The 54681-nt window shown below is 41.6% G+C and overlaps 3 protein-coding genes and 1 long non-coding RNA gene across 7 annotated transcripts; 1 reads left to right on the forward strand and 3 right to left on the reverse strand.

The window, feature by feature from the left end:
* The first annotated feature begins 3933 nt into the window (after window positions 1–3933).
* On the forward strand, window positions 3934–18904 carry usp8 (ubiquitin specific peptidase 8). 2 transcript variants are annotated; one of them, XM_037096537.1, is made up of 19 exons: window positions 3934–4053; window positions 5307–5482; window positions 5948–6092; window positions 6222–6307; window positions 6402–6534; window positions 7142–7184; window positions 7286–7457; window positions 7635–7797; window positions 8411–8552; window positions 9481–9767; window positions 9863–10375; window positions 11685–11759; window positions 11902–12200; window positions 12349–12567; window positions 12656–12866; window positions 15944–16180; window positions 16341–16483; window positions 16692–16824; window positions 17384–17542. In XM_037096537.1, exons 2-19 carry the CDS (start codon window positions 5379–5381, stop codon window positions 17540–17542), a joined length of 3264 nt encoding a protein of 1087 aa, XP_036952432.1. In that variant the 5' UTR covers window positions 3934–4053; window positions 5307–5378. The 2 variants fall into 2 exon arrangements, with proteins under 2 accessions (XP_036952432.1, XP_036952433.1); XM_037096538.1 differs by lacking the exon at window positions 3934–4053 and having other exon boundaries at window positions 5379–5482; window positions 17384–18904.
* On the reverse strand, window positions 18555–24455 carry LOC119018683. The gene is made up of 7 exons (XM_037096539.1): window positions 23057–24455; window positions 22111–22323; window positions 21810–22005; window positions 21487–21708; window positions 21224–21366; window positions 20035–20170; window positions 18555–19818 (listed from the first exon to the last, which is right to left on the reverse strand). The coding sequence occupies exons 1-7, from the start codon at window positions 24253–24255 to the stop codon at window positions 19630–19632; spliced, it is 2298 nt and encodes a 765-aa protein (XP_036952434.1). The 5' UTR covers window positions 24256–24455; the 3' UTR covers window positions 18555–19629.
* Window positions 24456–29820: 5365 nt separating this feature from the next.
* LOC119018689 lies at window positions 29821–33842 on the reverse strand. 2 transcript variants are annotated; one of them, XR_005074833.1, is made up of 3 exons: window positions 33678–33842; window positions 33438–33587; window positions 29821–31258 (listed from the first exon to the last, which is right to left on the reverse strand). It is a non-coding gene; the product is annotated as an uncharacterized LOC119018689 (long non-coding RNA). The 2 variants fall into 2 exon arrangements; XR_005074832.1 differs by having other exon boundaries at window positions 29821–31290.
* A 1931-nt stretch (window positions 33843–35773) lies between these two features.
* Window positions 35774–54124, reverse strand: mapk6 (mitogen-activated protein kinase 6). 2 transcript variants are annotated; one of them, XM_037094867.1, is made up of 8 exons: window positions 53938–54124; window positions 45704–46561; window positions 45301–45618; window positions 39882–40026; window positions 39307–39471; window positions 38617–38812; window positions 38302–38419; window positions 35774–38199 (listed from the first exon to the last, which is right to left on the reverse strand). In XM_037094867.1, exons 2-8 carry the CDS (start codon window positions 45938–45940, stop codon window positions 37102–37104), a joined length of 2277 nt encoding a protein of 758 aa, XP_036950762.1. In that variant the 5' UTR covers window positions 45941–46561; window positions 53938–54124; the 3' UTR covers window positions 35774–37101. The 2 variants fall into 2 exon arrangements, with proteins under 2 accessions (XP_036950762.1, XP_036950761.1); XM_037094866.1 differs by lacking the exon at window positions 53938–54124 and adding an exon at window positions 48226–48357.
* Between the last annotated feature and the right edge of the window lie 557 nt (window positions 54125–54681).

The following is a 54681-nucleotide window of genomic DNA, read 5'->3' on the forward strand; positions in this document are numbered from 1 at the left end:
TTGTTATCTGGGTTTATGAAATATATTTTGATATGTCAGCAAACACTTAAAAAATGTTGCAATTTTCATTTACTTAGAAATATTAACATTATATCAATACAGGTGCCATCTGTTCATCTGGTATCAAGTAAACAATAAATAAATAAGTAAATAAATCTATCCCTGGTTCCCTCGACAAAAGCCTGTTGGATTTTACCAATGAATTTTGGAACATCTCTGTGGCAAACATGATACTTCCACATTTTGTTCAGCAAGATAATCTTCACAGCTGAAGACCACTTTGTGTTTTTGGAATCGTAGATGAAATCTCTTGAAGTAAAAAGCTTGTGTTAGGCGCGCATGACTTAAACATCACCGCCACTGAGCGTCACTACGCAATTCTATAAACTGATCGATCTATAAATTAGAAAAATTTGTAACTAAAGTTAGCCTGTAAAGATGGAATAATAATGTATTCTATGTTGTAGAGCAACATGTGATAAACCACAGACCTTATTTCAGGCACTTAACCTAAAGAAAAATCAAAAAACGTCATAGACTTTTAGACGAAGGAACCAAAAGTGCTAAGATGCTAACTGATTTCTGGGTTATATGGTACAGATACAAGGCGGGTATCAGTCCTCTCATTTAGCTCTACACAAGAAAACTAAGTATATTTACCAAAATGTCAAAATATACATTCAAGGTTTGTCAATAATATTTGACTCAAATGATATATTTCCACTATAAACCTCTTAAACCTTGTGGTGCTCTCTTGACTGGCAGACAAAACAGTAATAATGTTCTCATCGCTGATACTATTAACTTTCCCTGCTGTTTTCTCTTCTCATCTTCCCTGGATGCACTACAGAAGATGATTGTCTGAACAAGGCAATATTTGATCTGGATAATGACTCTTCACAAATGAGTACAAAGGTCATGTATCAGGACGTTCCAAAAAAATCAACAATGAACATACCGTAATAGGTAATAGGATGAGGAGGCCAAGCCCCTCTATGTCACAGCTTATCGCTGCCTTTGAAACTCTGACAAAAGCTGGAGCAGCACCTGGACTTTTCACACACTGCACATTGTGCTCAGCTCTTCTCTGGTTCTCTGAGGACGCAAATGGTTGAATCCAAATCTAACCACAATGCAAACACATTAAGTAAGCACACATCAGTGTAGGCTACGATGAGAGGCAATCAATCCATCCCATCGATTCAATGAAAATAATAAAGCAGCAGAGGATGTTTATCTAAGCTATTTGAAACCAGTGATCGTTTTCATCAATACTGGATAATAAACTGAGATAGAAATAGTGTTATTCATTAACACTGCACACAGGTGAGTCTTCAAACACACAGTATAAACAATAAGATGTTTCTATTATTATTATTCTGTTTTGCTCATTCCAGAAAAAGAGTTATGTTTCTGTTTGTGAGTAAGTAATTGTTCAGTAATACGTAATGAATGAGTTGTTACGGGTTTGTGCTACTCAGCGACTGGTTCATAGTCAATCATGAACCTATCATGAAGAAAGTGGTCAGTGTGTGGATTCATCACTATTTATGAACTAATTGTAGCCTTTACTGTTGTAGGATAACAGTCTGTTCTCTAGTAACTCATCATTATCTACCATGTGGTCATTAAGCCACTTTTAGTCAGGAACTACTGATTAATGATTCATTAAATATACATTTGTTCCTGAGTCACTCCCTCCTCGCTCCTCAGTAACAACTCATTTTTGTGTGCCTAAGAATAAAATTGTGCCCTTCTGGTTCAAGTTAAGAAACCGAGCGTGTACAAGGGTTAAAAGCAGGTTTGTTATTTATCGAACATTTAAACATGTGGGAAGTTTTCCACAAAGAATGATTTGAAAATGTGTTCATGCAAATCCTCTGTATTACAGCTGATCTCGAACTCACAAGTTCTTTGAATCTGAGCAAAAACTGTGAGACAAACTTTAGATCCTGCAGAGGGCAGGTAAAGCCCAGCAGCAGGTAACAACTACAGTTAGTGTGTGTGGAACAATACACAAAAACAAGTGTTATGTGATATGAAGCAGAGCACACTGAGACTATTGTGCTCCTTGTGTGCATTTACATCTGGCGGTCTGATCCTGATGAAAGCAGGTTTAATCATAATTGTGCATTTGAAGCTGGAGCTCTGCCTTGTGACATCAAAGTCAAAGTGCTTCCTGATGGATCCTATTCTGTTGCTTTTATTCAAATAAGCTTAAAATATCAAGAACACATCAGTCTATTACAAAGAAGAAACGTGGGCATGATATTTCAGACCAAAGGTCAGAAACAATTCATATGATGAGGATTTGGCCACTTAGACATGAGCAGGAGCAGAGAAGACTCACTGACTGATGATGAGACTCTGAACAAAGATGAAGAAAAAGTTAACAGGAACTTTAAGTCGCATTTCCACCCAAACCACTTGGATCTCTTACACCAAGGAACTTCTTTTCATTGAACTAAGAACACAGTCTAAAGAAAAGGCAAATTAGCCTGCTAACGTATAAAACATCATTTTTGTGTGGCTAAAATAAAATGCGGCAAGTGCACACGAGGGTGCAGGATGAGGGCTCAGAGGATCATTTTTGCTAGATTCATTTTTATTGTATGCATTAGTTAGACTTGTTTTCAAGCTAAGGAATTCACTTCTGAACTGTGTATGCTGGTCAATAAAACTTGATTTGATTTAGAAAATGATTGAATTACATTTTTATTTTCCTCCCCTTCAACATTTAACCATTAACACCACTGAAGTGCCCTTAAAACATGGCTTCCAGCTGCTCCAGTGGAGTGGCCAACAGATAAGACTGGTTTTACTGGCCATTCCTGACAAAGTGAGATACCGTGCGCTTTTATTTGATCCCATGTAGAATCGTGGGAGCCCTGAGTTGTTTTGTTTGTTTCTTTGCTCTTAGTTTTTTTTTTTTTTTTTTTTTTTGGTGCAAAGCAAAACTCTTTCCTCTGGATAATGTTTAACACAACATAAAACTTGATCGTCTAAGTCATCAGAAAAGGTTGACTGCCCAAACCCTGACCCACAATCCAACAGTGACAGACTGTAAAATATTTATGATAAATGGATTCAATTCAATGCCACGTCAGTTGTAGCCACAATGTGCTGAATTGTGTTGCAAGTGTTTTTTAGGTTTGTTCCACATTAATGATTATTTGTTTATGTACCAGTGTTCATTTAACAAACATGCTTACAGTATGTCTTTAAAGTGATAACACACCTTTCATCACTTTAGAAGACTGCCACTGTGTCCAACTGCACATCATGTGATCATTCTTTAAAACACCATTTCACTAGTTCAGTCCGAAAGCCCAAAACTCAGGTTGGAGTTGGATTATTTTACATTCCACACACCTCATTACGGTATGCACAAGATGATCTTTGCTAATCATTACGTTTTAAACAGGTATGAGGAAGCTAGGGTGTGAAAAAAGCTTGAGGAGAAGGAGAGACAGGAGGAGAAGGAAAGAAGGGAGGAAATAATAGAAGGATGCTGGTTGAGGCTCTCTGAAAGCAAACAAGATGGACAGTAAAAAGGTAAAGATGCCAGATAACACATTTATTGTCATGTCATATCAAAACATAGTCACATGTGGCATTTATTCTAATGATACACACGTTACATACATGTAGTTTCCAGACACACATTTTCACACATGTATACCCTTTTTGATGAAAGCCATCACACTTCTTCTCTGCCCAGTCAGAGATGAAGTGCATTTCAATAAATTAACATGGCTGGATTTCATTTGAACCTACACTCACTATTTATTTACAATGCAAACAATCCGAAACACTTCACATACATGTCAATAAATAGGAGGCAGACAGGACTGAGAATGTGGTCAGTGAAGCAGAAAACTACCTCCAGAAGGTGGCAGCACTGCGACAATCAGGATGTGAGCTGCTGCAAAACCTGAACGAAGAAGAGGAGGAGCAGGAGGAGGAGGAGGAGGAGCAGGGGGAGGAGGAACAGGGAATAAGGAATCAGCTGTCAAAAAAGTAGCTAAAGTGGAAGCAACGGATCTTAAAGAGGTATTTTGTTGACATTTACGTTATGCTATCAAACAATCTGCCACGTTGTTTGAGTCGAAATTATTAAAGGAAGGTATCTATTTACTGCTGAGTGTGATTATAACCGTGACTACCCAGTGCTGTAGTTAAACAGCTCACGGTAGCTAACCAAACGATCATCATAACTGCGTGAGCTCACAGCCTAGCTTGCTAACAAGCTAGCTAACTCCGAAGGTAACAAAGCTAAGTTAACATTGGATTAGCTAAATGGTGTTTACATTAAACCGGTGGTTGATTTATACTCTACGTCGGACAAAATGTCGGTTTGCTGGCCAGAAGGGACCCAGTCAAGGTACATGCTAGCGGCTAACGTTTGCTAGTAAACTATTCCATGTTGTTGTCGTCAGTGTTGACATGTCCTGCGACAGCTAACTACCACAAGCTAACTAATGTTGGCTAATGCGCTAACAGAGAGCACCATCCGGCTACAGCTCATTAACTATCTAATTAACTAGATGTAGTTTATAAACAACGTGTCATGTTTTCAGTTTAATGGATCCTTATTCTCGCCATTTTTAAATGCTAAATGACCGCTAACAGGAAGTGAAAACTCAATTCGTTGACTTTCTTTTTCCCTGAGACGTTAGGAAATATTTCGGAAGCAAGCAGGAACTCCTCTTAAATGTTAGCGAGCGTCATTCAATCAGTCAAACTTTATTTACAAAGCACCTTTCAGACCATTTTAAATGCATTTCAGAGTGCTTGAAAGTGATTGAAATAACATGGCTTAATAGAGACTAAACACAAATGACAACAAAATTTAACAGTTAAGATAACAAGTAAAGAATAAAAATGATGAAATATAAATATAGCACGTTAAATTTATTTGTGTTTCATTTGTCTATGAAATATAATATGATAAGAAGAATGATTAGTAAAACAGATTAAAAAGTCCAGTAAAATAATAATAATAATAATAATAATAATAATATATATATATATATATATATATATATATATATATATATATATATATATATATATATATATAATATAGGGCTATGATAAAAACAATACAATTCAAAAGCATAAAGATTATAAGACATTATATAAAGCCAGACTGAATACACTGAATAGGTTTTTACTTTATATTCAAAGGTATCAATATTTCCATCTCCTCTCAGATCTGTTCAATAGTTAATGTGATTTGAAGCTTGTTGAATGTTTTGGAAGCAGAGTGTTTATCTTATTTCTCTCTCACTGACATTTTCCAGCGATGTTCAGAGCTGGTGTTCAGCACTGACTGGTTGTCTGCCTGTGACCTCTGACTGAACACACCCGCCAAGATGCCTGCCGTGTCCACCGGGGTCAAGGAGCTGTATCTGTCCACCTCTCTGGGTGAACTCAATAAAAAGGCTGAAATTAAACCAGATAAGACGAGCACCAGAAGGTAACTTTAGATCTAATCTTTACTGGTATCAACCCAGTATGGCATACATACATTGTGTGACACAAAACAAACTCACAACATGAAGACAGGAACTGTGAATTTAAGGGATACATGTTGGACAACACAAGCAGATTGTGCTGCTCCTCTACTTCTTCCTTTTGTTCCTCTTCTTTTTTGTGTTTATTAGGGGATTTCAAAACAACTTTCAAGGTGCAAACAGCCACTTACTGTATCAGAGAGCTTGTTAAGTTGTTGAAAGGAACTTGCTTTCACATCATCAGTTTTATTTATCTGATATAATTTCACTGATACAGAAAAATGAACAGAAAAACATAATTTTTCCATATTGGTCTATATCATGCACCCCTAGTGAAAGTATTAACAAAGGTCTCTCATCAAATTTTGATTTGAACCAAGGACATTGTAATCACATGATGCTGATAGAACTCATTTGCTGTGTTGCAGTTATGTTCAGAGTGCCTGCAAGATCTTCAGGGCGGCAGAGGAATGCCGCCTTGACAGAGATGAGGAGAAGTCTTATGTTCTGTACATGAAATATTTAACAGTTTATGACATCATCAAGAAAAGACCAGACTTCAAGCAGCAACCGGTACAGTTAATAACTGTGAACTTAATTTCTGTGCATCTTATGACTAAATGTGTAGTGTTGCTATTGTTAAGACGTATTGACTCGTGGAAGTTATTTCTGAGTAACTGATTTCTATTTCAATGGACTTAGGACTATTTCATGACCATGCTGGGGCCAAACAGTTTTAAGAAAGCCATTGAAGAAGCTGAGAAGCTCTCCGAAAGCCTTAAACTCAGGTGAGAGGCTTATTCTACACACCTTATGATGGAATGCATAAGCTGCAAGACAGGATAATAGGGTATGAGTTTTTAATCTTTATGTTTTAAACAGGTATGAGGAAGTTGAGGTCCGAAAAAAGCTTGAGGAGAAGGAGAGACAAGAGGAGAAGAAAAGAAAGGAGGAAATAACAGAGAAAGATGCTGGTCGAGGCTCTCCGAAAACAAACAAGAAGGACAGTAAAAAGGTAAAGATGTCACATGACACATTTATAGTCATGGTATTTGCATAATAGAGAATAGTGACGTGTGGCATTTATTCAAATGATACTTACTGTATAGTCTACGTGTGTCTAAAGGAAAACATTTATCACTTACTCGGGTCGTTTTTGGGTCCATTTACATGGTTGGGTTTCATCTGAATCTACTGATTCTACAGAGTTTTGAGTTTATGGTTCACATTAGACCAGTAATAACAGCAACACTAGCAGCCTAATTACAGGGTACAAGTTTTGTTTACTTGTCATTCTGCAGCACATGAGTTGTATGAAGTGCTACTCACAAAACAACAATTACATATTGCATCAATAAATTAGTCATAAAAGCAAACCATTATTTATGATGGAGTGCAGAGTCTCACAGCTTGAGCAAAGAAGCTGCTGTGAAGTCTGATAGTATGACTTCTGTGTTGCTTGTCAGACAGCAGCAGGGTCAACAGGTTTGTGGTGGTTGTTGACTTCGAAGGAACAAAAGCAGATAATTAAATGACATTGCAAGTTAGGGTATTATTTGATCCTCAGGCATTAATCAGATGATTGTTTCAGCATTCATTTAGTTTTTTTGTTTGTATGTCAGGTAAAAGGTGAACAGAATGAACTGAAGAATGCAACCTCAAAAGGTAGGCGGAGTAACACAAGACATTTTCTGCTATTATTATTAATTTCATACTGAACAGTTTTACAGTTGTTTGACCTGTGTTGATTTGATTTATCTTGATAGCTGCGGTGCCAGCTGGTGGGATCACAGCTGAGAAACTTTTCCACATGATGAAGGACCAGACGATCACGATAATCGTCATGGACACCCGCAGCCACAAGGACTTTGAAGAGTCTCACATTCAGGTCCCAGCCCAGACCTGCATCTCTGTGCCTGAGGAGGCCATCAGCCCTGGGTGAGAGAGCACTCTACTGTAATATTACATAGAGTGGTTTTGGGAACGTTAACACAAATTAATCTGTTGTTTAATTATTTTATTTTTCTGTTACTGTTGTGTCATTAACTCTCACACAATGAAAGAATATCAACTCCTCAACTTGACCTCATGATCTGAAATGTCATGACTTTTCAGAATCACTGTGAATCAAATCGAGGCGAAACTGCCAGACGTGTCCAAAGAGCACTGGAGGCGGCGGGGATTTGTGGATTATATAGTCCTGCTGGACTGGTTCAATTCTGTCACTGACCTTAAACTGGGCACCACCTTGCAGAGCCTCAAAGATGCCCTCTTTAAGGTAACTGTGTGTGTGTTGGTTTGCCTTTGTGCACTCGCTTATGTGTGTATATGATGTCAAGGCTTTGTTTAACACAAGCTTTGAGAAGTGAAGCGTGTAACACTGCAGTCACCTTAATTTTGTATTAACAGTTGTTTTGCTCACTTTGTGCGATTCTTTTTGGCTCTTCTTGAATATGACAGCCTTCTTTGCTGTTCCTAAACTGACCAGTCATCACTTTACATCAGTCTAGCAGATCTCACAGCAAGGCTGTTGACTGTTGTTCAGCATATGATGAACTGCGATCAAATGCCTTACTTGCTAAATATTCTGACAACAGAAAACAAAAGTTTAAAAAGAAATACAACCCCAAACAACCGACATGTCGATTTGTACAGGACTCATTTTATCACTCAATCTCTGTGTTTGGTGAAATATATTGGGTAATGTGCAGTGGAATATTTATTGAACAAATTACAGACATTGTAGATAAACACAAGATTAAGATAATAGACATCTTCCACATTATTAGTAATTACTAGAGGTTTCCAGGTAATTCTAGTCCAGTGTGAGTGTCAATAACAACAGTAGAATTTTCCTGTGATGCGCAACAATGTGTTTGCACACTCCACAGTGGGACAGCATCACCATCCTGCGCAGTGAGCCTCTGGTGCTGGAGGGAGGCTACGAGAACTGGCTGTTGTTTTACCCCATGTACACAACCAACGCTAAAGTTCGGGCCCCTAGACAGAATATCATCAACACCCTCCCTCAGTGTGAGTATCAGCAGCTCAGCACACATGCTTTTATTTAATACCAGGGTTTGTGTTAGTGCAGCTTCTCTTGTATTATTTCATAAGATGATGAAAGCAAATGAATTAATTAGTCAAACAAAGTGGGAACACTGAATCTATTTATGAACCTTGTATCCAATATTTTATGCTTCTGAATGGTGTTCAAAGGTTTTGAATATGCACGCTAATCTCCAAGGCACATTATGGTGCCTCACCTGAATGTAGATGTTCCTAGATAAACAGTGCAGCACTTCATGACCAGTTATTGCAGCTCCCCCGCATTCCTCACCAGTAACAGTGTCAGGACTTATGTTAAAGGGACAGTCTGTACATACTTTTTTCTCTTACCTGTAGTGCTACATATCCATCAGGGACGCCCAGACGGGGGCCCGCAGGCCAATTTTTGGATTTTCAACAATTACAGGATAAAAGGGTTTATACCATTATTTATTTTTTCAAGGTCCTCAAGAGGATAAGTTTGGGCACCCCTGATCTAGATAGTTTTGGTGTGAGTTGCGCAGATTTTGAGATGTTGGCTGTAGAACGTCTGCCTTCTCTCAGATAAAATAGAGCTAGATGGATTATCTTGAGTTACTGGGTCATGACTTTTGAAAAAGGGTATTGCTGTTGAGTCATTCAAATGTATTTTCTTGATGCTTTGAACGTCACAAGCTGAATGCCATCTGGTTCTATTGTGTTCAGAGAAAGCAGACATCTCTACGGCCAATCAGCAACTCACACCAAAACAAATTATCCAGATGCTGAAATAATTCATTTTGTTGTTGGGGTGAACTGTCCCTTTAAGTACAGTGCGATGAGTTTGAAAACACATTAATCATGTATTACACGTGAACCATTTAGTGTTGCTTCTAAGATTGATTGCTATGATATTATGGTATTTTTTCAACAGTGAACTTCAGCTACCCATCCCTCGAGGAACCAAAGCCTCCGACCCCACCTCTCCCAGAGCCTACGGTCACACCTGAGCCTCAGGAAGCCTCTGCCCCTGTGCTGATGAACGGGGTTGCACCAGCAGAGCCCCCATCATCTAAGACTTCCATGGTTGATTACAAGGTCCCAGACACGGTTGATTTCCCCGTCACAGCCTCCACAAATTCTGGGCTTGACCCGAGCAAGAAGGGACCTGCAGCAGGAGCATCCAGCCAGTCACCTGTACCAGCCAAGACCTTCCCACAGGTAATTTATATACCCTGATAAATAATGGAATAGAAAACGTTAAGGAATAAGTGTGTCTAAACATCATTCATGTTTTGTTTTATCCTCTTTCCCAGTTTGATCGTACCAAGAAACCCTCTGTCCGGGTGACAGACGAGCCAAAACCCAGCCTGAACGGTTCCGCGAAGGACTCGCCTCAGAACGGCCCTGTTGTCCCCGATCGCGCAGTCAAACCATCCTTCCCCTCCAACTCCTCTCTGTCTAAAGAAGAACAGAGTCAGATCCACTCTGAGGCAGTGGCAGTGATGGAGAAGGCAAAGCTAGAGCAGGAGAAACGAAACCAGGAACGCCGTTTGGAGGAGGAGAGACGGGAGAGGGAACAGAAGGAGAAGGAGTTGAAAGAGAGGCAAGAAAGGGAGGAGAGTGAGAAGAGGCGAAAGGAGGAGGAAGAGAAAGGACATCAGGACAAGAAGAAGCTCGAGAGGCAGAAGGCAGAAGAAGAGGAGGATAAAGGGAACAGGGTGTGGGAGGAGAAAGAGAGGAGGGGAAAAGAGCAGAGCTCTGACACACCCTCGAAGAGTATGTCTCTGGACTCGCCGGCTCCCAACCATATTGTTAGTGAAATGAAGGTGAGTCCTCTTGTCGGAGTTTGTCACCACCACAGTGGATGTTTCCATTTGAAGGTGCAGAGAGAAAATGTTAAAAGCAGGCTAAACATTTGCGCTTTTGGCATCAAGAACACAAGGATCCAGTGGAACAAATCACACAACAGGGATCAGTTGCTATCTTTAGAGTCCCTTTAAGTCTAGTGTCTGAGATCTCTGGCTAAAACAAAACTGGTGAAATCCTTTTGTCATCATTTTACATTTTAGACCAGACCATATTTAAGAACACAGCCCAAAGAACCCAAAAGTTTTTTATGTGTAAGACATCTAAACTCAGGAAAAATATGAATGCAACACTTTCATTTTTGCTCTCTAGAGTGAGTGAATATTTTTCCATCCAAGCCAGTTACAACAACAAACTGCAGTCAGGTTGCGAGCCAGGTGAGGATGACATTTGCATGTACATTCAGCGGACACTTTTGTGCAAAGCAACTTACATTAAATGACGAGCATGCAGAGACTGTCTCTAACAGTTTCTGGTCCCGGGCTGGTGTTGTTACACATGGTCTGCGATTGTGAGGTCCGTTAGGTGAACTACCAAATTCTTAGGAGCAACACTATAGATGGCTTGTGGTAATGAATTGAACAATTGAATGGGACACTCGTGGACACTTCTGCAGTCAGCGTGGCACTATCCTTCAAAATAGCACATTTTAAAGTGGCCTGTTATTGTGAACAGCTGAACGACTAACTGGTATTTTAACATATTTGTGCTCAGAATTTGAGAGAGACAAGCCTGATGTGTGCACAGATAAAGTCTTTCATGAGCAAAAAAGCATTCCCTTTATATTTCATTGAGTGTAATAATGTAATACTTCTTTTACACAGCTGCATGTTATTAACATTCGTCCCAGAGACTGCTGGTGTTCCGCAACTGCAGTTCTTCACACTTCTGTAATGTAATTCTGTGTAATTACAGAGCTTAAAAGAAGTTTTAAATAAAGTTACATGTCCTTTACAGTTCTACCTACACTCTTTCTCTATCAGGCTAACTGCATTCAGCCATTCGTACCAGGGTCTGTTTAGCTGCATCACTGACAGTCCAAGTGAAGTACACGATAGACTGAAATCATGCAGTATTATGTAATAGAAGTCTGAATTTTGTTAAATTTGAAGACATACCTTGGACACAAGTCATTGTTGTATACCTCAAATTAGTTTTGTTTAAAAAGATTTGAGGATTATCCCCCAATAAGAAGTTTCTGCTTGACAGAACTAAGATGTGCAGTACATAAATGAGAGAATATTTGATTGATGTGTGTATATTCAACAGAGGGAGCCCCTGACCAGAGCGAGAAGCGAGGAGATGGGCAGGAGTGTACCAGGCCTTCCAGTCGGTTGGATGAAGGTACCAGATGTTTTAAACCTGAAATATGTGGTGTTATTACAGATGAAAACTAAATGAAAAAAGGTTTAAAGGAAATAACTTATAATATTAGGAAGTGTTACTTCCTTCCTAATATTTAGTATGTTCTTATGTTTACCCCTAGTTCCTCGACACAGTGACAGGGACCTACCGATACTACCACTCCCCAACCAATCGCGTCCACCTTTACCCTCCTGAGGTCACCGTTCCACAGACCCCACCCTCCACACCACCGACAGTCAAACAGAAACCACCGCAGCCAGCTGAACCCGATGCCAACCATGAACAAGAGCGGGAGCAGTCTAAACTGAAACGCTCATACTCCTCCCCTGATATCAGTCAGGACCTGAGAGAGGAGGCCCAGAAGAAGGCCACGGCCCCGACCACTGCTGCTGTCATACCCACCATCAACAGAGACACCAAGTGAGGCGCACAGATGTTTTATTACTGAAATGTGACATGCAGCATACTGCATTCAGTCAGCTTCCTTAATGTTTTATCTTTGTCATAATCTAGCTGCACCATATTCCTTTAGTCTGGTATTCTCTCATCGTGCTGCTCTGCCCTCCAGGCCTGCCACCAAAGTCTATTCTAAAGTGGAGATTGCACGGCCGTCAGCTGCCAAAATTCGCAACCTGAATCCTGCGTTTGGAGGTCTGGGTGCATCACTGACTGGCCTCCGTAACCTGGGAAACACATGCTACATGAACTCCATCCTGCAATGTCTGTGTAACAGCCCCGGCATGGCTGAGTACTTCAACAACAATTACTACATGGAGGACATCAACAGGTAAAATAAATGACTTGAATTAACTGTAAAGTTTCAGGTATGAGAGAAATATTTCTCATCTGTCTCTGTTCTTCCCCTCCTCCATCAGATACAACATCCTTGGCCATAAAGGGGAGGTGGCGGAGGAGTTTGGCGTCATCATGAAAGCCCTGTGGGCCGGTCTGTACAAGTGCATCAGCCCGCGGGACTTCAAGATCACCATAGGCAAGATCAACGAGCAGTTTGCTGGCTATGACCAGCAGGACTCCCAGGAGCTGCTGCTGTTTCTTATGGATGGGCTCCACGAGGACCTCAACAAGGTAGTGCACACACTTCATTCACAACCACCAGTGTGACATAAATAATGTATTAACATTTTTGGATATCTGCTAGGAGCAAGAGAGAAACATTAACATCTATATATGCTCACCATGAATTCAATACTGAGTGAATAAATAAGTTATTTATTCCTTTCAGTCACGGCTTTGTGAGGCTTGCCTTCTATTGCCCCTGTATGTTGTTGCACATTTGTCTATTCACAATAAAAACTTAGTCTTTATCATTTTCCTTCTTTCTGTTTTTTTTGTTTTTTTTTTTCACCGGGTTTCATTTTGATGAAATTAGAGAGTAAGTAAATGGCTGTGTGTTCTTGGTCCTCCTGCAGCAGTTGTGAGTGTGACGTGTCTTCATCTGTCTGGTCTGATGCTCCGTCAGAACCTCTCTGTGCATGTAGACCCAAGACATGCCTCATTGCCTGTATCAACTGATTTTTACTGGCTTCATGTGCATTTGAATGGGAGGAGAGGACAAGGTGAATTGACAAAAAAAACAGACAGAAAAAAAAAATAATTAGGGATGTCACAATTCTCTAAATCTATAATTAAAATTTTGATTCAGTTAAAAAATATAAGTCAACACTGATGCTATGTGATTGTTAGATTATTCCATATGAATTTGTTAGGATCAGCAGATCATTAGTTATGCATCCTGAGAACTGACAACATTTTGAACAACTTCTTTAAAAAGATTTCTACAACAGCAGCTTGACTTTATCCTCGTGCTTTTTGCAGGGTAGTGTAGGCAAGTTCAAATGATATCAAAGGCTACATACACACCATTTACTCCATTTTATTGTGGTGCATGGACACCCTTCATGGATTCAACAATAAACCTCAAAGGGTAGAAATTCAGTTTGTTAGAAAGTTCTGATTCTCAAAAATGTGTCCAGAGTGAACCCTCTTCCCTGAACAAATCAATACAGGATCTCTGAGAAGGGAAGACGTGTCTCACAGATCTGTGTCACAGATCTTCCCTTTTTGTCCTTTTTCAAATCAGATTATAGGAGATTCATTGATCACGCTTTTGATTTTGATGACAAACTGATAGCTCATTTTGATCAATTTTTGATTTAGAGTTAAAATTGTGACATCCCTGATGACTTGATATACATTGTTATTATTTCTAAACTCTCTAAAACATCAAAAACTTGATTGTTTTTAAAGGCATCGTTAAAGCCCCACTCCAGTGTGTCATGGCATTTTGATGGTATTTCTTATTTTCTGAGTCATTTCCTGCCAGTGTTGATGAGCCACACTATTTGCCAAATATTTTTTGATGAATAACTTATAATGATTTTGTGTTCTACTTAAAAAATGTACGCTGTTGCTAAAGTGGAAAGATGACATGACAATAAATTTGAATCTAATCTGAGCTTGGTTTATATTGCTTATGATAGTAGCGTAGCACCTTTAGGAAGGGGGCAGTGCGTTGTGTTTGTGTGGTTGAGCGAACGAGAGTGAGGGTGACTGTGCTCAGAGCAGACAGGTGTCTTTTGGTCAGGTCTCACTAACAACTTGGTGTTCCACCTGGATGAGTGTGGTTTTGCAGGAAGTAGCAGTGCAAACTTCAGCGAGCTCAGTGACCGCCTCAGCCCGTGATCTGAGTGCACCCTTTTATTTTTTTCAATAGTTTGCAATGTTGACCTCATGTTTGAGCATGTGAGGTGATATTCTGCCTTGTGAGAACTTTTAGGTGGTTTAAAGAGATGTTTTAGTAAGACAACTTGGCCGTGTGGATCATGTATCACGTATGTCTTTTATATGATGTGTGATCAGAGTGTTACATGGATGATTTCACTCATAGTTTGGTCAGGGTTAGGCAATGAAACATCTTGGTTAGGTTTTGGAAAAGATCATGGTCTAGATCAGATTGACATATCAGTGTTGACTTTGGGATTCACATGTGTCAGGAAAAGTGATTATCACAAAAACCAAAAATCATCTGTGAAGTTACATGTGACGATACACTTAATGTCAGGTACGCAGCACCGCTTGTGACGCAGGACCTGAGGTGTCTGATGAAATACAGAGTATTAAGGGAGTCATGTTGTTGGTCTGAAAGGAGGGAAAGTTGTCTTGTAGCATTGAATGCACAGTACAGGTTACCCACGAAGCTGTATTGAAGTCTATGGGAGATGCATGGCCTAACACTAAAACCCAACATGTACAGTGTATGACTTCTGATGAAGAAATACCTCTAGAAAATGAAAGAACACACTTCAGAGAGCAGATTAACCACAGATTTTTTTTTTTTTTTACATTTTGACATGTTGTTTGTCCTCCAGTTTCGCTTTGGGAAAGGTTTGAATTGTTCGCAGTGTGACTGCAGCCTCACCAGTGATATATGCTTGGAGCTGCCCCATTATCAGACCTGTCAATCATTTGGAAAAGAAAATCAGCGGTTAACCTCTGAAATGTGTTTTTTCTTTTTTTTTGCCCATTGACTTTAATCAGCTGACACCACAGTCTGGCACCAAAGCAAGATTCAGTGACATAATGACCTTTTCATATTTTTTAGGTCCCATGATGTTAGACAGGCTGTATCAGTGGCTAGAGTTGGGCTTTAAGCTGTCAGATTGCTGTGATTCTGTCTCCAACTGGAGTTGAGTGGAAGTACTACACTCACCCCATCAAGCAATTCTCATTTTCAAATTTAAAGGACAATGTGCTGATGAGGTAGTAAGAACTGACGATGTGCACTCCTCACGACTCTCTCCATCTCATCACATCCCTCCTGTGTGATGTTCAGGCCTGACTGCCAAAGGCTGGCCCCTCCCAGTCCTCTCTGTCTCCGGGCTAATTGATAAATCAGTCAGATTCATTGACGAGATATTAATTAGCACGTGTTAACCTGCCTTTCATATCTTCCTGCCTTCATAATGAGAGTGAACTTGCTCAACTGCATGCTAATTTAGAAATACAAAGTTTAGCATTCAGTCTGTAGTTCTAAACTGCAGTCATTACATTGAGCTTTAAGAGATCATAAAGCAGGTTTTTTTTTGCTAACACCTGAATTGTTCCCCTGTGCCATCATGTTATGTCTCTGTCTCTGGCTTTAGGCAGACAACAGGAAGCGGTACAAAGAGGAGGAAAACGACCATCTGGATGATCAGACGGCAGCCGACCTGGCCTGGAGCAAACACAAGATGCTGAACGAGTCCATCATCGTAGCGTTGTTCCAGGGCCAGTTCAAGTCCACACTGCAGTGTCTGACCTGCCACCGCAAGTCACGGACTTTCGAAACCTTCATGTACCTGTCGCTGCCTCTGGCCTCCACCAGCAAGTGTTCCCTGCAGGTTGGTCACACGTTGAACATATGAATCATAGTAAAAACATCCTTTAAGTCTTCAACTTCTTCTACACCAATGTGGAGGGCAGTGAAAACAGTTTACATAATTAAGTTTGCTTTGGGGACAGCAGAGGATTGGTGATTAAAATATTTGTTGATTCTTGCAGGATTGTCTGAGACTGTTCTCGAAGGAGGAGAAGCTGACTGACAACAATAAGGTGTTCTGCAGACACTGTAAGGCCCACAGAGATTCCACCAAGAAGCTGGAGATCTGGAAGGTTCCACCCATCGTCCTGGTGCACTTAAAACGGTCAGTAGTGCTGTTTGCATGCATTCAAAATGATGCAGAAGTGCCTTTTCGCTTTTATTACGACTGGATTTTAAACAGAATTTCCAATTTCCACTTTCATGTTTTGGGGAATAAGATTAAGAACTTGAAATATATCAAAGAATTTAAAAAATCTGGCATTTTCTTAGCTTGCTGACATACTGGATTTTTTTTTTTTTAATTCCTACAGATTCTCCTATGAGGGTCGATGGAAGCAGAAGCTGCAGACATCCGTCGACTTCTCTTTAGATAATCTGGACCTGTCCCAATACGTCATTGGACCCAAACAGAACCTGAAGAGATACAGCCTTTATGGAGTTTCTGTAAGTAGAAGTGAAATTAAATCTTGTGTCAAGTGTGTTTTCTATTTCATGTGTTTTATTTATTTGTGCACCTATGAACGGTATAAATAAAAGCATGTTACATGAGAGGTGAAGACTGATTTATAGAGTACACAACAAACAAAATTAATATACTGGTGTACTTGTATCTTCTATATCTTTCATAAAGCCGCCAGTCCATTAATAGTCTTAAAAGCTATACATGAGTAAGGTGATGTTATTTTCTGTTCTACTTGTTCAAATACTTTACCCACTTAGTCATTCTATCCACATTACTGATGACTGTTGATCTTATTGATATAATTGTTGCAATATTGAAATTGGGGTATTTGGTCAAAAATATTGATTTTGACATTGTTAAAACTGTAACACGATGTGGATGAAACATTTCAAGATATTATTTGAAGGCCATATCTCTCAGCCCTAGAAACTATTTATGTGTGATGATGAATTCACCTTGAAAGTAAATGTTTGAATTTAACTCTTCAATTCTGATCTAGCTGATAAAACAAGCAGTAACCTTCTTCTTCTCTGCCCTCAGAACCACTACGGTGGTTTGGACGGTGGCCATTACACAGCCTACTGTAAGAACAGCCACAAACAGCGCTGGTACAAGTTCGATGACCATGAGGTGTCCGAAATCTCCACCTCCTCCGTCAAGTCCTCGGCGGCCTACATCCTGTTCTACTCCGCCCTGTGATGAAGCTGTGGGACACCAAGAGAGAACACTCCACCAGGGGCAGCAACGCTCAAGCCTAGAGGTTTCTTTTTCTTTTCAAAATCACAGCTCAGAGGACCTGCCGCACTTAGTCGCGGGTTGACTAGTCGTGTTTTTGCACGTGAGGACGTTGTGGAGCGACTGGCTGTGAGAGCCCGTCTGTCGCGTGTCGGAGGAAGGCACAGGCACACTGTGCGATGCTTCAGCTACTAGAGGACACTATACCTAAAACCTGCCGTCTGTTCGTATTACTGATTAATCTAGAGACTATGATTTACTTCTGCTCTGATTTCTAGACCTCGATGGTTGTGTTGTAGGGCTGACAGCTGGCTCAGACGCTCTTCACTGTCTTTTCTGTTGCCGTATCGCAGAACAGCTTTCTCGTACTGTGTGAACACAAGGGTTAACAGTTAGACGCCATGTACATACTTACCAATGCTGATGTTGCACATTGAAACATGTAAATACTCGAGGACAAGGTGTTTATCTGTTAAGTGACCAAATTATTCTTTTTTCTTTTTTCTTGAAAGTAGCAGCCATCATAGCATCATCATAATCATCCATGAGTTCTAGGGGTTTAACTCTATAGCCTTCTAATATTTAACATGATCTCACAATGGATGGAAGAGACTGTGACTGTTGAATTTTGCATTCTTTCTAAAGAGAGAATTGAGATTGTTCATATTAGCCACATTCTTGCACTTACACAATATGCAATCAGTCTAAGTTGTTTCTGTAGAACATGTGTTGAACAGCAGACGTTAACACTCGACTCAGAAAGCTTTAAAACGAGACGGATGCTGAGATCTTGTCCGCCGCGCTCCGCTCAGCCGATGACAGAACCTGCTTCTATAAAGATTGTTGTTGAATTCACTCTGTTAAACATACTTAACTCTTTACATTCTTATACTCAAACCCAAAAACTATTTAGAGGAAAAATTACCGGACTTCCTTCTCGGCTGGTTTTGAGGGAACTGTGATCTGATTAATTTGATTTCTGTGTTCAGTACTGACCCGGAAGAATATGAAGATTTGTGAAATTGACCTTAATCACTTCCACGAGTGCGTTAGTGTCGACATTTGCTGCCTGACTTGCTGACTGACCCACAGACTGACGAGAGCCAGCACAAAGTATACTGGTAATGTTTGTTTCTGAATGGACCATGGAGATGTGAGGTGGCAGTTTTATGGCCTGGCATGAGATCATAATCTGTTTTCTTTATACTTGTACATGTTGATTTTATTTCTTAATGCTCTTTAAAAAAATATATTTGTTTCAGATATAACGATTATATTAACCTCAAACAACTCATATGACTATTTATTAAAACTGCTTCAAATTAATGTGTTTGTGTCTGAATGTTTGAGGATGAATCAGCTACAGGGCTGTTAAAATGATTATTTTCATTGTTAATTCATCTGTCGATTATTTTCTTGATTATTAATCAGTTGTTTGGTCTGTAGAATGTCAGGAAATGGTGACAAATATCGATCAGTGTTTTCGAAACCCATAAAGAGTCAGTTTACTGTCAAAGAGGAGTGAAAGGGAGGGATTTCCCTAAAAATACCAATCCCACAAACTGATTTATCAATCATCAAAGTAGCTGACAATCGATGACTGGTCATCATTGCAGCTCTAGTGGAAAATTGATTGTTGGATTGTCAAGCAAAAATGTCAAACATTTGCTGGTTTTTGACTGTTGGACAAAGAAGCGATGTCAAGATGTCACTTTGGGATATTTGCGATGAGCATTTTAAACATTTTTTGACAGTTACAGACTCAGTTTTAATCTGTTAAGTGGGAAAATAATGGAATTATAAAAATGAACTTTAGTTGTGCAGTGTATATCTGCTACAAAGACAACATGGTGTTTTAACAATACACACAAACAGTTACTCTAATAATGACAAACAAATGAGTGTCAAGTCAACAATCTTTACATTTATTTAAAGATTATAGCATATAACTTTAAAAGATTACCTCACTGATGTCGGACTCGCCGTTTAAAAGGTCTCGAAACGTATCAAATCAAAGAGATAAAAAGGAAGTTGAAGTCCGGCTGGGCTGATCAGAGTCCGCTGATCTTTGGCTTTTGAAACGGCTTGCGGCTGTAGAGCAGCATGTAGGTGTTTGGAGACTGCACAAGGCTGTCCTGTACCTCTCTGACTGCTGAGTCGTCAAAACAGTGCCATGTCTGGGTCAGGGTGTTATGGCAGAGAGCCGTGTAGTGACCCATGTTCAGATTACCTGTGTGGTTCTAGAGGAGGAGAGAGAAAAGTTAAAGTTAAATCCCAGAGTCCATAAAGCTTGGGACTGAAAAGTTGAGGAATAAACATTCTACGGTAACGAAGACACCAGTCCTGATCCACACAGGGTTCCTATAAGTTATCTGCCACATACAATTCACTGTTTGTGGGCAAAATATATTTAATAGTTTACAATGAAATGAATATACGTGGTTGTGTTTACTCACCACAACAGCGTACAGGCAGTATGAAGAATATGAGGTGTTCTGTACCGAGCTGGATAGAAATGGAGAGAGATTGAGCTTCATGGAGAACGAAACATTAGTCCTCAGTTTCACCTGGTTCTTCCCCTTACAGCCAAACCTGCAGAGGACAATAAATCACACACACATATATATATATATATATATATATATATATATATATATAGAGAGAGAGAGAGAGAGAGAGAGAGAGAGAGAGAGAGAGAGACAGAGAGAGAGAGAGAGAGAGAGAGAGAGAGAGAGAGCTGTCCAGGATGTTGCAGGTTATTTAGACAAAGTAGCACTTCATAACAGAATCTGTAACTCACGTTGATGCGTAACAAATGCTCCTCTTGAATTGACACAATATGGAGATACGCTCGAGGCACTTAGTTACCTTTTTATTTGTAATGGCCCATAACTTAATTAATGTTAACTTAACAGTTAGATCATCTATAATTAGGATGTCACCAAAATATAATTATTATTGTCGTGTGTGGCGTTCTCTCTTTGACCGCTCTCAGTAACCAGATGATGTGCAGATGGTGTATGCCAGGAGGTGAGAATGAAGCTTGTGACTAACATTTCTTTCTGTTGTTTCCTGTCAGACTACTGAAAAGAAAATGTCCAAAAATCACATTAAGGTCCATTAAACATTAAGTTAGACATCCCCCATTTGCATATTCATATTTAAACATATAAAACTTGTTATACAAAAAAACATTGTCCCAATTGAAGTACTCAGTTTGGGAAGTTTCATGGTGACGTCTATAAGTTATAGCCTAGTAGATCTATACTATACCCTATCCATATGTCAGGTTCACATATGCTTATTAGCCACCTTTCACATCAGGAGGTGGAGGGGATGGTGGTGGTGTTACCACAGACCAAGTCCCACCACTGGATATTTTTCAGGAAACCTGGGGACATTTCCAGTTGTTGTTGTGGTGATCAAACCAGCTATTTTTCCAGGTATTTTAAGCTGAACTATGATAGTTTCCCAACCCTAACCAAGAGCCAACCAGAGCATAACTGGACAAAGTTTGTCTGCTTGTGATGATCATGTGACCTTTAGGTGAGATTATTTTGTTAATGATGATTAAATTCTTAAATAGTCTAACATTCTGTGCCCTCATTCATTAAACTCACGTATGAAGTGTTGGTTTCTACCCACCGTTTGAGGTGCAACATGAGGATCTCTGGGGGTTTGTCCAAACAGGTGAGGACTGTAGATTCTCTCCTCAGCTCACACACTGAACACAACATCTGCTCTCCTCCCGTCAGGATAGTCTGCTCGAAGAACAGTGACAGGCAGTCCTGCACAGTGTAGAGACAGAACTGTGAGAAAATGTGAATAATAAGGACAAGACGACCACCAGCACCTAAAATAGGACCTGTATACAGTCTGGACGGTATTGCCCAGCTGTTGGGAGGTACCTGAATGGAGCACTTGATGATGTCTGCAGGGATGGGCAGTGACAGGACGGTGAAGGACTGTGTGCTGTGTGCCTGCTGGTCACAGTGCATGCAGACGGTCATGTAGCTCAGCTGGCCTTCAAACAGATGCGAGACGATGGTGGACTCTGCTGCAGTGGAGCAGTTTCTATTCTGGTCTTTTCTCGGCTGCCGCATTGAGGAGCGCATCTGACGCTTTGCAACCTTAAAAACACACACACACACACACACACACACACACAGATTTACTCATCCTGTGGGTGTAGTGATCAGCCACAGAGAGCTACGTGGTGTGATTGGTGCACCTTTCTGAGGTCATCATGGAGTGCGTTGAGCAGATAAAGCAGCAGTTCCTGGGCGTCTTGCTGGGAATAGTTGTTGAACTGTGGGAGGATGGAGCAGAGCACAGACCGGGCCTCCACGGGAGCACAGCTGGAGCTACTTCCCATCCACATCTCCTCCAACAGGCGCACAAACACCTCGGCCACACGGCACTTAGACCTGCATGAGCAGAGGTTAAATCACCAGGAAAATATGAGTGTCAACCCTCAAGTGAGGCAGAAAGACCGCGGTGGCGGCGGTGGCGGCGGCGGTGGGTGGTGTTACCTCGCCAGCTCTTTGCGAGTGTCCTGATTGAGGAGATGCTCGACGAGGGGCACAGTGGAGCACAGACACTGTAACACAGCATTTAAGTAGCAGGAGTTCCCTGTGTTGTCCAAACCGCACACTCCGGGTCTGTTCCACCTGTGCAGCCTCACTGCAGAGCTGAAGGCTTGCTGGTCATTCTCCCTCAGCTGATGACAGCTGGACGTGTTCGTCCTGTAAGACCAGAGACAGCACAGAAATAAAACATCCTGATTTCTAATTCTTTAAAGTCACAATATTAAAACCTTGAAATATGTTTTCTGGCACTCAGCAGCTCAGTTTAAAGCTGAAACCATTAACATTGTACATTTAAATAAACCCTAATCTATTTTTGATAATCTGTTAACTGGTTTGAGTTACTTTTCAGAAAAGTAAGTCAAGTTTCTGATCCCAGGTTTCTTTTCTGAGACTGAAGAGAAGGTAAAGCCTGCACGCTCACTCAGCCCATCAGCTCAGACTGTTTCAGGCCAACAGGCTCACAAAAGCTCAGTGATGGCTCGTGTGGACAAAGAGATGATGATGATTTGAGGACTCACAGCCTGGGTCATGAAGCTGCTCTGTGGTCAGCTGGTAGCAGGGTGAGCACACTGTGGCTGGGTGGGTGTCGTCTTTTAATACCCTTCGGGCTCTACGCAGAAATCTAAACTTGACCGAGATTAGTGACACGTTTCTTGCTCAGCTTGTTGCAGATGAACCTGAACAGTCACATTAAATTGAATTCAGCCGGAGTTGCAAAGAAAATAACCAAATCGGAGCCTTGATGTATTTTCAGAGGTGAAGCTCTTCCAAAAATAGAAAGTCCTCAGCGTACATCTGCTTCTGTTTGATTTGTTGTTTCTTCAGGATCCAGTACTGTGATGCTATATTTAGCTCAAACTGAAACACTAGAACGAACTGCAACACTAACCTTCTCTTAGAAGACCTCGTCTCTTGGTATGAAGTGCTGTTCAGTGGTGGCAGAGCCGGCACGGTGATGCTGCTGTCCACAGCCAGCTGAGAGGCCAGAGCCCTGGTGAACTCGGTCAGGTGGACCTGCCTGTCTGAGCCCTGGATCTGCAGCGTGTGGAGCACGAATGTGTTGATGCAGATGATGTGTAGCGTCGCCCAGAGGCCTGGGAGGAACAAGTCTACCTCTGATCCCTTCGGGTCTGACACAGGAAACAGAGCAGGTCCGGTCCAGCCTTGGAGATGAGACGGGGAACCCTCAGGTGTCTCCCGCTGATGTGGTCTGACTGGAGACGATGTCGGGTCCTTGAGCAGTGGAACAAAATCAATATTGACCCCTAAGCCAGAGCAGACGTCTGTGAGTCTGCCCTCCATCCACGCAGAGCTGTCCAGCTGAACCAGGGGCCTCTGGCTGCAGAACGGTCCCAGCAGGTATCTGACCACCTGCTCCACCACAGGCCTCCTGCTCTGCCTCTGGAGCTGCTCTGGACAGTACAGATACATGTTACAGATGAACCCAGAGCTCGTGTCACAGAGGAGGGCGAGATGAAGAGAGCAAGCACCCTGCTGGTAGGACAGACTGTATTTCTTCACAGCCAGGTTGTGACCAGGTGTGTACAAAGCCTGGTAGCGCCTGGTGATGTGGCTGCAAAAGGCAGAAAGCGCCTCCAGCTTTTCTCCATCCTCCAGTCTGGTCAGAGACAGCAGGCTGGTCTGGAAGCTGTTTCTCTTCAGGACGCCCTGCCATCCATCCAGTCTGAAAGTCAGCTCAGAGCCAAAGCTGCTGCTCTGTCCTACAGTCAGGCCGCTCTGCAGGACGATAGAGAACCACGCTAATGCCTCAGCATACTCCCCCTCAGAGAGATCTGCTCCCTGCTCTCTGCTCTGATGGTTACCTCCAGCCTTCACACCAGCAGCTCTCCTGATCAGCTCCCGGACGGCTGCTCGGTCCAGCACTTCCAGCAGGAGCTCTCTGGCCGTGTGGTAGACCTGGTAGGCAGGTCCGGTCTGAGTCCTGGTGAGCGGCCTCACTTTTTTGGACCTGAAGATGTTGGGTAAACACAGAGCATCCCTCTGAGAGTCTCCATGCAGCTCACCCAGCAGGTGGCACTCCTCAGACATCCATGTGCACTCCTTCACTGACAAAGCCTTGGCCTTCATCTCGGTCCCTCTAAGAAGAAGTCATCCTAAAAATACCGACTGCAACCACTAAAACCTTAACTGAAATTCCTCCTTGTCGTCTGTTTCGTTTGATGACCCAGCGAGAAGGTGAATAGAGAAAGAGAGCGCAGTGTTCTCGAGGTGTTCCTCATATCCTATCTGGTGCTTGACGGGCTGTGTGTAACATACATGTTTGCATGTGTGTGTGCTGATCTGCTCTCAGGTGAAACACTCTGACACTCACGAGACTCGGCTGTCGAGGTAAATCACCAGGCATCCGCCGCAGCCAGACAACTGTGTCTTGGCAACCTACAAACACAAAACTTGATCAAGGAGCAGCTCCCGTGACACGTTTTTGTCCTCCTGGGAGGGATTTCAGGGTTCGGCGTTACATTTAAAACACCATTTAGAAGCTAATGGAAACAATACATGTCATATCTTCATAGTGTAAATAGCAGTAATTCATTGAGGTTTAGACAAACTTTCACACACTCCACTAGGTGCAGATTTTTTAAGATAACTCCTGTGCAGCAATTGTTTTTGCAATAATAAACAGCATTCCTAATCTATTCTAACATCTGCAGTGTTTACTACAGAAGCCCTGAGAAACAAGGGAAGACATTCTTTTTTTCCTGGTGATCCATTTTCTAAGTCTGATCTAAATAGTTTTTTCTCCTGTGTTTATGACTCGAGAACAAAAAGTGTGAAACCAAGTGTTAAAAAAAAAAGTTATAGGGAGTTTTTATTTCTATGTGTAAAACTGAGTGAATTTTTGTGTGAGTGGTTTTCTTTCCCAGGGCACATTTCTCTATTCATATACGAAAACAAGTGGTTTTCCATGTGCGTCACACAAAGTGAAACAACATCTTCCAGGAAAAACATCCAGGAACCTTTTTTTCGTGAAACAGAGTCGGGGACAGAAGTTCTTTTTTTGTAAGGCTCATTTTGTAAGCAGCTCACGTGGAGACGGGAGTGTTTGAAAAACAGATTCAGGGACACAAACTTTCCTTGGATCATGTGTGTAATGACTGAAAGGATGAAGCCAGGTTTCCCACAATGCATCTCAACAGCTGTAGGCTACGCTCACCCTGCAGGAGCTCCTTTGTAACAAACACTGCTGCTGTTGTTATATTTGGCATTTTGAACATAAAACATAAAAACACAAAAGTGCTGTACTCCTACTGCTGCAGCAACCACGATCTGCTGGCCTGGCAGCAGCACTATACTGGAAGGTTTAGTGCCTTGCTCAACAGCATGTCAAAGTGCTACTCAGCAAAAGGAAAATGCAATTAGTTTGTTTTCAGATTTATCAGTCCAAAGAGGTCAGCCAGGGAACTGGAGGTGCACAACAATCTCTTTTGCTGTAATACATTTGATAACTGCCATTCTGCAGATTCTCCACACGGGGGCGCTGTTTGGTCACCGGGGTCAGCTCTACATAGGCCGGCCTGTCTCCTACAGAGCAACATCACTGCTGTCGCCTCCTACAGGCAGACTAAGTTACAGCTCCAAACTTTAACGCATGTTCATCCAAAAGTAAATAGTGACTGTTTTCCCACGCTGTGATACATGAAGTGTACAGTTACAAATGTGGCTGAGTCATTTAAAAAGTTTCTTTCTACATGAATAATAAATCATAAAGTCTGCAGAGATAATAAGTAAATCAGAAGCTGCAGTGTTTAATCTTCATGATATGAGCAGTCGTGTAGGATGAAGCACAACTGTGCTGAGGCAAATACAGTAGCACTCGATTCGCTCTTTCATGGGGATGGAATTATACGGGCAAATGTGTTCACATAAAAATACAGTTTAAATGTAAATTACAGTATTTTAATGTGGTATAATCCTGTACATTTACAGGAATTTACTGAAATGAAAGTGAAATGAAATTGCAGGAAGAATGTATTAAACAAGGACGTAAGCAAGTAAATGCTGTCATTAGGTTACATCACCATGCGGCCACTCAGCAATAAAATATTGTGGTGCTACAGTAATGTTGTGCTCTGGTTACTATAAATACTGTGGACCGATGGCACATTACTGTAATCTTCATGTGTGAATGCTTATGAATGTGTATTTTCATGTGTTATATTGTGGTTTGCTGTTTTTACGGAGACTCTCTGGGTGATGTGCACTTTCAGTAAACTGAAGTCAAAGTATATCACAGTAATCTAGTTACTGTGTAATACTGTCAATTTACTGCAATTATCTGCTGGTAATTTACTGTGAAATTACAATACTGGCTGTTACAATGTGGAGAGCACACGAGCCACACAGATGTTGACCTGTGGATTATTGTTTCCTGGTTTCAGGTGTATTTGAATGGTTGGCAGCTGTGTTTTTGTTTCACAGTGTTGTTTCCACCGGGGCGAGATCAGTTCAACAAATAAAGTCTGGTACGTTTCTGCCAAACAAAAACACATTTCAGCTTCTACCAATGTGATCCAACCTCCCACATATGGGAACATAAATATCTGATACAAGCTTTTGTTTTGGCTTTCACACAATTGTAATATTCCAAGCTGGCTGGATGTGAAATTCAGATTTATTTGGCAATAAATTAACAAAAATAAGAGGAGTTTGTGAGCTTTGGTTGGCATGATCATGGTCAAATTTAGTAAAAAAAGTCCCCAATGTGCCTGAGTTCATAACACAACAAATCCACTATTGCCCTTGTTAGTCTCAAGTTCACCTGGGATATAACCTGTAACATCCAAAGAAGGCGTCTGATAGAATGGATGATGATGTTTGATTCTGCAAAGAAAGAAAAGGGCACATGTTAACCTGTAAGAAAAGTAAGATTTTAAGCCACAGTGCAGAATGAATGACACTGAATGAACACTGAGTCTCAGCAGCTGTCTGCACTGAGTGTTTTTTCCACGGTAAATCTTCTGTATGTGCTGCAGCACCGGAGCATCGTGACAGAGCCCTGCCTTCTCTCACTGGGGGCGGCGGAATCACACAATTACCTCGAGGGCTCTTAAATGTTCTGTTGCATAAATCCAATCCACCTTCGAGCACAAAAAATATGTTAATCCATTAATATCAAAGTGCATCTTCACTCCTTCACTGCGCCCTTTGAGCTCTCCCTAATATAAATCCGATTCATTTTAAAGAGGAACACATCATCCAGTATTCACTGTTACGCAATGTGCTTTACTGCGAAGTGGCCAGTTCGTGTCACCCACACAATGAATAAGAAAATGCAAAGGTGATGATTTTATCTCATGTAGGAGTCTCGGTGATGCACGTGTAGGCGATATTTTGCAGCAGAACACGACTCAAGTTCTAATAAATATCCTAAAAATAATATCTATTTATATGGAGCCTTTAAAAAACGTAGTTTCCAAAGTGCTTTGACAGGCTAAGCTTAAGCAAAGCAAGACACCCAGAACGACAGTATAACAGAAGAAATACTGAATATTTGGATTTTTCCTTTGGATGCTTTGTTGGTGAATCTACTTAACGACAAGTCAGAAAAGAGAAACTACAGTCCTGCGCCTTTATTTTCCCTGTGAATTGCTTCTGCTTGCTGGATAAAAGATAAACAAAGGTCAGAAAGAAAAATGAAGACACTATCTGAGCTTTGGTAACTGTTTTATAGTCTTGCATTAACACGAGACAACTGTTGCTCCAGTGTTGGCCAGCCACAGTGTTGTTCACATGCAAGGCCGATCCACACACCTTTTACTTTGCAAATGCAGATCTAGTAACAGTTTAACATAGATTTCATCTCTATGTTTTTGTCCCATAATCAAAAATACATAACGCTATTTATCCTTCTAGATTGTTTTAGTGTGAGTTGCAGATGTCGGGAGATATTATCTGTAGAGGTGTCTGCCTTCTGTCCAATATGACGTTAGTTTGCTAGTTAATATAGCTGTCAAATGAATGTGTTGGAGTCTAAAGCAGTATGCAAATATAAAATTACCTGACCCCAGTTCTTAGGAACAAAGTCACAGAGTAAATCATATAAAGATGTCAGTGGAGGTGAAACATCTTTGCTGACATTCCCTCATTTCCTCTGCTAATAACCTGTGAAAGGTCACATGAGTTAGTCCGTCTCACACACACGCACACACACGCACACACACACACACACACACACACACACACACACACACACACACACACACACACACACACACACACACACACACACACACACACAGAGAGAGAACAGGGTTGTCTGGTAATAACATCTTGTCTCACTCAGTCTCACCTCGGCCACATACTGACTGGAGGAATTCATCCTACAGCCTTTCATTACATGCATTAGGTACACAAGTGGTTATTTGTGTCTTTGCTTAATTCAAATTAAATTCCGAAGACTCAGCAAGAACACTGAGTTACAGTATTTTGTAGAACACCAATAAGTGCTGATGCCGTTCACCTCCCTGCAGTCTGACAGGTTTCTAATACACAGCACTGCACATCTCTGGGTTAGGGACAGTTTGATTTCTACATTGTGTCATTGTCTGAAACTGAAATGTATTGAAACCTGTTGAAACGCAACAGTGGAAACATCCTGAAAATGTCAACTTCTGCGTTTGTGGTTGGACCGTATGCAGGTTTTTCCCCCCGTGGGCCGAGCTCGCACACTGGCAGTAATGTGAAAAGAAGGACAACCGATAACACCCGCAGACCTCAGCACATTTCCCGCTGGAGGACCGTGATCCCAGATTACAACCCAGATTCCCAAAAAAAACTTCTGACACTGTGTGAAACACAGACAAAAACGGATTGCAATCATTTACAAACAAACTGTGTTTACTGACTGGGGTTTCATGAAGGTACAAGCCCAGTTTCACACCGGCTCTACACAGCTATAAGCAAGCTAGCTGCTCAAGAATTACAACCAAACTTTCCCAATACTAACACACAAGCTCGACTGTAGCTCACAATACTCACAGGCTAACGCAAACACAAATGTAACGATTGTAAAATCTTATTTCCATAAACAATATGATCTCTGTTTAATGAGACGGGACTTTATTGCCCATTCACATGGAAGGTCTGTCATTTAGTTGTCATCATTTAATTTTTCCAGCAGGTTCTTTGACAGAATACTTTGACAGGACGGGCTGAATATAAAAAACTGCACTCGCTGTATCAGTCCAACCTTTGTGGCTTTATATATGATGAATAAATTTAATTAACCTACACACAACTTCTCCAGTGTGAGCAGCAGCAAGCAGTGTCAGTCAGGAGACTCACACACACACACGCACACCACAGTGTACCGAGTGGTGTAAGCCGGTAACCAATTACATTTCCTCAAGTGCTGTTCTTGACATACTTGTACTTTACTTTATTATTTCCACTTTACGCAACGTAATTCTTCTCCTCATCTACATCTCGGAGGCAAACATTGTACTCTTTGCTCTGCCACATTTATCTCACAGCTTTAATCACCAGTTACTTTACAGATTATGTTTTTTCACGTCCTTCCTGTCCAATGAAAACCATGTGTTTCCAAACGCCATCTGTCAGATTCACGTTCTGTTCCAGGCTGAGGAAATTCTCCTTCTTCAGCTAAACAATCGTATTAAAAACCCTCTTGGATTCACTGGAAACTGCATCGTCACAGCGCTGAGAACAGGCTGTTTTATGACTATTTATAGACTGGTGGTTCTCACAGGACGGCCACACTACACACATATGATGGTGTCAGAGAATATGATGCACATCTGTAGACTAAAGTAGACAACTGTATAAAAAATGTATAGTTTATAGTTAATGAGCTCAACATGTACAGCAGTTAAATGGCACATACACATAAATGCAGCAGACACAAACATCAGATATAAACACTGACAGGAACATGTTACTGCATGATGAGGGTTTTTACTTTACGTACAATTCGCTTATAATACTTAGATACTTTTACTTAAGGGAGGTTTTGAATGCAGGACTTTTACTTGTAGTGGAGTATTTACAAAAACAATATGGCAACATTCAATATAGTTCTAACAGTTCTGATACTCACTAATTGGGCAGTGAAGGCAGCACTTTGGTTTGAAGCATCCTGCAGCATCAGCACCGCTGACAGAACCTGAGCTGACAGCAGCAGCGAGCAGCTGCTTCTAACTGAGAGTCAGTGAAGTTGTCAGCAGTAGTTAGAGAGTCAGTCACCTTTGGTAGTTTCACCACAAACAAAACAAAATCTGTTTTCTTCCTGCTTCCTCTGTCACTGTATACTGTCTGCCCTGTAAAGGAATACTAGTGGACGGGAAAAGTCTGTTTTATTCTGAATAAAAAGCACTGACGTTTACATTTAACTGATCCTGATGAATTGCTTTTTTATTCAGTGATTTATATTCATTTAAGTGCTAATAATAACCATCACTGAGACAAAAAAAGAACAAAGTCTGCTAATAAAAACTACAACTTGCAGTGACTCTACTATACAGTGAAGTGATGTACTCTGTGGCAGAAGATGGGAGACAAATGTTTTTCAAGTCTTATAGTCACTGTGAGAATATGGTTATCGTAAATTCTTTGGGCCTCGATAATAGTGTAGTTAAATTCTGCCACAATAACAATAAAACAAGAAATAATGTTGTGGAGAAATGAATAACGGTTGGTTACAGCTGAACAACATAGGAATGGACAACGCAAAATATGCCACTGAACCAGAACTGCACAAAACGAGATCATAGAAATAACATTTCTGATAAAATCATGTGAAATATTTGATCTTTGAAAGAACTTGACTTTAGAAAACAAGAAAATTTATCAACATCAATCCAAAACTGTGTCGCTTAATGTTCAAATTCTGTGATATCCCGTCAGCAGCAAGAACACAGAGCACTCACAATTCTGTGAAATACACAAAACAAAAGATTGACACACATCATATGAGTGTCTTCCATTTTTGAGAAGGACTGTCCTGTGAGAAATCATTTCCCCAGGCTGTGGGACTGATGATGGGTGACGACGATCAACATGCTTCGTCTTTCGTTTCGTTGAAGCCTTTTGTCCAACATGCGTCCGATGATTCCTGCTGAGGAGAACCTTGTGTTTTCTTTGAATCTGACCAACAAGAATTTAATTGTTTGACATTACAAAGTGGAAATGCAACGTTCATTTATTGAGGTTACTTTGTACATTCTGTGTGAGCAAACTGCATGGCATTTATTTATACTAAACTGTCTTGTTACGTCACTGTACTTTACCTTGTTTTTGCTTCCATTAATTTCCACACCAAAGATGAAATGTCTCTTTATGGGAACTCTTCAGCTAAATTAGTGTTCTCTGCTTAAATGAACTTTACCAGGAACATCTGTTGCTACTCTACAGGCAGTGGGAACATTGTGTAATGGGGACATGAATATTAATAAGCTTTTAGGATGATTTTTTTGAATGAGGGCGCAAATTGCTGTGCTAGTCACTGTTGTTTATCAAAGTAATTACACTTAACTGAGGACTAATGCATTTCCCTCAAAGTGATTTCTCAAATTCTTTTAGTGGCTGTGAAGAGGTCTGATGTGATTTCAGTATAAGAGATGGGGAACGAAATCAAGGCCTGGTTCTGCTTAAGTTTATATGAGGCTTCTGCAAGTTGAGTGAACCAAACCAGGTGGCTGGTCTTCAAAATATCAGTGTTGTTATTACAAAATCCCTCCTTTTCCTACACAGAAATCACACCAGGGATGCTTAAAAAACATTATAAAGATGAAATCTGGGTGTTCAAGCTCGTGCATCCTCTTCAGACAGGGTGCATGCTAACGCTGTTAGCTTAGCAGCTACAATGAAGATTTCAGCTTTGAAAAGGGTGTAAATAACTTTCTAAATCAAATACTTATATCACACCAGACGAGCTGCATGGAGACATTTTATGTGTTTTTTTTTTTTGTTTTGTTTTGTTTTTTTTACAATTTTAAACAGGTCCCTATCTACTTCAGTTGCTGAAACACTGTTCTGCTCTGAAGCAGAGGCGACAGAAGTCCACAGATTCTTTACTCTAGTAGAAGTACAGATACTTGTGTAAAGAAAGAAAGTTAAAGTACTGATTCAGCTTCTTACTCAAGTTAAAGTAATAAAGTACAGCCTCTGAACACACTCAAAGCAAATCAGTTTCCCTCTGAACATCATATCTAATTCTGTCTTCTAACGTCTTTTACCTCATTTCGTCTCGCTACGTCTGCTGTTCCTGATGCGTGCAGACAGTTTGAAATCAGCCTTGTGATATTGGGAAGGTGGTGTGCAATTATGCAAACGATAATCCATAATTCCCCTCAAATGCAGTAAAGTAAAGAGTCTGTTCTGAAGACATCAGAAAGTTCAGATACCTGAACTGTACTTGCACGAATTGCAAATGAGAAAGAATTTTTTTTTCTAAACAAGGAAACTTCACCTGACTTTCCATCAGTGTGGTTGTGATTAGATATTTGGATGACTGAATTTTCATTTTTATGGCAAACTTTTTTTTTAACAAAAAGTATTTGAGCTCATTGCTTGCAGACTGAAGACTGTTGTTTAACTTTGAAACTTATTTTTGCATTGACAGATCCTAAATGCATCACAGTGCGCGTTGTCTAGAAGTCGTGTAAAATGATCCACTGATCTGGTGTCAGCGGCCGGGAGGCTCTTTAACTTAGCCACTAGTTAAAGCTTTCAAAGCGAACGTCCCTGAGAGCTGATGTCTATTTATAAGGGCACTTTGTGTTCTAACTTTAGTGTCCAACACTGTGCACAACTCTGGATATGGACACACATTCTGACACTGAGGAGCTATAATGAGCAGCCTCAAGTTGTGGCAAATAACTATCGGAGGCTTTGTCTCCAACAGTTATTTGCCACAACTCCTCTGCCAAACAGGTCATTGCATCTATGTGAGTTATTTCAGTGCTTTCCATCAGAGGAACCTCTGTGGAAGCTTAAGTAGTTCCTGGTCTTTGCTGACATCTCCAGCACTGAGATTTAATTGGCCTTTCCTGGAGAGAGAATAGCAATCATGACCTTGAATTAGTAGGCGATGTGTTAAGCTACTATCAGCTGATGGGTGGTGAGTTGAGCTGCTTATCGTGGCGTCCCTGGTTTTTATTTTTAACCGGGAGCACACCTGACAGGAGCTGGACCTCAGGGGAGACCTCAGACTGTGAGGGATGAGTGGCAGCAGGAGGGAATATGAGAGAGTGAAGCATGTAGGTGGAAGAGTGAGAGGAAATAAACAATACTTAGTAGTAACTTGCTGAAGGATTTGCGGATGAAGTGGCAGGGTAATGGGGGTGTCTGAGTGATGTCGAGCACATCAGAGCAGAGATCCAGACAGTTAAATCAGAACCGTCTTTCAGCAGGAGAACAGAGACGGTGAGACAAAGACGAAGCTGCAGAAAATGTAAGAGACATGTGGACATGTGAGGCATTGAGAGCGAAAAACAGAGCAAATAGCACACGACAGTTTGATTTTGACCTACATTTAGTCTTGAGGCGCTCCTCTTATTCTGTCACTTGGCACAGAAGAGGCTCCTTAGCTTTCATCTGAGTATTCCAGCAGGGTTTAATCAGCGTGGCGGAGGATTTTATTGTTACCAAGAGAGCAGGATAACAACACATAGCTGGCCTAATTTTTCCCAGCAGGAAGCCGCAGCAGTGAAAAGCTCCAGCCCAGCTGCAGCTGATTATTGTAGGACAACCGGCTCTGAACTGTTGTACCACAACATTTGCCTTCCTGTAAGGTCACGGTTGTTCCAGTGAGCCTCTGGTCTAGTCAGAGGATTATGTTCACTCTAAACCAGTCATAAGTCAGTTTGGCTCATGTGGACAAATGTTTGTCTTTTAAGAGATTGGTACATTTACTCAACCGCGGTAATTGTACTTTATTTGAAGCTACAACGAGCAGCTTTCATTTCTTGTTGACTCTGATGATCCTGTGGACTAAAGGTGACGACAGTGACTCAGAGTAAACTTTGTTTTTGTGTTGTGCCACCCATCTTTCCTCTGGCTGTGAGCGCTGGTGTAATGTCACTAAGTGCATTTACTCAAGAGCTGGACGGTACAATTTTGAGGTACTTTTTACTTCATTTGAGTATTTCCACTTTCTGCTCTTTACACGTCCACTGTACTACTTTTTGAAGGCAATTATTGTACTTTTTACAACATTTATCTGATAACTTTACATTCTAGATTATACACTGCATCCCAGTGAAAGAAGCACCTTTCATAATCAGTTAATTTTATTGGTAACTGGATAAAAAAGAAACACAGAATAAGAAATTCAGGAAAATGCTGAATATCACACCTGATGATCGGTCAGGCCAATAACCATCTAACCCAGAGTACACACTAAATTAACAAATCTGGACTTTTCCTCTCTGCATTTGATCCCAAATATCTGTGCTTTCTACTCCTTACCTTTTCAAAACAGGCCCGTCACTTTGTGTCTGTGGTCAGGATGCTTTAACAACCCAAAATGTGGATATTTGACGTCCTGGGAATGAGACTCAACAATTAACTATCCTTGTGGTGAATTTAGGAGCTGCTGAGACAAATCCTACAGATTCTCCCTGTAAGTTTAATAGTCTTTCACCATGACGGGAGCTTCAGTTAGCCTTGCACAGTAATTTGTCTGGTAGAAATGTCCTTCAGAGGGAACATTTTTTATTTTGATACTTTATATTCAGAGCCTGCACTTTGTTACTTTTACTTGAGAACAGAAGTTGAATTGGTACTTCTACCTTTTACCAGTCTTTGTTACACACGCATCTGTACCTCTGCTTGAGTAAAGACTGTGTACTTTTGCCACATCTGGGATCTTAACACCTCTGCTACTTATTAAAAGGTTTTGGGTCTGACATATTTTCTGACATACTGTCTGAATATGTAAAATGAAACCCAAGTTTGTTTGTTTTTTGACTTCACTGTAAGAGACATAAACATGAAGAACATTTTGCTGCTCACACTTAAAATTCTTTGACTTAAGATTTTGAATGTAGGACTGTGTGGTATTTGTACATTTAATTCAGTGAGACTTGAAAACTTCCTCCACCACTGTTTCTACGCAGTCTGATGTATCACCTTGTTGAAATTTCATGATGCAAAGTTTTAGAAATGTTGTAAGAAACACAGTAAGGCTGCCTGTGATGGGACGTGAAATGGCGTCACAGCGTTTGTCTTTGAAGGGAAAATGCGTCACGATTGCAGAACAGGCAAAATGTTGCAACCAACTACATGGTGCTGCAGCCACAAAATAAAAATGTACACATTTGTTATGCAATTTGTTGTTCAGTTATACCAAAAGGCAGGTGGGAGCCTGTGTCCCAAGTGGGCAGCTCTGATATATGGTGTTCTGAGTCAGAGCTACATTTAGCTGATGATTCAGGGTTTGTGTCTCCAGCACTCAGTGTAATTTAGTCTGCCTACTTAAAAACATCAAAAGTAGAGGTGGCAGCACTGTAGTCAGCACTTCTCCACCAACAACAACCTTGTGGCTGTGAACTCAAACAACAACAAAAAACACCACTTAACTGAGTGTATGACGTCAGAAAGAAAAAAGGACAAACACGAGACAAACTCTTTGCCAGTAATTTTATTTTGAGATATTTTGTAGAACAGGGGAACCAATGATTACAAAAAAAAGTCCATAAGTGTTCTACATGCTACACCTTAACCTAATTCATCATGCTTGCCTGGAAAAAGTACATAGAAATTTAACAAAAAACGTACAATTAAAACTGACGTACATTATACTCACCATTAACTTTACTTTGCTGTACCTTTCTCTTGCCTCCATGCACGCATTTTTTTACATTACACTTAGATAAAAAATTAAGACTTGTAGGCGCTTCTTTAAACCATAGAGCAGTTTTTTTTCCACTAAAAGACAGAATGCACCTATAAATAAAAAAAACAAAAACAAAAAGAATGATATCCATATGGACAGTATTGGTGGAAAATGGAAAGCCTCGACTTCTTTTAGAACACACCAGATGAATTTGCATCCTACCGTAAAACAAAAGGAACACTTACACGCCCATATAGTGCCGAAATGAAAATGGAAGTCAGTCCAACTCCTCGATCTTCAATAATCACATTGAAATAACACATTTTTGATAAAATAAATATCGCACATCTGCTAGAAATAAATAATGATTACTGAAACACCTCACTGTGTTAAATGCTAAAGTGAGACAGATTTCATCTACGCGACCACTTCATTTCATGGCATGAGGATGGTCATGTGTGTAAAGCACTAGTGCGGCTTCGAGTGTCTCTCGCGGCTGTTACCTTGAGGTAGATAACACATTTACATTAACGCCTACGATAATGGTTGCTGCTGGCATCATGTGTCAGATTTACAGTATGAAAGGGTTATTTAAGGAAGCTTTCTTCAGGGGGAAAATTCATGAAGTCAAATGAACAAAGAAAAAAAAAAACAAAAAAAACATCCCATCCCGTTCTTTTTTCTGTATCCCATCCCAGGAGAGGGTGAAAACACTTTAAATGCCTACAGCAATGTTAGCGTCTACCATCCTTCTTTATGTCACAGCCGAACCTCCTCTCCCAACATCCATCTTTATCCAACTGTCTCCACTTTCTGTCCATCTACAGTACTTAAGTGTGCGAGTGACATGCCAGTTTAGCAATGAGGGCGTAGACATTAACCCATGAAGGCCTGGTGATCAAGGCTCAGAGTGATGACCAAAACTCTTTAAATATAATAAATCACCCCTCTCAACTCTTAAAAAAAATGATAAAAATTAAAAGTAAAAAAAATGGTATGAAATGATTCAAGTACAATAATATACGATATTATTTAAAAAAAAACAAACAAAAAAAAAAACAACATAAAAACCAAAAAACGGTCTAGATTCTGCACTGTGAGGGAGGATATAGATTTCTTTAATTAAGATGCTTAAAGATGCTGCTGTATGTTTTGTGGGCTATTTGTGGGGAACATTTGACAGCGCAGGGGGTGAGGGACGCCTGGATGGATTTAAGAGGCAAGTCATCAGGGCCGTCAAAGCCGGGCAGGGCCAGAGAGTCCAGCTGCACGTTGAGCACGATCTCCGTGCTCCTGCCGAGGAAGCCCTCGTCTAACTCTCTCACCTCCGAGGGCTCCGTCTCCGAGCTGGCCACAGTCTCTCCAACCACCTCTTCTTTCCGGCTGAACAGGCGGTCCAGATAGCTGGTGTAAGTGCTCTCCTTCTGGAGGTGGTCCTCTTTGCGAATGTCCCAGCATGCTTCATCTATCAAACAGCCGCTCTCCTCAACTCTCTCCCCAGAGCCGAAGCTCTCCCAGGGCTGAGCGGGCCAGGCGCCGTCCCCACCGACGACCCCCAGCCCTCCTCCGCCTAACTGGGCGAGGTTTACCAGGCACTTCTCCTCCTTCTCCTGACTTATGGACTTGGACATGGAGCCTGAGCGAGGAGCCTCCAGCTGGGAGACGGAGGAGTTGAGCTCGTTCAGGAGGCCCACCTCGTTGAGCAGGGCCACCTCCTGACAGGGCTCCGGCTGCAGGCTCAGTTTGATGGTGCTGGCGATGAAGGAATCGAAGTCAAAGCCTGGGTTCTGCTGGATCTGAGGCTTCTCTGTCTGGTGTTTCTCCTGCTCTCTGTCCTTCTCCACCGGACTCTGGGTCTTCTCAGCCTCCTTCAGTGCGATCTGTGCCTTCACCAGCCCATTCTTCTCGCACTTGCTCTTGGCCTTGCGGTCAGCCTTCTCCTTGCTCTGCTGCTCCTTCCAGTTGGAGAGGTCGATGATGAGCTTGGGTTCGTAGTAGTGGTTGACTTCACTGTCCCTCCAGATGAGGTTGTCCAGGTAGGAGGGCGACACGGCCTTGTAGTTACATGTGTGGCTACACTGTAAGTCACAGTATTTGTTCTCGTGGTGGTCGTCGTCCTGCCAGGATCGTTCCGGAAGGAACAGAGTGGAGTAGTCGAAGGACGGCTCATCCAGGAACTTCTCCCGATCTCCATCAGCATATTTACGAGGATCCACCTGGGAACAGACAGCGGCTGTGATTAGACTTTATCTCATCAAAAAGTAAAACATTTGCTGTACACTTACAACACAAACCATTTTCCTAAAATTCACACACACCTGGACCTCCTCCTCGTCTGTCACATCAGAGAGCGCCCGTGGGTCAACCTGAACTTCGTCTGGGTCGTGGGTGCTGTGCAAGTGCCAATCAGCCTCTGACAGTTGGCTCTCATGATACCTGGTGGAATATAGAGGTAAGAGACGTTAGAATAGCAGTGAAGCACAAAACAACTTCAAAAAAGCTTTCAGAGTTTTCAAACACACCATTAAACCGATTCAGAAAAACTTGTCCAGAGCAAAGTAAACAAAAAAAATATCTAAAAAGGGAAAATCCCAGAGCGCAGGTGTTTGAGGGGAATAAATGGGAAAGCATACCTGTCCCAGGTGTGGCTGTGGCTCTGGTCCATGAGCAGGATATCATCTACTTCATCCTCTATGTGGAAGGGGTGCAGAGAGACAGGCTCGTCTAGGGGGAAGGAGTAGTCAGCCATATAGGGGTGGGCCAGAGCCTCCTCTGCAGTGAGACGATCCATGGGGTTAAAGGTCAGGATCTTCTCCAGGAAATCCAGGGCTGCAGAGAGGGAGGAGAATGAGATTATCAAGTAGGAAACATGATACGACCCTGGGGCGTCATAACAGAAAAATGTCCTCACGGCTTGTCCCATCTTAACAATCTTCCCATAAGAGAAGCCATTCCTACTCATCTATGAGTCCTATCCCAACTAGAACCTTGAACTCAATCTGCACTCATCCTGTCAGGGCTGAATCTGTGTTTAGAACGAACACGAGACTGCCTGTATTCATGACAACAGCTGTTTTGTGTCTGGAGGAGTGGACCTACTGTATCCCTGTTAATACACGGGTCTGGAAATTTTAAAGCAAACAGGCTAACGTCAATGCTTCCTTCTCTAAGAGGCTAACATCAGCATTAACTTCTAAATTTTATCACTAACTGTGTTGAGACAGGATTTCAGACCATGGACGTTTCTGTAGTGAGGCCCTGGACCCTCTATCTTTGGTCTGTGTTCATATGAGAACTTGAATGTATAAATAAGTGGTGCTCACCCTGGGGACTGACGTCAGGCAGCAGCTTGGCCAGTGGTGTGTGAGGCTTGGACATGTCGTTGCGGATGAAGACGGGAATGACGCTGTGGAGCTCCTGTCGGTCTTCCTCTCGCAGCACTGGGATGGACTCCAGGATCAGCTGCATCTGCTCCAGCTCGTGGGCTCCTGAAACACAGGGCAGAGAAACGTTAGGTGCTTTCTTGGGCAGGTTACACAACATTCGATGTCTGCATGGCTGAGTTTTTATTTAGCAGGGCTGAGCGCAGGAGATCATGAGAACAGAAATTATATTTGCCTATTGCTCAGCTCAGGGCAGTTTCAGCAAACAAGAACAGTGAGACTCTCCCAGCTCCAACTGGTTTTCAAAAAGAGGGCAATGAGGACAGCAGGAGCAGACAAACTGTGTCTGTCTATTTTGTATACAAACATGTTGACTAACAGGATGAACATATCAGACCTGTGCCCCATCTTTACCTTACCAAAGTTCCCTGACCTGTTTCAAAGACTGCCTGCTGGTGTATTTGCATATGATTGGTTAGAGTGAGCCACTCTTAAAAACGTGAGTCAACACTTACCAGCAAAGAGGGTTTTTCCTGTGAGCATCTCAGCAAAGATGCAGCCAGCAGCCCACATGTCAATGGCTTTGGTGTAGTTGTTTGGAGAGAGCAGCAGGCGAGGAGATCTGTACCACTTAGTGACCAGACCTTCAGAGAGATGGCCCTGTTTGAGAGGGAGACAAGACATATTGAGTTGGAGCGACTCACCAACACATTTGTCCAAAGAGTATGAACGGTTCATCATGTTTGGTTCATTCACAGTTTCGAGGCTCTACAACCTGCTGTTTCCCCTCAGTAACAGATAAATGAGATTAACTTGACTTCATGTGCCTCCACGTTTGCTATCCAACAACACTGCCGTTAACATGAGGCCCGGAGCAAACCATGCCTGCTGGTCCGTGCCAAACCCGGTAACCCTGGGTCGTCTCCTTGACTCTGTGCTGGTCACGTACGCAACACAGCGCGGAGACAAAGAACCCAGAGAGAAAGGAAAGATGAAAAGGGGGAGATCAGACACGTGCGGGCCCTGTCAGCAGTCCGAGAGAACAGGATAATCCCCCACTGCCACACACTCCACTCACCAATGACACACTGGTGACACCGATCTGCTCTTAACTAAGGCTACGGCTGTTGTCAACCTTCGATTAATTATTTTTAGTGGCTTTTTAAGAAATAAAAAAGCCAAAGTGTTCTGATTCCAGCTAAATACTTTCTGGTTCCTTTACCCCTCAGTAACAATAAAGTGAATATCTGTGGGTTTTGGACGAAACAATTGACTTGAGGACACCGCAGTGGGTCATCTGATCAACATTTTACACAATTCACTTTTCACCAGACACGTGAAAATAATGAACAGATGAATCAATAGAGTAAAGAAGTGCTAGTTGCAGCCCTACAAGCTAAATTACCAATAGGGACAGGGACAAAGGCAACTGACCTGTGTGCACATACTGGGCCAGTGGGGGAGGGAAGGTGGTAAAACAACACCCTGGCTGCACTCTCTCACTCCCCCCACATGCAGTGGAAGTTTGTGGCAGGGCCAAAATGGTTGCCTCACCACTGAGCCAGGCTCCTGTTTCTGCCCTAAGTTAGTCACATATACTTGATGTCACGTCATCCTGGAGTGTATCACTACACCCTGCACGCCCTTGTTTTAATGAGCCTATAAATGACACGCCACGTAGACTGTAGAACAGATAGAGCCACTTCCATCAGGTAAACCAGTCTGGCAACAGCTTTCACCAGAGAGCTTATAACGAGCTTGAGGGGGAATTACAAGGTAGTAACACACTTGGGCCGGTCACGCCTACTGAGAGCAACACACAGCTCTCATTCTGAGAAACAGCCAGTAAATTGTGTGACCTATGCAAATGGGGTTACAGTCAGTGGAGAAACAAATGCACCCTGCTCAGCAGAGCATTGCAACAGAGATGTAGATTAGGTTAGCTTGAAAGAGTCGGGTTTGCGTAAGGACAAGTTGGTGTACGATGGACTCTGAACTAAAATGAGCAGATTAGAGTTAGCCTACCAGCAGTGGACATAAAGTGCCTTCTGTTACCATTCCAACACCCCCATTTGCTTTTACTGATCTCCGAGGGACCCACCCGCCACAAAAGGCATCCCCACACACACATACACACACACACACACACACACACACACACACAGGCATGGAAGCATCAGCCAGCACCATACCTCCGGCAACAGTTGGTGAATAACTTAACCACCTGATCTAGATGAGACCAGGCTGACATTTAATGACTCATAGCAGGCTCCCTCAGTGTCTCTGACTGCTGTTAGTCACAGCAACCTTTAGCAGGTCAGGACAGATGTCAGTGAAGGTGAATGGCAGTGACTGAAGACTAAAACAAGATTTCCTTGGTGGCAATAAAAGTGTTCAGTCTTGAGTATCCCACACACAAAAATCAATTCACTGGGACTGCATATAGTGGGTCAAGCGGAGCATTGCTGCAGTCCCAAAACACACTGGACATGTCAACCTCATTAATGAATAAGCAGTTTGTGGTTTGATTGTCAGAAGTCCTGCTACTTTTGTTTCTTGAAGTCTATGGTAAAACTATTTGTTAGAATGTTTTTAGGCTTGGAAAAAGTAAGTAGAACAACCTCCCTGAAATTCATTAAGCCTCAAGACGTCAACTGAGCCTTTTTCTCGTTACATCTTGTGAACTCTGGTGCCAGACAGGCCTGTTGCTGGCTGAATAACTGGGTCAAATGTGTGTGTGCTCTTGCAGTTGTGGTTTGTCAAGTTGTGTGTCGCTTGTGTGGGCAGAGAGGACCTCTTTGACCCCCCCCCACACACACACACTTAATACATTCCCTGAAAAGTTCCCCGCTATTATATCCACAACATTACAAATTACTGAATTTTATGCTGAGCCACAGGCAAGATCAAACATTCCAAAGTTTTCATTAGTGCAGCGATTTTGACTTGTGGTAAAATGCAGAGAGACCATTTTCTACAGCGAGAGTTTATCTGTATGACTCACAAAAGTTTGTCAAGCACTTCTACTCTTCATTTGAAAAGACAAGACTTAAGATGATGAACTAAACTGGATTTAACTATAAAGAGAGCAGATGTGATATCACTTAGCTCAGGCACACATTAAATGTGCTACACTATTCAGGGGTTGTTTACAGCCACAGTTAACCTCCTTTCAAAATCTTGCTTAGCCACAACCTAAATGGAAAAGGGTTATATCTACAGTATTTTTTCTTTTCTTGCAAAAGGGTGGGCTGCAACTGGAAATTAACACAAGCTTAGATCCGCTTCAAATAAGGCTCTGAGCAAGGCTCCCCCAACGCGACAAAGAGCTGGATCTGGGCTGGACTAGTTGGACGAGTGCACGTGAATTCTTGTCATTCTTGATCCTGAGCCACCACGAGGGCCGGCCTAAAGGTTCACACAGGCAGAAACAACTCCATTTCTCAGGACAATAGAAAGATAACACAGAAATTCAGGTAGTCTTGGCAGGTGTCGTAAAGCATACTTAAAAGAAAGCCATGCAGGATTAATATAAGCCTGAAGAACTCATGAGGAGTTTTGTTTTCATTAACCCAAGCAAAGCAGAACACATGAGGAAATGCCTTCTGCTTATACACCATGTATGAGGCTTCTTTACTGAAACTCGGCCAGAAACTGAGGTTCACTGGCAAAGAGTGCTTCTTTATTTAGATCCAACGTTAGTCAAATAACATGCACTCAGCCACCCAGCTGCCCCGGCTCACACATCCTACTACAAGTAGAGGGTGGCTGTTAAGAGAAATGTGGCCCCTCATGGCCGACCAACACTGAGACAGACTGTTTTTATAACACCTCCACACTCCACTGGGCAACACAGTGTCATGCGACGGTGACAAGTTCATTTTCAAACAAGCCTCATTTAGTCTGAGACTCCAGACACACACATCCGACCACTATAGGTGACATGAAAAAGTGTCTGGTTATCAGTGTCCTCCCTCCCCCCACCATACGGCTGTTGTTATCATAGTAGAGACAGACGAAACGCTTTGGAAAAGAGAGCAGCAGCAAAGCCTATTAAAGTCAGTCTGACAACACGACTAAAGCGTTTGTATCCTTGACAAAAACTCTGCAGCAGTAGTCTGCTGCAGTACCACAGCAGACAATAGTCAAACACAAGAGAGCTGACCCCAGTCAAGCAGCTTTTCAATACCCACTTGCCTGCATGTTTCCCATCAGGAAAAACTGCTTATGTAGAGGGGAAAAAAGCCCACATAGCAAACCCTGCTGTAAGGGAGGAGCACGATAACATCGGGTGGGTGGCTGCAGTGACTGAACTCTGAGAAACTCTCACTTCTTACTGGCAAATATGAGCCATCACTTGCTTTCTTTCTACTGCAAAAATACCTATTGTTTCAACCAAAGAAATGACTCATAGGAGAATAAACGTAGTGGCAGTGAGCTGAAAATGAGCAGTTTGGGAAAACAAGTGTGTGTAAGACTTTCTCACAGCAGCGTATGATGTGGCAAGATCCTGACTGAGAGAGGGATATGAATGAGGCTGTGCCAGCCAGAGGGATTGCATCACGTGAGCCCACTTCAGACCCTCTGATGACTAATCTGAGACACGTGTAAGCATCTGACTGCCTCTGAGCTTTAAAGAGATCCAGCAGCTCCAATGACAGGGAGGGAGAGACCTCCCAACCTAGATTTCCCTCACATCACACCACTATATGGACTTTCAAATGATTTCCCCATCCCTTTATAAGGTCACAGAAGCACAAAAGGACAATACAGGCCTTCCACCTGGCTTCATACATTCCTCATACTAAAAGATAAAAGAGACTGACTTTATTGCTACCATTACACTGCTTTGCAAAACAAAATACGGGTTTATAGAGAGCATTAAAATGTGTACATTCAGCATTTGGGGTGCTAACATCTGGCTTTCAATGCCCAGGTTTACATTGTGCTGGCATTTGATGAGAGCATGGAGAAAAACTGTAACTCAAGCCTTCTGACAAACAATGCTCTTGATTCTAAAAAATACAGGCATGAAAATGGAGAACTGTCCTCCTGCAAATTAAAGCTCAAACTATTAGTCCAACCATTATGTCTAATTTTAGGCAAAAATGTCAAACACTTGCTGGTTTAGCCTTCTTAAATGTGAGGTTCTGCTGCTTTTCTTTGTCATTATAGACAGATTATGAAGAGTCTGTTGGCTTTGGACTGTTGGTTGAGTGAAAGAATCAATCTGAATATATCACTTTAGGATTTTGTGGTAAGCATTTTTCACAATTTAGACATTTCATGAAAGTACTCAGCAGACTGATCGCTATAAAAAGTGTTAGTTGCAGCCCTGCTGCAAAAGGAAACACAGGGAAAACAAGTGTTCTCAGATATAAATGAATCCTCACGTTTTGATGCTGCATATCCATAACGGATCTGCTGCAGCCTTGAGCCTTCAACGTTATCATTAGAAGCTGACGAATGCTCAAGCTGAACTGTGCCTGCACTGCACATTACATTCAAACATCTTTTTTTTCTCCATCTGGGAATGAGGATTATTTTCATCTTTGTTACGCCACATTATCATGAACCCACACATTTGTATATTTAGACTTGGAGTGGAGCCCGTTTTCTCTTTATTGTATACACTTGTAAATGGAAGAGAATATCTCCCAGGATTGTGTTTCTGCAGCCTCACTTCTCCTGAGAAGGGAAACAGAGGCGTTACCTCAAGGAACCACATCCTGTCTTGTTTACTTCCTTCTGTGAAACTGCATCACCCAGGGGAGCCCCGCATTACTGGGCGATATCATAAACATCACATGAGAGAGCAACAAAGCTCTCATCATTTTTATTTTTTTTTTCAAAACCTCATTAAAAAAAAAGTAAATAAACAATCATATTCCAAATTCACCAAGAACAAAACAGCTACTCAAAGTCAGATCCTACCTTGTGAGAGTAGTGAGGGTCCATGATGCGGGCGAGCCCAAAGTCCCCGATCTTCAGTACCAGGTCCTCTGTGTTGACAAACAGGTTGGCAGGCTTGAGGTCGCGGTGCAACACATTGGCAGAGTGGATGTACTTAAGGCCCCTGAGGAGCTGGTACATGAAGAGCCTGGCGTGGCCCTCAGACAGAAGACCCCTCTCCAGCACCTGACACAGGTCTGTCTCCATGTACTCCTGCACTATGTAGACCGAGTTGACCTCTGTCAGGGACACCACGTCCTCTGTGAGCCTGCGACCATTAGGGCCCAATGTCTCAAACACCTGAAGACAAAATTAAGGTCATATCAGATACAAAGTGATAAGATAAATACTCTTTGTTACTCTGAGTAAATTCCTTGCAGCCTACCTTGACAATGTTGTCGTGGTCAAGGCGTCGGATAATCTTGATTTCCCGCAGGGCGTGCTTCACACTCTGGGGGTCGGTCAAGATAATTTTCTTCACAGCTACTCGCTTGTCACAGTCGGTGTCAACTGCAGAGAACACAAGGCCGTTCCCTCCGTAGCCAAGAGGCTTCAAGTCCATGTAGCGAGAACCCAGGTCGAAGCCATGGATGTTCATCAGGGACTCAAACTTCTCTGCCATGATGACCGTTTTGAGGCTTCTACACCTGTTATCTCTAATGTTTGGTCTCCAACAAAGGAATTTTTTTGGAAATTCCCCCACTGCTGCTGATGCTAACTGACCCCTATACAGACGACTACCCAGTCCCCCCTGTCTAGCCGTCACTGTCAGATGCGGGGCACTAATGTGTAGTTAAACTTTCTTTCCATTTTGAATGAGGAGAGGATATGTAAACACTTAAATCCTCCGCCAATCCTGTATCTTTAATTGAACAGTTCTTTGTAGTGTTTCTAGACTGCAATGGAATGGACTGGAATGGGGCCCAATTAAAAAGCACTGACACTATGTTAAACTATAAAAAGCATGTAGTTGCATCCTTACAGTGCAGATACATTCAGTGTACGACTGGTCCTGAGCAGCTTCATATGAAATGTGCCTAAATGCACTTTGTTGTAATCTTTTTTTATTTATTTTTAATTTTTTATTTAAATGTGTAATTTTCCTGTCAAGTCACCTGATCTATAAAACTGAAATGAGTCTGGCCTTTAAGTCTTCAAAGTAATTATTGACCCTCAGTGATCAGGTGGCTCAAGCTCGCCACAGTCGCAATCAAAACTATCCTCCATTTTACTTGAGTGTAACCTGAAAGACAAGGGAAAAAAAGAGGTAAGATATAAAGCCAGACAATCAAAGTATAGCTCCTTTGTGGCTCCAGGGGAAGCTGCGTGTCATCTGTTAAACTGCTCCCAGTGATGTTACTCAGTGGTTGAAATGCATTGTGGGTAATGTGTTTTTTAATGGAAGAATAATGTATGGAATAAAATTGGCAATATCCTTGGTTCTGCTGGATCAATTTTGATCATTTGTTTTTAATGGCCCATAAAGAGTCCTGGGAATGCAATACAAGACCAAAATCCAGGTTTACTATATTTACATGTTTTGTTCAGCAACACAATCTTCACAGTTGAACACTATTTTTGTGATTATCAAAACATAAATTAATTTACAATAAAGAGACTCAAATGTGGTCATGTGGCTTAAACGTCGCCACCACTACGTATATTACTATTCACATTTTCCATGAAATTATCCATATACAAGTCAAAAAGTTAGAGTTAGAATAGTTTGTGATCAGAGCCGGGCTAGTTGGTAGATGAATCTCCGTTAGCACTCGCCGTTTATAAGACACGTAAGTACAATTATAATTCAACGGTAAGGCATTTAGTGATGTAGTTTAAGTCTTAGAACAATAAGAGCACAGGCCGCAGACCTTATCACAAGCATTTAACCAAACACCCTGTTGAAATAACCCCTTTGATTTAGAGACAATGGTACCAGAAGTGCTAAAGTGCCAAGTGATTTCCAGGTTTTAGGACTCATTACTACACCACTCTATATCACCCACAATGCAACTTAACCAGAGTGACATCACTGGAGGCAATTTATTAAATCACACACAACCTCCTCTGGAATCACTAAATGTATTATACTTTTTTTTCCCCCACTTCTATTATAGTAACACTACTCCCAAAGACCTGTACCACACTATAATGGGTCAAATTGGTGGAGTAACCCTTTAACATTTACCTAAAAATAACACATCATACCTCATTTGTATAATGGTTGACATGTGATAATAGTTCCATTAAAGCGGCAGACAAAATACAAATGGTCTCAGTCACCGGCTTTCAGTTTAAACGCGGTCTCGTGGAAACTAACCCTCCCCCGCCCGGTTTCAGCGCCTGCTAGCTAGTCCGGTTTCTGGGTATCGATTAAAATGTGAGCGGGGTTAACACAAGGTGCCTCAGATTATCTGTTTATCGCCCTTGCGTATCTTTACACAACACAAATTAAAGACAAACGGCAGTGTTTATTTGGAGATTTTCGAGTTCATACTATTTTTAGCCTTGCGTGAGTCTGTGACTGGCTGGAGGAAAAAAACTGCCACGAATGGAAGCATAACGGCAGGCTGACACGGCACTGACAGACCTCCGTCGACCTTATATACCACATAAACATGAGCACCCGGTAACATACACCTAAATCACTTAACAGGAGGGAACAAAGAGCCAGAAACGCTGCCTGTTTTATAAATATTTAACACAACGTTTGGGGGAAATCCGCCGATAGCGGGAACAAAGGAGTCGTTGTTGGCGGAGGCTTCTGGTTACGTGGTACAGCCGCTCTCCTTGCGCTAAGCAACACAAAGCCGACATCGGTTAAATCGCTAGAAACGATCGCAAATCCACCGTGAGACGGCGTAAAATACAACAGTGACGAGAATAGACCAATAGCTGATTACTTACAGTCCTTATTCGTCGCATTAGTTTCGTTATATCGTTAATCAAACCCTGGAAGAGGTTTGACTGTGTTCCACGACCGAGTCCTGCTGGTCTGTTGCAATCGCCATTTAGGCTGGGCTGCTCTATGAACGCTAGAGTGACGTCACCAGGCTGCCTTCATGGATTGTCGGAAATACGCCAACTACGGAAAGAGTCACTCAAAGATCTTATGATGAGGTAGTGATTCCCGGTGATGTGGGAGGCCTTTGGGGCCTGTTACAAATACGTTGAAATACTTATTATTAGCACTTTGTATAATTAACTCATTCTTACCTTATTGTTATATTAAGTATATGTATCACTTAGCTATAAATAATAGTTTGAAGCCACTCTCGTGTTAATACTCTCATATTGATGCCAATATTGATGCCTCATATTTACATGTATTCATATTATATTTAATGTTTGTTTGTACTCAAGATTTTCATAATCCCAGAAACATTATACAACTTTCTCTCTGTCTCATCTTTCTTGAGATGCCTTTGTTTGTCTTTTAAACATCATCATTAATGTATTAAACATTTCATACAAATATACAGTGGGATAAATGGATTGCATGGATTATACTCCATTACAAAAGGAAACAGATAAAAAAAAAAAATTATAAAACTTTGGAAATCAACAGACAATGACACAATATGTTCCTGGTGATATGTCAACAAGTCACGGTTAAAGTGGTTATATAGTTTATGTAAAATATATGCAAAATATAGGCCTATATTAATAAAAGCCAGAAAATAAGCTACTTTTAACAGCGCAGATTTCTGGTGAGTTTTGCAAACTATATCAGACATTGTGGGCTATGTCATTAACAGAGCGCCCTCTGGAGTGGGTCGTTTTCACAGGTTGGAGCTCCGAGATGTATTTGAAAGCAGCACGAGTCATTCAAAACATATGCTGTTACTTGGAAGTCACGTGTCAGCGGTAGATTCAAAATCAAGCTCGATTTTTACAGGTTATGTTAATAGATGCAATGATAACAACATTGTTCAAATTCCGGAGACGGTTCCAGGAAACAACAACGCTATAAACATTATGTGTTGTTATAGCGCTTTAAAGCAAAGTTCAGTTCCAGATAGAGTATAGGCTACAAATCATCAGCTCACCTAACTTAAAACATAATTCTAGTAGCGACAAAGTAGGTTTTGTTTTGTAGTGTTATCTTCCTCTTAAACATGGCAAAATGAAAATATCCAAAAACTGTTGGTCAGTCTGCTCAGAAACAGACCAGGTGATGAGCAGGTTGTCTTACCTGAAAGAGAGATCTCAGCGTTTGTGTTTTGTTCTTTCTATTTGCTGTTTATTAATTAACATTCGTCCCAAAACTGAGTTGACCCATCACCGATTGTAGCCTGTCAATAACGGATGTCTCCTTACAGGCTGTGGTCTCTTATTTTCCATCCATGCGTCGTTTTGTTGTTGTTTGTGTCGTCTTTCCGTATAAGGTGATGTTTTCCGGATTGGTCCACGAGTTGTTTTCCATATTTGTTTTCTGTCTAGTGTGTCAGATTATGGCACGCAGCGTCGCATTAGTCGTGTCAGTGACAACAGTTCACTCACTGCGGTTTGCGGATTTATAGAAAGTCCATCTGGCACCGAGATGCGCAGGGTGCTTCTCACGGCTGATCTCCACGAGGCTTACACAAACCGAACAACACAGAGTCAAGACATCACGAAAGGCACCATTCATCTATTTATCTGTGGTTAGATCCCCTCTGGTGTCCTACAGCCAGCGCCTGGTTTGTCCTTCTGTGTGTGTGTGTGTGTGTTTGGATGAATGGACGCAGGGTGGATGGTGCGCGCAGGCAGCAGCATCACAGCCGCAGCAGTCTACATCAGCATCCGCAGGCAGACCATGTGAGGACCCATGTGCCCGAGAATGCAGATGCCCCTCACAGGCCGGGATGGGCTCTGCGATGGAGAGCAGGACCTGCATGCGGACCGAGCGGGATGCGACAGACTTCAGAGGGACTAACTGTCCCGGTTATTAGTCGGACAAGCAGAGAGAAACACGTTGAGACAAGAAGATGACACCGTCTTCTTATTCTCAGGCGATAGTGACGTCGTAGTTTGTTATTTTGTCTCCTGCACCAAGCCCATAGCCAGCAGGTTATGTAATAATAGATACAATCACAACACCTCGTGCGATTAGTTTATTTAAAAGACACACTGGAACGAAAGATGTAATAAAGCAGCATAAAGCCTGTAAAACGTGTATTTCCTTGAGATGAAATATAGTTAACTGTATATGAAGGTGCACTTTGTGGTTTTTAGGGAAGAAGAGGTAGGTCGTTATTGACTGACTTTTTTGTTACACTTAAAGCGAAACTCTCGCCAAAATGCAACCTTTTTTTTTTTTTTTTTTGCCAACATACCCAAGTCAAGCATAATTAGGACGAAAGCGCCACTTTTAAGATTGAACAGCCATATTTTTGTTTTCAGGTCAAAATCATTTTCACTGGGAGTACTAGGGGCAAATACTATGTTAGCATCAAAATCGCTATTTTTAAACCATAAGAAGGCTCGACACAACATGAAACTTTGCTCCTAGTATCACCAGGGTCTCTACACATGAACACCAGCATTGAGAACATTGTTTGTGGACACAGCGTTTACTAAAAAGATGGTTTTTGAAGGGAGGAGAGTTAAGATGGAACGCTCCTAAAGCTTAGTTCCATATGAATGCACAGACAATTTGTTTTGACGTTAGTGAGAAACAATATTGACCTTGAAGTTGAAAAAGGAGCCTCATATAAGAAACAATACTAAAATCAAAAGCTGGAAATGTCAAGAGAGATCTCGCTTGGATAGTTGTTGCTGGAAGATAGTAGCCTTAACTGTCCTTAACTGTCCTCCACGTTAGGTTGCATTCGGAGATCGATACTTTCTTTCTGCCACCTTTCTAGTTTTAAACAGTGTTCTGGGACCTATTTACCTCTGAGAAGAGCTTGTTTATTCAGTTATGGAAAGATAGATATTTCTGAGTTTTTATTATTTCCTAATTAATATAAAAAAAATAATAATGATTTTAAGAAGCTTTGAATGTCATCTCTCAACTACATAGTGCCCCTTTAAGGTGCTCTGATCCTTTCAAAATAAAGGAAACACATGAAGGAAACAACTTTAGGAGGAATTCAATTAGTATTGTCTATTGTAGATTGATAATGGATGCTTAAGCTGCACTTTGTAGTCTTTGAAAAGACATTCAAACACAGAAATGCAGTATTTGAAATATTACTAAGATAGTAAAACAAGCTTATTTATCTTACTGTACATCCATAACTGGATCAACAAGCTGTTCTCAGAGGAAAATAAGGTCCTGTTTGACTCTGGAAAGGTGGCAGGGTCCAAAGTTAAACAGTATGAAATTAAAAATGTGTCCACAAAACTTTGTGGTCCACCTTTAAGTAAATTAAAATTATAATTAATTGATTGATTCAAGCTTTGGGTTTGCTGCCAACCCAACATGTCAGTATTTGTTAATCTGTGGATGAGTCCCAAGAATCATCTACCTTTCTCCAAGAAACCATAAAAAGGTGGAGGAGTAATTACGTCACTGAATCTTGCTTTGGTGCCAGACTGTGGTGACGGCTGTCTTGAAGTCTACAGGAGACGTATGGAGAAACACACTAAAACCAAACCAAACATATCTATGTTGTATGACGTAAAGAAGAAATGCCTCCAGAAAATGAACGACTTCAGAGCATAGGTTAACCACTGATTACTTCTAAATGATTGACAGGGCTGATAATGGTGCTGGTCTGACCAATATCGCTGATGAGAACAGGAGCCTCTCCCAAACGAATTCAAGGGACAAGCAACAAAAAAAGTCAGTGGTTCATCTGCCTGCTGAAGTGTGTTATTTCTTTTTCTGGAGGCATTTCTTCATCAGAAGTCATACGACTCCATATTTCATGCATCTCCCATAGACATCAGTACAACTGATTCCACAGTCTGGCACCAAAGACAGATTGGAGGAGGAGAATCAAAACTTGAATCCATCTAGTAACATTTTCGCATGATTTAGTTAAAGGTGCACCTTGTAGTTTTTTAATCAGAAGAAAAAATCTACATAGCTGGGTTTTGATGATAAACTGTCCTTAAAGAACAGCAGCAATTTCATACTGTTTTACTTTGTGTTTGTCGGACCTTTCTAAGTAGGTTCCTTTCTCACTGTAAACACCCTCTGCGGACGCCTTAAAGCAACAAAATGTAACTTCCTGTAAAAAAAGATCTTTGGCTCTTGAGGCTCATCGTCAGATTAATGAATACTGACGTCTTGGCTTGGAAGACCGGTCAGATGCCAATCCAAAGCGTTGGACGACCTGGGGGTGAGACTCAACAGTCAACTATCTTTCTCCAGGAAGTTACATTTAAGCCCAGTCCCCAGGATATAATGTTAGCAGTTCTACACACATACGTCTAAGGTTGGCTTTTGTACCTAATCATGTTCACACTATATATGCTTATTATTATCAGGAAGTGGAGGAAGAGGAGATGGTGGTTGCTTTATTACATCCAACAAGGCTGCCAAACGCGGACCGCTGTTTAAGTCACACCACTGGAGGTTTTAAGGAGACCTGCAGATATTTCCAGCATTTTTTGTGGCGACCAAAACCAGCTATTTTTCACCAGAAGTTGGACCATCCCATGCAGTTTATGTGCATAAACCAGAGCATAAGCACAGCGTTGTGACAAGAGAGAAATTTTTAACTTATGTGGGGTTTTTATAGACATACTCCAAGACTGGGTTGTACATTTTGTTGCTCTAACAACATATAGCAATAATACAAACTCAAAAATAATGATTTGTTTCCACAATTGAAAAAGCAAGCTGTTCTCTGAGGAACGTAAGATCCCCAGAACACTGTTTGAAGATAGACAGGTGGCAGGGTCCGCCACATATAAACAAAGTAAAACAGTATAAATTGTGTTGTCCTCTTAGGTCACTTTGTTTATTCGGTGTTTTCAGTCATGAAAACAAGGAGAGTTTGTTCATTTAGTTCATTTAGGCATAAAAATGAAATAATCTAAAAAACAAAGCTTCAGAGTGCACCTTTAAAATGTTGCTGCGATGGTTCCCTCCCGCTGCCCTCTGACGCTCTTTCACAAGACTCACTGATTGCTTTGGATCAAAGCTAACATTAATGATTAAATCAGATTGGTAGATAAGTTATTGGCACTTGTTTGCACATTTATTGAATGAATGGAGGTCAGAAGGAAAAGCTGCATACTGCTTCTCAATCTCTCTCATTTTATATTATTTTGGAAAGGAGATGGATTAAAATAACATCTTCTTATTCTGTTATTTGTATTTCAGTCTCAACCGGGCTTCCTTTGTTACATCATGAGACAAAAGGTTGACACTGAATCTTAACCCAACACATCTTCACAGTGTAAATTAGTGGAGATCACAGTCGGTGCTCTCTTACTGCAATGATCTACACTCCAAAATAAACACTGCACTGTGTCAGTCCCGGTGTCATGTTTGTTGAGCACAGAGTTGTGTGACGAATCAAGTTGTACACACACTGTGTTCATCTGCTGCTGATAGTGGTATGACTCTTACTGACACACACGCACTGACACACACTTTCACCTTTGTTTCTCAGTATCACCTGTTCTCAGGAATATCTTCAACATCCCTAACACTTATGAAATCTTCTTCCCACTCACCGACGCTGAAGTTGTCCTGAGTCGAGTGCAGCATCATGGAACAGCGGTTAATAATCCATCCAGGAGAATTTATTCTGTATATCCAGAAGGGTGGAGAGGTTTTCAGCGCAGTCCGGTATCTCCCTCTATATATGTGGGTATGTGAGTGTATTCTCAGAGATCTGTCAGTGTGTTGTGTTACTCCATGTGCCTCCGCTTGTGAGGTGGAGCTCCATGGACAGTTAATATAGGCCAGGCCGGTGAGGGGAGGAGTCTGCTGTGTGCATGGCATGGCCCTGTCAGTGTGTCAGACTCCCTACCAGCAGAGTCCACTGCCACCATTCCTCTCCGTCTCACTCCTTCACTGCTACTTTCTTCTTCACCTTTATTTTCCTCTGTTTTTTTTTCTCTGCATGTTTTGCTCCAGAGCTATGATCTTGAGCAGCCTGCAGTGAAATATGCTTCTGTTTCTGGGTGAGACCTTTGCAAATCCAGTTTCAGTGATTCATGATTTTTTTTATTTTTTTATTTTTTTCATCTGTCAGTTTAAATCAGAGGATTACACAGCAGTAATGGGTTGTGAATGTTCTGTGTTTCTTTGGATTAGAAAGTACCTCAGAAAACACAGCTGAGTAAAATGAAAAAAAAAAAAAAAATGAAACCAGACAGATCTGGGCACATTACAGCACATCAGAGGTGGAAAACAAACACACATTCTTTACTCATGTAGAAGTTCAGATGCTTAACAAAAAAGCCTAGTATTGT

This window comes from Acanthopagrus latus, chromosome 4, assembly GCF_904848185.1.
Source record: "Acanthopagrus latus isolate v.2019 chromosome 4, fAcaLat1.1, whole genome shotgun sequence".
In the NCBI taxonomy this organism is placed as follows: domain Eukaryota; kingdom Metazoa; phylum Chordata; class Actinopteri; order Spariformes; family Sparidae; genus Acanthopagrus; species Acanthopagrus latus.

Bases quoted from the DNA above. Each gene is read 5' to 3' on its own strand.
- mapk6 (XM_037094867.1), bottom strand. From the start codon at position 45,940: ATGGCAGAGAAGTTTGAGTCCCTGATGAACATCCATGGCTTCGACCTG. The intron at 39,472-39,881 runs GTAAGTGTTGAC...CCTGTGTTTCAG, and splicing joins AGGAAAAACCCTCTTTGCTG to GAGCCCACGAGCTGGAGCAG. The intron at 38,200-38,301 runs GTGTGTGTGAAT...GTCTGTTCCCAG, and splicing joins CAGACGAGGAGGAGGTCCAG to GTGGATCCTCGTAAATATGC.
- LOC119018683 (XM_037096539.1), bottom strand. From the start codon at position 24,255: ATGAAGGCCAAGGCTTTGTCAGTGAAGGAGTGCACATGGATGTCTGAG. The intron at 20,171-21,223 runs GTGGGTAGAAAC...TGTCCTCTGCAG, and splicing joins CTCATGTTGCACCTCAAACG to GTTTGGCTGTAAGGGGAAGA. The intron at 19,819-20,034 runs GTGAGTAAACAC...CTCCTCCTCTAG, and splicing joins ACTGCCTGTACGCTGTTGTG to AACCACACAGGTAATCTGAA.
- usp8 (XM_037096537.1), top strand. From the start codon at position 5,379: ATGCCTGCCGTGTCCACCGGGGTCAAGGAGCTGTATCTGTCCACCTCT. The intron at 10,376-11,684 runs GTGAGTCCTCTT...TATATTCAACAG, and splicing joins ATATTGTTAGTGAAATGAAG to AGGGAGCCCCTGACCAGAGC. The intron at 16,181-16,340 runs GTTGGTCACACG...TGATTCTTGCAG, and splicing joins CCAGCAAGTGTTCCCTGCAG to GATTGTCTGAGACTGTTCTC.